The following is a 72089-nucleotide window of genomic DNA, read 5'->3' as shown; positions in this document are numbered from 1 at the left end:
CCACAAGAGTAATAGGCATCGATAAACGAACGCATGCATACTCTTGACTATCAATTGATAGACGAGGGTCAGAATGCAACTAAAGAGAACATCTCAAAGGAACATATAATTTTCTGAGTTGTGGATGCCTAGATTAGTATGTCGAACCAAGTTCAACATATTTCTTCCGGATAACCCATGCAGAAAGGTAGAACTGGCAGAGTCACGATTTATGAATGGAGAACTCCTCAAGAGTACTCTAATTGTGATTTTTTTGATCCAATAAACATCTGCCATAAGTAGTTCATGGTATTTGGAAGAAGAAGATACCAGGGACTTCAAGGACTATCGCAAAGGTTACTAATATCCTAAAGGCACTAGCAATTACTATCAACATGAAGTAGGTAGAGTGAATCTCGGGTTCAGAACCCAGGAGTAGAATACCTACTACTAAGTAGCATCACGGGATGCTTCCGAGAATAAAGGCCAGAATCATCACACCGGGAACACAGATCATGGCTAGACCACTAGATGATCCCCTAAGCACTTAGGGTCATAATAATAATTCCAACATATATGTCGAGGCAATAATTATCTCAACACACCGATTAGTGTGGTTAATCTGGCCCAAAGGAACATCGAGGCGGGAGGAAGGAATTTGCAAATTGCTTCAAACTATTTAGAAACCTGGGATGACTCGGACAGCATAACGGCTGTAAATGCTCAGAAAGATTTGGGACATACTACAAAATGGTGGCATAACCACTCAGAAGCACAATATCAAGGTCTCGAGATCAATAATTAGCATACAGAGGTAGAAACTGAACTGAGGCTTAAACCAACAATCTTATAAGTCTACGGATTAGTAACACGTGATCCTGATAGAAAGAAGAGATAGCCTAGTTCTTAATCCCCGTAGAAGAGAAGATGATGACTCAGATCAGAAGGCATAAGGTGTAAGGAGTAAAAAGAGCCTTGCGTTCCATCCCACAATCAATTCCCTTATATAACTAAAGAATTTCTAGACTCAACTTCGACCAGTTTGGCTTGGTAATCCTACAGGCAGTCAAGCTCTGATACCAACGCTGTCAGGACCCCGACTCAATGCCACATCGATCTAGCATGTACACCTCATATCACTTTGCGGCCTCACGCACGGTATTCCCACGGGTGTCGCCTTACCTTTGCCCGGGACCGTTTGTGCCTTTTGGCACACGTATATGACAGTGTCGCTAGCATCCATATGATAAGGAGCCCGGGCTGACATGGCTAGTCGTAAACCCAAAGTGGCACAGACTTACAGGGACAGGCATCCATGACCCAGCATCGAACGTGTCGGTCATCAGCGAGTGAATCCAGGTTGTAGCACTGGGCTAGCAGGACTCCGGTGAACCGGGCTGTAGCGGGCTAACAGGACTCCGGTATTCATCGCGTGACATTTCCCCGAAGGGACAGACACAGGAACGAAGAAGGACACATGCCAGCCAGCCTAAGTGTTCCGGAGCAGTAGCAAGCTACCATGGCTCGGTGGAAACACTAGGAGACATTTCCCCGTAAGAGAGGCTACTAAAGATAAACAACTAGATGGTCAGATCCCACACATACCAAGCATTTCAATAACATACACACAATATGCTCGATATGTGCAAATACAACATGGCATCACAACATGACTCTACGACTCAAGTAATTTATTCAATAGGCTCCGAGGAGCGAGATATTACAAACAGCCCACGTGCCTACCGCATCACAGCCCACCCCTGCGGTCAGCGCTGTCCACGGCCTCCAGCATACTACAAACACCAGAAACTACTTGCAACTCCTGGACAAAGGACTAGGGTGAATAAGAAGTCGAGCGGGGTCATATTTCAGGGCCCAATGCATGGTAGTAGCTGAATCATGGATCACAAACATAGAACTCAGTTCCTAAGGACGGCTTCAATGAGACAACCCACCATGTACTCCTACATGGCCTCTCACCGACACCTTTTACCAAATCGTGTTCACACACTTAGCTCACACATAGTAGGACATGTTCACGCACCTCTGATTCATCCTCGATGAATCAGACCTGACTCAACTCTAAGCAGTAGCAGGCATGACAAACAAGCATGAATGAGTAGGCACATCAGGGCTCAAACAACTCCTACTCATGCTAGTGGGTTTCATCTATTTACTGTGGCAATGACAGGTCATGCAAAGGATAAAGGGGGTTCAGCTACCGCAGCAAGTAACAGATGAATCGGTGTTGTCCTAATGCAGTAAAAGAGAGCAGGAGCGAGAGAGTAGGATTGTATCGGAATGAACAAGGGGGTTTTGCTTGCCTGGCACTTCTGAAGATAACATTGAGTCTTCATCAGTGTCAACGATCACATCATTGGTATCACGTCTATCGAGAGGGGATAAATACCGGCAACACAGAAAGGAACACAATCAATGCAATGCACAATATGATGCATGATCATGACATGGCAAAATGAATGTGTTTTGGGCTAATGCAACTAGCAACAGATTAAATGAAGTTGGTTTGAATACAAGATTCAAATTCAAACTCCATATGTGATTATTCAAATGCCATTTAATTGATTTGTGCTAAACAGCAGCTATAAGTTGTTCTAACATGCATGAAAATGGTACAGATGGATTCCTTGAATTTTTCTGATAATTTTTCATATATAAATTATTTAATTTGGAGTTACGGTTAATTTTCTATGATTTATTGAAGTTTAGGGCATTTTCTGAAATTAATAAATCATTTCTGATTTATTTAAAAACTCCAGAAAACTATTACTGCATCAGACTAACGTCATGGTGACGTCATCAGGTCAACTAGACTGGCTCGGGTCAAACCTGACGTGTGGGGGCCACACGTCAGTGACACAGGACCTAATCCCGGTCAAACCCAGCGCTGACTGGGGTTTGACCAGGGGTGGGGGCCCACTGTCAGTGGCTGTGGGTTTAATAGTTGGGTCATTAACACTAATTAAGCGTGCCACGTCGGCAGTCGCCGGAGTTTCGCCGGCGACGACCTAAAACGCGGCGGAGACGCACCGGGGTGGCTCGGGTTTCGTCTATACTGCACCGTTCGGTGCGCCCTTTGGCTCTACGGAGAGCTGGCGCGATGGCGCGTCGGATGGTCGTGGTCTCCGGGCCTGGGGTGGCCGGAGTCGACGGCGGCGAGCTCGCTTGCGGCCGCCGGAGCTCGGCTGAGACACGGGCGACCACTAGGGGGCACGAGAGGGCGAGCTGCGGCAGGCAACGGGCTCGTGGAGACGTTCTGAGCACGATGGTGCACTCAGGTGGGAGCTCCAGTGGCTCTGGCCACGACGGCGACGAGGCACGGCGGCGGCGAGCTTCGGCCGTGGTGGAAGATGGAGCTAGGGGACGAAATCAAGTGCGCGGAGTGAGGGGAAGAGAAGAGGAGCTCACGGGGAGTCGGACGAGACGCTAAGTGGGCTCGGGGACGTCCTGTCGGCGGCGAATTGAACGGCGGCGATTGCCGGACGTGGCGATGGAGATGGCGGTGATGGCGTGGCTATAGGGCACCCGGCGTCGCATGCGTCGTGGTGGAGCTTCATGGGGTCGGGGCGGAGCTCCTGAGCTCATCGGAAGGGCGAGGGGTGGCCGGTGGCTATGGATGCGACGGCGGCGCCCTCCGGTGGCTCTCGGTGGTGCTCCAAATCGAGAGAGGGAGAGAGCCAGAGCGAGCAGAGAGAGGGATAGCGGTCGGGGACGACTCCGTGGCGTCGTTAGAGGGCTCGGGGAGGAAGCAGGAGGTGGCCAGGGGAAGCAGGAGGTGGCGCGCGCGGCGGCGTCGCGGTGTCTGTCCTCCTGGCAGGGAGGAAGACGACAGGGGGGGTGGAGATGGGCTGGGCTGGCCAGGTGGGCCTGGTGGGCTACAGAGGTAAGTCCAGGTAAGGTTTCTCTCCTCTGTCTTTTATTTCTGTTTTGTTTTATTTAATTTATTTTGCCACTGTTTTGAATTTAAAATAATTCAAACAATGCCAAAAACTCCTCTGAATATTTTATATTGCTAGATGGACTCTTCCAAAAGCTTATAAAATATTTCCGGGGTATTTGAAATTATATTCTAATTATATGAATATAATTCAAATTCAAATAGCTAATGAATTAAATCCAAAGTCCCAAAAATAATTCCTTAAAAATGTTCAATATTTTGGTTGGGACCAGAACCCTTACCAAAAATTATCAAACATTTGAGAAGAGCATTTTGGAGGAATGAATGAGATTTCTAGGGTTTTTGCCCCTCTTTTATTTAAGTTTTTGAGGCTTCCAAAATCACTCAGTTCAAGTTTCGAAAATATAGACATGATGCACACATGAAGCTAGCCTAGAGCACTACCAGCAGCTAGGGATGTGACAGGAATGCACATGCAAAACAGAGCATTTGGAAACATAGGATTTCTGTGAACTTGGGTGTTCGGTTCACATGAATTGGAAGAACAAGGGAATGGAGAAACATGGTCAAATTAAAGTCTAACCATGTGAAAATGAAAAAATAAGAATCTTATTATGCCAGTAATGCAATTACTCCTATTCTTCATGCATATTAATTAGAAAAGGACATCCAAGTCGATATTAAAATTCCTACATTTTTTCTTCGAAAGAGACACCAAAGGAAAAAAATCCTCCAATTTTGCTTTGCTCCACTCCTTCTAACCAAATGCATGAATAGTAGTACCATAGTAGTTCCATAGCAAAGGATCCCTGAGGGATCGACATGAATGCAGAGTAACAAAGTAATGCAACAAGTGTACAACCTCTTTGGCATAGCCTTGTCGACCTCAACATCATTGAGTTGGACATGGAGGATGGTGATGCTGGTGTCACTGTCGGAGGCGGGGAAGAAGATATGAGGCCTCTAGAAACGGCGCTGAGGGTACTGCTCCATTGTGATGGATGGTTCCGTCGTTGGAGCAGCTCCGGTGAGGTGTATGGCTGCGAGGCTGAACCAGGACAAGAGAGACAACGTTAATCTAAAGTGGGACTCTAATATCGTCTTCAATAGATGATGTAAAATACATCACAAAAAAGTTCCAGATGTAAAACGCATCCGCCGCGCCATGGCCGCTCCGACAGATGTTGTAAATACTGTTCACTCTAAACTTAACTAAAGAAACTGAACTTTACAGTCGAAACTAAATTTTACCGTCAAAACTGATTGAACTAGTAGCAGAGCATTGCAATAGATGTTTAGGGCGTTCGAGCACTAGTAGCAGAGAAGCAGTGATCTAAATCAGCAGACGCTCGAGCAGGGAACGCACTAGCAGAGAGCAAGTCATGCAGCAGCACCACGAGCGAGTGCTAAAGCAGCAACTCCAGTAGCTGCCAGAGGTCATGCAGTAGCAGCAGTAGCGCGAGCGAGAGCAAGAGCAGAGCTGCAGCATGAACGAGAGCACGAGCGGAGTAGCAGCGCGACCGACAGCAATAGCAGAGCAGAGCAGCAACACGAACGAAAGCAAGAGCAGTGCATCAACACGACCGACAGCAAGAATATAGCCACAACGCGAGCGAGAGCCGGAGCAGCTGCAGATAGTGGCAGTGTGGAAGTCGCTGCCGGGGAAACAACAACGTGGGGGAGAGACGTCATGGATGAAGTGGCCGGTGACGGCACCATCGATGGAGACCCACCATGGCTACTTGATATCGAGCACCGGCAGCCCCGTGAGATCGAATTAAAGATAAAATGCAGCGGTGAGTGCAGAACCTCCTTGGTGGCGCCGAGTTGGCTTCGTCTTCATCGGAGGAATTGGTGAGGGTGTTGCGATTCCGGTGGGGTAGGTCAAGACGGTGTTGTGGGGATGGAGGTGCGCGATAGACGAGGCGAACATTGGGGCAGCTCCCTTGGAGGTGGAGAACGGGGTGGCTGATCCGGCGGGACGACGAGATCGATGACGGATCCTCATCCAGTGCGGTGGATGAGGGACTGTGAGCTGTTGTGGTGGACGACGTCATCGGGGAAGAGTCTCTGACTGGGCGGCGGTTAGGAGGCCGACGGAGGAGCGTGGTGTTTCGCGGGTTTTGGCGGTCTCGGTGTACGAATGGGGGCGAAGGGGAAGGTAGGGGGAGCCATGGCTTAAGGACACGCTTGTCCGAAATGTAGGGTAAGTTACCAGCATACCCCCACCGGTTTTGACACTGCGATGTTGAGCCGGAATTTTCGGCTGAGGGGTAGATGGGGGATTTCACGTGTCTGGGTTGTGAGACTGATTTCGGATGAGGAGGGAGTTTTCGCGCGGGTCGAAATTTCGGGTTAACACGGCGTGGCGCCGGTTGAAGAGGCGGAAGTTTCAAAGAAGATAAGACAAAAGATACTCGAGCTTGAAAATTTCAGGATAACAAGGCGCGGATTCCTTGTTCGGTAGAACAAACTTAACGTGTACAAAAAACAACTTATACAAGACACAAGAGAGGCATGTCACCTTCTACTATATTGCTATAAATGGCATTGAAAAAACTACAAGAAAAAGGAAAAAAATCAAGAGAACAAGATTACCCTGTACAGTACCAAATCGATTCACACTTCCCTCAACAACAACAAAAAACACAAATCAATTCCCACCAAAAGAAAGAGTTGTGTCCCTTTTTATATGATTACAAATGCCAGGATCTCGAATTTCAATTTTTAATCCACGTTATGTTGAACTCGAATATATCGTTAGGTGACCTTGCGGTTTATAAAGGATGTAGTCCTACATTTTCATCTTCCATCATATATGAACATTCTACTCCACCCTATGAACATATATATTGTCATCTACCACATGGACTAAATTTGAATCAATTTTCCTTATTTGAATATGATTGTTTTCAAGTTATACAATCATTTAAATATCATATTGATAACAAAAAACATGCACATAGCTGTAATCATATCTCAGTATGAACTACATGTACCATATGATCTACAATTCAAATATTTGTATCCATTTTATGTTGAATTCAAATCAGAGTACATTGGTCTAGGTAGCGAGATGTTTGGGATAATCTAAACCCTGTTTTCATATGTATAATTTTTGGCTAAGTTGGGACAAGTTTTGGTATAAGCTTCTTGCAAAACTGGACATTCTCTCAACAAGCCACATGGTTCCGAGAGGGAACATGTCGCCTTTGTGTGTGAAACGATATACGCTGCCTCCCCACTGATTTTCTTTACGGAGGCAACATAGAACTATATGAGTACCCTGTTAAATTTTGTAATTATGCCGGGTTTGTTTGGCCTTTTTATACATTAATTGAGTTTTTGGACATTTAATGTGCATAATCCAATTTTCAACCGCAAGCACATACTCCGGTGCACCAAAGTTGAATGAAAATCACATGTGTGTCCTTGGGTGAATTTCTAGGTCCCATGCAAGAAATGGGAATGAAATTCAAACATCTGGGCATTGTGACTCGGCCGAGAAAATCAAGAAACTTGGTTTTTAAATTCATGTAAATCCAAAACTCACTTGGAAATCATGAAACTTGGCATGGTGTCATGTCATGGCACTAACAAGTTGTGGTAAAAAATTGGGCCGATTTGGAACAAGTTTTGGTATAAGCTTCTTGCAAACCAGAGCTTCTCAAGAAGGCTCGTGGTTCTGAGAGGGAACGTGTCACCTTTGAGTGCGAAACGATATACGCTTCCCCCTTGAGTTTCTTTATAGAGGCAACATAGAACTACATGAGAGCCTTGTTAAATTTTGGAATTATTTCGGGTTCGTTTGGCCTTTTTTATACATTAATTGAGTTTCTAGTCATTTAATGTGCATAATTGAATTTTGAACTACAAGCACATGCTCCCATGCACCAAAGTTGGTTGAAAAATCACATGTGTGTCCTCGGGTGAATTTCTAGGTCCCATGCAAGAAATGGGAATGAAATTAAAACATCTGGGCATAGTGCCTCGGCCGAGAACATTGAGAAACTTGGTTTTAAATTTCTTGTAAATCCAATACTCGCCTGGAAATCATGAAACTGGGCATGGTGTCACGTTACGGTACTACCATGTTGTGGTAAAAAATTGGCCGAATAGGTACAAGTTTTGGTATAAGCTTCTTGCAAACCAGAGATTCTCTCAAGAAGGATCGTGGTTCTGAGAGGGAACGTGTCACCTTTGTGTGCATAGTTCAAATTTGAAATACAAGAATATGCTCCAGTGCACCAAAGTTGGATGGAAAATCACATGTGTGTCCACGGGTAAATTTCTAGGTCCCATGCAAGAAATGGGAATGAAATTCAAACATCTGGGCATCATGGCTCGGATGGAAACATTAAGAAACTTGGTTTTTTAATTCCTGTAAATCCAACACACGCATGAAAATTATGAAACTTGGCTTGGTGTCATGACATGGCACCAACATGCTGTGGTAATTTTGCTGTCCGATTTGCGAAGGCGCTCACATTAACAATCAACAAAGTCATTTTGGAACAAGTACTATCACGTTACAATCCGAAACACAAGTGGGCGTTCTATTTACCATTTACGTGCTGCCACGCGTCCCCTTTTTATTAGCTATGATGCGCCATGCAGGGTAGCGATTTGAGTACGGGAGGCGTGCGATCAGACCCTGTGCATGCTTATCGGGAGGAGAGCCCTTTGAACTCCAGTTGCCGTCCACCTCTCTTACCAGGTCTCCATTAATGGCGCCCGAGCATCTATTTTGATGGCGTGGCTATGTCTCAATCGACTCAGATTTAAGAGAGAAAAAAGAAAATCTGAAAAGAACTTTTTGCACGGATCTTGATGTAAGATCCGATGGACCTATATAGCATCTACTGCGACTTATAGCAAGACTGATGAATATATAAGGACGACGATAGTGGATAATAATTGTATTACATAATCAGGAAGATAATTAAAAAAAGCCACATGCGACTATGCCCGAAATACACAAGGGTAAAAGAATAAGGAAGACAACGATCTGGCTCGCTGATCTCTACTTTCTTGATGTGTTGCTGCAGGCCGCGGGAACTAGTCTCCATGGCGAGCGGCAATGAGCTCTATCGTGTCCTCAAGAAGCTGCTTGAGAGCATCCATGGATTCCTCCACCAGCCTTTGGTGCTTGATGTGGAGCATGTCATTCTCGTCCATAAGTTTCTTGACGATGACGTCGGTCCTCTTCAACAAGGCACTGGTCTCCTCCTGCTACTCTACACTTCGGACGATCTTCACCCTCAGCAGGTCGCGCTCGGCCCGGAGCCTCTCATTGCCTTCCCTTAGTTGCCGGATGACGCCAGTAGCCTGTTCAAACGAGGCATTCATGTCGTACTGCAACCTCGCCCAGCCGAAGATCTGATCCATCTGGATATGGACGATCGCATGCATGCGCTAGTAAGAGTCGTCACTGATACGTCTCCAACGTATCTATAATTTTGGATTGCTCCATGCTATTATATTATCTATTTTGGATGTTAATGGTCTTATTTTTACACTTTTATATTATTTTTGGGACTAACCTATTAACCGGAGGCCCTGCCCAAATTGCTTTTTTTTGCCTATTTTAGTGTTTGGCCGAAAAGGAATATCAAACGGAGTCCAAACAGAATGAAACCTTCGGGAGCTTTTTTTGGAAAAAACGTGATCCAGGAGACTTGGAGTGGACGTCAAGAAACAATCAAGGAGGCCATGAGGCAGGGGCACGCCCACCCACCCTGGGCGCGCCCTCCACCCTCATGGGCCCCTTGTTGCTCCACCGACCTACTTCTTCCTCCTATATATATATATCCATATACCCCGCAAACATCCAGGAGCACCACGAAACCCTATTTCCACCGCGGAAACCTTCTTTACCCAAGAGATCCCATCTTGGGACCTTTTCCGGAGCTCCGTCGGAGGGGGCATTAATCACGGAGGGCCTATACATCAACTCCATGGCCCCTCTGATGATGTGTGAGTAGTTTACTTCAGACCTTCGGGTCCATAGCTAGTAAATAGATGGCTTATTTTCTCTCTTTGGATCTCAATACAAAGTTCTCCTCGATTCTCTTGGAGATTTATTCGATGTAATCCTCTTTTGCGGTGTGTTTGTCGAGATCCTTTGAATTGTGGGTTTATGATCAAGTTTATCTATGAACAATATTTGAATCTTCTCTAAATTCTTTTCTGTATGATTGGTTTATCTTTGCATGTCTCTTCAAATTATCAGTTTGGTTTGGCCTACTAGATTCATCTTTCTTGCAATGGGAGAAGTGCTTAGCTTTGGGTTCAATCTTGCGGTGCTCGATCCCAGTGACAGAAAGGGAAATGACATATATTGTATTGTTGCCATTGAGGATAAAAATATGGGGTTTACATCATATTGCATGAGTTTATCCCTCTACATCACGTCATCTTGCTTAAGGCGTTACTCTGTTCTTATGAACTTAATACTCTAGATGTATGCTGGATAGCGGTCGATGTGTGGAGTAATAGTAGTAGATGCAGAATCATTTCAGTCTACTTTTCACGGACGTGATGCCTATATACATGATCATGCGTAGATATTCTCATAATTATTTGCTTTTCTATCAGTTGCTCGACAGTAATTTGTTCACCCACCATAATACTTATGCTATCTTGAGAGAAGCCACTAGTGAAACCTAGGGCCCCCGGGTCTATTCTCCATCATATAAGTTTCACATCTACTTTATTTTAAAATCTTTACTTTCAATCTATATCATAAAAATACCAAAAATATTTATCTTATTATTATCATCTCTATCAAATCTCACTCTTGCAAGTGGCCGTGAAGGGATTGACAACCCCTTTATCGTGTTGGTTGCGAGGTTCTTATTTGTGTGTGTAGGTATGAGGTGACTCGCATGTGGTCTCCTACTGGATTGATACCTTGGTTCTCAAAAACCGATGGAAATACTTACGCTGCTTTACTGCATCACCCTTTCCTCTTCAAGGGAAAACCAACGCATTGCTCAAGAGGTAGGAAGAAGGATTTCTGGCGCCGTTGCCGGGGAGATCTACGCCAAGTCAAGACATACCAAGTAACCATCACAACTCTTATCCTTCGCATTACATTATTTGCCATTTGCCTCTCGTTTTCCTCTCCCCCACTTCACCCTTGCCGCTTTATTCGCCCTTCTTCTATTTGTCTTTCCATTTGCTTTGATGTCTTACTTGGCTCGTTTGATCGGTTGGCTGGAATAGTTGTTTATTTATTGCTAAACAGAGAACCTAAGATCTATGGATCCTCATCCTCTTTCTAATCTTTTTAAGAGTTCCAATTATGATAAACCAATTGCCAGTGAGTTTTGTGCACTAGATTATCTTTATGAAGTTTTGCTTGAAATTCGTGAATCTGAAAATTGTGATGAAGTACTTTATGGAGTGATTCATGATGGATCTTTGAATAGAAAGCATGATTGCAATGATGATAGTATAAATTCTATTAATGTCAATTGTGCTTATAATATGGAAAACCCTAATCTTGGGGATGCTAGTTTTGCTATGTCTACTACTTGTTGCAATGATCATGATTGGGGTGATTCTTCTTATGATCTTGAAAATTTATTTAAGCCCGATGATGAATATGAGATTGATAATAGTGTTTGCAATATTATTTAAATTGGGTTTGAAAGAGTGTTAACTTTAGATCCCACATATTTGGAAAATGTTCGATCTTATGAAATTTTTGATAAAAGCGGGTTTGGAGAGGTCATGACTTTAGTTAGTGTTAATCCCACTATTTTGGAAGAGTGTCAACTTTGCATGCATGTGGATCGTGTTGAGAATATTTTATATGATAGATGTATTGTTGAATTTGATTATGATCCCACATGTAATTATTATGAGAGAAGAAAATATGATTGTAGAAATTTTCATGTTACTAAATTACCTCTCGTTATGTTGAGATTGCTATTGTTTCTTTCCGCTTCCATGCATATGCTAGTTTTTGCTTGCCTTGATAATTTGTTTGCCTATAATATTCCTATGCATAGGAAGTATGTTAAACTTAGATGTGTTTGTCACGTGTTTTATGATGCTCTCTTTGTGCTTCAATTCTTGTCTTTCATGTGAGCATCGTAAATCCTTTGCCTAGCTAAAAGGCTTTAAAGAAAAGCGCTTGTTCGGATACAACCCAATATTTTTCTTTGCTGTTATTAAATAAATAATTTATCTATCCTCTGTTTTGGTGGTATTTTTTGTGTTTAATTAGTGTTTGTGCCAAGTAGAACCGTTGGGAATACTTGGGCAAAGTCTTTTTGATCTTGCTGTAAAAAACAGAAACTTTAGCGCTCACGAGAATTGCTGCCATTTTTTATTGGAGAGTGCTATTTAGTTAATTCTTTTTTAAGATTATTAATAGATAAATTCCTCACGTACAGCAATTTATTTTAGAATTTTGGAGGTTCAGAAGTTTGTGTTAGTTACAGATTACTACAGACTTTTCTGTTTTTGACAGATTCTGTTTTTCATGTGTTGTTTGCTTATTTTGATGAATCTATGGCTAGTAAAAGAGTTTATAAACCATAGAGAAGTTGGAATACAGTAGGTTTAAAACCAATCTAAATAAAGAATGAGTTCATCACAGTACCTTGAAGTGGTGTTTTGTTTTTTGTTTTTTTTGCTAACGGAGCTCACAAGATTTTCTTTTTAAATTTTGTGTTGTGAAGTTTTCAAGTTTTGGGTAAAGATTCGATGGATTATGGGACAAGGAGTGGAAAGAGCCTAAGCTTGGGGATGCCCATGGAACCCCAAGGTAAAATACAAGGACACCAAAAGGCCTAAGCTTGGGGATGCCCCGGAAAACATCCCCTCTTTTATCTTTGTTTATCGGTAACTTTACTTGGAGCTATATTTTTATGCGCCACATGATATGTGTTTTTCTTGGAGCGTCTTGTATGATTTGAGTCCTTGATTTTTAGTTTACCACAATCATCCTTTCTGTAAACACCTTTTGAGAGAGACACACATGAATTGGAATTTATTAGAATACTCTATGTGCTTCACTTATATATTTTGAGCTATATAGTTTTTGCTCTAGTGCTTCACTTATATCTTTTAGAGCACGGTGGTGGTTTTATTTTATAGAAATAATTGATCTCTCATGCTTCACTTATATTATTTTGAGAGTACTTTAAAACAACATGGCAATTTTCTTTTAGGCATAATAAAAACATTCATATAAGTGCACTGAATACTAAGAGAAGTTTGATACTTGATGATTTTTTTGAGATATGGAGATGGTGATATTAGAGTCATGCTAGTTGAGTAGTTGTGAATTTGAGAAATACTTGTGTTGAAGTTTGTGATTCCCGTAGCATGCACATATGGTGAACCATTATGTGATGAAGTCAGAGCATGATTTATTTATTAATTGCCTTCCTTATGAGTGGCGGTCGGGGACGAGCGATGGTCTTTTCCTACCAATCTATCCCCCTAGGAGCATGCGCGTAGTACATTGTTTCGATAACTAATAGATTTTTGGAATAAGTATGTGAGTTCTTAGTGACTAATGTTGAGTCCATCAATTATACTCACCCTCACCCTTCCACCATTGCTAGCCTCTCTAGTACCGCACAACTTTCACCGGTACCATAAACCCACCATATACCTTCCTCAAAACAGCCACCATACCTACCTATTATGGCATTTCCATAGCCATTCCGAGATATATGGCCATGCAACTTTCCACCGTTTCATTGCTATAACACGCTTCATCATTGTTATATTGCTTTGCATGATCATGTAGTTGACATCGTATTTGTGGCAAAGCCACCGTTCATAATTCTTTCATACATGTCACTCTTTATTCATTGCATATCCCGGTACACTGCCGGAGGCATTCACATAGAGTCATATTTTGTTCTAAGTATTGAGTTGTAATTCTTGAGTTGTAAGTAAAAAGAAGTGTGATGATCATAATTATTAGAGCATTGTCCCAATGAGGAAAGGATGATGGAGACTATGATTCCCCCACAAGTCGGGATGAGACTCCGGACGAAAAATTAAAAAAAGGAAAAAAAAGAAAAGAGACCAAAAACAAAAAAGGCCCAAATAAAAAATGTGAGAGAAAAAGAGAGAAGGGACAATGTTACTATCATTTTTCCACACTTGTGCTTCAAAGTAGCACCATGATCTTCATGACAGAGAGTCTCCTATGTTGTCACTTTCATAAACTAGTGGGAATTTTACACTATAGAACTTGGCTTGTATATTCCAATGATGGGCTTCCTCAAATTGCCCTAGGTCTTCGTGAGTAATCAAGTTGGATGCACATCCACTTAGTTTCTTTTGTTGAGCTTTCATACACGTATAGCTCTAGTTCATCCGTTGCATGGCAATCCCTACTCACTCACATTGATATCTATTAATAGGCATCTCCATAGCCCATTGAAACGCCTAGTTGATGTGAGACTATCTTCTCCTTTTTTGTCTTCTCCACAACCACCATTCTATTCCACCATAGTGCTATATCCATAGCTCACGCTCATATATTACGGGAAGATTGAAAAAGTTTGAGAACATCAAAAGTATGAAACAATTGCTTGGCTTGTCATCGGAGTTGTGCATCATTTAATATTTTGTGTGATGAAGATAGAGCATAGCCAGACTATATGATTTTGTAGGGATAACTTTCTTTGGCCATGTTATTTTGAGAAAACATGATTGCTTAGTTAGTACGCTTGAAGTACTATTATTTCTATGTCAATATTAAACTTTTGTCTTGAATCTTTCGGATCTGAACACTCATGCCACAATAAAGAAAAATTACATTGAGAAATATGTTAGGAAGCATTCCACATCAAAAATTTTGTTTTTATCATTTACCTACTCGAGGGCGAGCAGGAATTAAGCTTGGGGATGCTTGATACGTCTCCAACGTATCTATAATTTTTTATTGCTCCATGCTATTATATTATCTATTTTGGATGTTAATGGGCTTATTTTTACACTTTTCTATTATTTTTGGGACTAACCTATTAACCGGGGGCCCAACCCAAATTGCTGTTTTTTGCCTATTTTAGTGTTTCGCCGAAAAGGAATATCAAACGGAGTCCAAACGGAATGAAACCTTCGGGAGCATTATTTTTGGAACAAACTTGATCCAGGAGACTCGGAGTGGACGTCAAGAAACAATCAAGGAGGCCACGAGGCAGGGGCGCGCCCACCCCCCCTTAGCGTGCCCTCCACCTCGTGGTCCCCTATTGCTCCACCGACCTACTTCTTCCTCCTATATATATATCCATATACCCCGCAAACATCCAGGCGCACCATGAAACCCTATTTCCACCGCCGCAACCTTCTGTACCCAAGAGATCCCATCTTGGGGCCTTTTCCGGAGCTCCGATGGAGGGGGCATTGATCGCGGAGGGCCTCTACATCAACTTCATGGCCCCTCCGATAATGTGTGAGTAGTTTACTTCAGACCTTTGGGTCCATAGCTAGTAGCTAGATGGCTTCTTCTCTCTCTTTGGATATCAATACAAAGTTCTCCTTGATTCTCTTGGAGAACTATTCAATGTAATCTTCTTTTGCGGTGTGTTTGTCGCGATCCGATGAATTGTGGGTTTATGATCAAGTTTATCTATTAACAATATTTGAATCTTCTCTGAATTCTTTTATGTATGATTGGTTTATCTTTGCAAGTCTTTTCGAATTATTAGTTTGGTTTGGCCTACTAGATTGATCTTTCTTGCAATGGGAGAAGTGCTTAGCTTTGGGTTCAATCTTGCGGTGCTCGATCCCAGTGACAGAAAGGGAAACGATACGTATTGTATTGTTGCCATTGAGGTTAAAAAGATGGGGTTTACATCATATTGCATGAGTTTATCCCTCTACATCATGTCATCTTGCTTCAGGCGTTACTCTGTTCTTATGAACATAATACTCTAGATGCATGCTGGATAGCGGTCGATGTGTGGAGTAATAGTAGTAGATGCAGAATCGTTTCGGTCTACTTGTCACGGATGTGATGCCTATATACATGATCATGCCAAGATATTCTCATAATTATTCGCTTTTCTATCAATTGCTCGACAGTAATTTGTTCACCCACCGTAATACTTATGATATCTTGAGAGAAGCCACTAGTGAAACCTATGGCCCCTGGATCTATTCTCCATCATATAAGTTTCTCATCTACTTTATTTTGCAATCCTTACTTTCAATCTATATCATAAAAATACCAAAAATATTTATCTTATTATTATCATCGCTATCAAATCTCAGTCTTGCAAGTGGCCATGAAGGGATTGACAACCCCTTTATCGCGTTTGTTGGGAGGTTCTTACTTGTGTGTGTAGGTACGAGGTGACTCGCGCGTGGTCTCCTACTGGATTGATACCTTGGTTCTCAAAAACTGAGGGAAATACTTATGCTGCTTTACTGCATCACCCTTTCCTCTTTAAGGGAAAACCAACGCAGTGCTCAAGAGGTAGCAGTCGCCTGCCAGCGAGATATTTTCCCAGGCCGCTGTGGCACAGCGAGTCATCTCTGTTGCATTCGCGGCGCGGCGGGACATCTCTACTGCTTCCGAAGTGCGGCCGGATGATACATCTCCATCGCATCTATAATTTTTTATTGTTCCATGCCCATATTATAAAAATTTCACATACTTTTGGCAACTTTTTATACTATTTTGGGACTAACATATTGATCCAGTGCCCAGTGCAAGTTCTTGTTTGTTTCATGTTTTTTGTTTCGTAGAAAATCCATATCAAACGGAGTGCAAACGGGATAAAAACTGCCGGAGATTTTTTTGGAATATATGTGAATTTTGGGAAGTGGAATCAACGCGAGACGATGCCCGAGGGGGCCACGAGGCAGGGGCGCGCCCCGAGGGGCAGGCGCGTCCCTGACGCTCGTGGACACCACGTAAGGCGGTTGCTGCCCTTGTTTCGCCGCAAGAAAGCTAATATCCGGATAAAAATCATGTTCAAATCTCAATCCAATCGGACTTACGGATCTCCGGGAATATAAGAAACGGTGAAAGGCCAGATCTGGGAGCGCAGAAACAGAGAGAGACAGAGAGACAGATCCAATCTCGGAGGGGCTCTCGCCCCTCCCATGCCATGGAGGCCATGGACCAGAGGGGAGACCCTTCTCAATTCTAGGGAGAAGGAAAAGGAATAAGAAGAAGAAAGGGGCCCTCTCCCCCTCTCTTCCGGTGGCGCCGGAACACCGCCTGGGCCATCATCGTCACCGCAATCTACACTAACACCTCCGTCCTCTTCACCAACATCTTCATCACCTTCCCCCATCTATCTAAAGCGGTCCACTGTCCCGCAACCCTCTGTACCCTCTACTTGAGCATGGTACTTTATGCTTCATATTATTATCCAATGGAGTGTTGCCATCCTATGATGTCTGAGTAGATTTTCGTTGTCCTATCGGCGATTGGTGAATTGCTATGATTGGTTTAATTTGCTTATGGTTACGTTGCTGTCCTTTGGTGTCCATCATATAAGAGCGCACGTGGATCACACCATAGGGTTAGTTGTATGTTGATAGGACTATGTATTGGAGGGCAAGAGTGACAGAAGCTTCAACCTAGCATAGAGATTGATGCATACAGGATTGAAGGGGGGCCATTATATCTTAATGCTATGGTTGTATTTTACCTTAATGAACATTAGTACTTGTGGATGCTTGCTAATAGTTCCGATCATAAGTGCATAGAATTCCAAGTCAGGGATGACATGCTAGCAATGGCCTCTCCCACATAAAACTTGCTATCGGTCTAGTAAAGTAGTCAATTGCTTAGGGACAATTTCGCAAATCCTACCACCACTTTTCCACACTCGCTATACTAACTTTATTGCTTCTTTACCTAAAACAGCCCCTAGTTTTTATTTGCGTGCTCTTTATATTCTTGCAAACCTATCTCGTTACACCTACAAAGTACTTCTTGTTTCATACTTGTTCTAGGTAAAGCGAATGTTAAGCGTGCGTAGAGTTGTATCAGTGGTCGATAGAACTTGAGGGAATATTTGTTCTACCTTTAGCTCCTCGTTGGGCTTGACACTCTTACTTATCAAAAGAGGCTACAATTGATCCCCTATACTTGTGGGTTTATCAAGACCTTTTTCTGGCGTCGTTGCCGGGGGTTATAGCATGGGTTGAATATTCTCGTGTGTGCTTGTTTGCTTTATCACTAATTAATTTTTTATTTGTTGTTCGAATTTGTTCTCTATCTTTAGTTATGGATATGGAACACGAAATACCAAAAAAATTAGGTTTACTTGCTACTCATGGAGATGGGGAACCTCCTAAAACCCTCGATGCTCATTATGTGGAAGATATTATGTACTACTTTGACAATCCTGAGAAAACCCCATTCAATTATATAATGGGAGAAACGTTGGATTAACGTGAATACTTTAGGGATTATCTCTTGACTCAAAAAGGGAATCTATTATGGGATCAAATTTATATGTTGCATTGGTATGCTATAGGCAACTATGCTTGAGATATGATTATACTTGTTGCTCTAGGATGAAGGCTCCACACCTTCCCTTTTCATGCGAATTTAATGATAATGAAACCTTGGCTTCTTATGCTAATGGTATATATGATTACTATGATGTGGAACGAATAGAAGAATTCGTTGCTTTTATGGGTGCTTATGAAATTGAATCTTAGTTTAAAGAGTTTGAAAATCTTGATGATTCAGTTTATACACCTAAAAATTTAGCTATCCTTAAATATTGCTATGAGAATTATAAATACAATTATGATGTTGATGAATTTATTGAGAAACTATGCGCTGTCTGAGAAGAGACTAATATTTTGCAGGAGTCTACGGATGAAGAAATTGATGAAACTGTGAGCTCATTGGATGAAAAAGATGATGAGTATAGCGAAGAACAAAAGGAGGAAGAGCGGATTAGCTACCCGTGCCCGCCTTCTAATGAGAGTAACTCTTCAACTAATACATTGTTTAATTTCCCTTCGTGGTTACTGTCGTGGAATTGTCACGGCAGATGTCCTAGTGTGAGGACTTAGTCGTGAGGCCAACGCATCTTTGTAGTAGCTTGAGAGGGGTTGAGCGGAATCGAGAGACGCAACAGAAGACAAGGATTTAGACAGCTTCGGGCCCGGGAAACATCATCCGGAATAGCCCTACATGTTGTTTGTGGCTAGATCTCATTATGCTTTTGAGAGAGTCGCTATATAAGTCGGCTCTCCCTTTGTGTCTAGCCCTAGAGATTATTTTCTGTCCCCCTTTGGGGAGCCCTACCCCTCCTTATATATGTTGAAGGGGCGGGTTACATGTGGAGTCCTAGTAGGACTAGGACTAGTCTATCCTTTCTCACAAGTTGAATACAAGTCCGGGTCTTGCTTCCTCGTAAAGGAAATATTCGTCATTCCTTTCCTCTTAAGCCGGCCCATCATAACGTGAGTCGGCCTTCTGCGCTTTGGGCCTTGTTGTCCGCCTGACCCGCCGTCGGGGCCATCATTAAGTCACCAGGCTCGTGAGTCATCACGCTAGTGAACTACCAGACCCGTGAGTCGCCAATCCTCCGGTGGGCCACGATGAAGCACCAAGTCCGGCCGGGTCATACTTCCGGCCGGGTCATACCGCAGGGTATATCCCCGACATTAGCCCCTAGTTTAATTTGGATTTATCCATGTTAAACTAATCTGCAATATAAACACAAGAACAAATTTGACAGGTTGTGCTTTGGGTTAAATATTCCTTGTAAGCCGGCGCTTGATCATCCTTAAGTCATTGTCATCTCCTTCTTGATATGTATCCATAATCTCATAGCAAATCTCCTTAGCAGATATGTTCAAATTTTGCGAATGCAAAAAATCCAGATACTTCCTTTGGAAAAAAAATCCGGGTCAACAGGCCAGCTTTAGAGTCAATTTGCTTACATTAGTCTTAGTCTCTTGTCGAGAAATATTGTAAGAGATAGTCCACTTAAATCGGCTTTCAATGCTCTGACTTGATAAAAATATTGGTCTTCAAATATTCAACTGGTGATCCGCCAGTATAAATATGTAGAGGTTAGCGAGTTATAATTGCCAAAATTGTCGGCATGTAAATATTGATAGTACCGGGTCATAACTGTTGCCGACGTCGGGTCATAATTATTGGTGACACCGGATCATGATTGTTGCAAACACCGGGTCAATCTGATCTGCTCAAAACTGAGAATTTCAAGATTTTCCCCCTTATATGTATATCACCTGTAGCCCCCAAGTGTCGGGTTGTCATGCTTGCAGCAACCTGGGACTTTGTAATTGCCTTATGCTCATAAAACTTCAACCAGTGTAGCCCCCAAGGGCCGGGTTATTAAGATATTACTGAGCTGGGACTTTGTATACAATTCATTGATAATAACATCATATGATGTAATCTCCACCATGGGGCTTGAACCCACGTCCATAAGGTTAAGAGCTTTGTACTCTACCAACTGAGTAGTGGATCTTTCATTGTAATGGACTGAGTCTTGTGTACCTTGAATTTTTGACAGGAGCAATTGGTAGCCCGCATGGGCCGGCTCATTTAAAATGTGATGAGTTGGGTCTTCAATAAGTTGAGCAAAAAAGGACTTTGCATTAGCCCCCAAGTGCCATGGTGCATGCTGGCAGTGACATGGGACTTGCCTATTCGATCTAATCTCAATTTGAATAATGTAGCCCCTATGTATTGGCATTTACATGATGTGCATGAATTGTTCTTTTATGACGTGCCAATGCATAGGAAGAGAGTTAAACTTCGTCATTGCTTTATATATGTTGCTTTGTGCTCACTACTAAAGCACAAATCATTGTTAATTTAAATTGGCTTTGATATACCTTGGGATCCGGGTGGATTTATTACTTGAGCACCTTATGCCTAGCTTAATGGATCTAAAGAAAGCGCTGCCAGGGAGACAACCCGGAAGTTTTGGAGACTCATTTATTTCCGTTGAGTGCTTTTATATAGTTTAAAAACAAAAAATAAAGAGGGGAACCCGAAACTTTTCAAAAAGGAAAGTGAAAGTGAGAGAGACAAGCATTGTTGAAGTGGGGGAGCTCCTTGAACTTTGTTCATGCTCACGGAAACTTTGTGAATCTTGATTACAGAAACTTTTCAACAAAAATAATTATCCCCTTGTACAAAAACATTTAATTATAAAAATAATGTGCCAAGGTTTGCCTTTAGGATGTTTAGATTGCTTTGTTGGTTTGTGCGGTACAGAACAGAAACTTTGGCTGTAGTGTGTGATTTTACAATTTTTACTAGAACGTCAAACGGTTCTGAAACTTTTTGCAGTGTCTTTATATACAAATTTTTTATTTTTCCTAATTTTTCAGAGTTTTTGGAGTAACAGAAGTATGGTGAATGTTCAGATTACTACAGACTGTCTTGTTTAAGACAGATTCTGTTTTTGATGCATAGTTTGCTTGTTTTGATGAAACTATCAATTTCTATCAGTAGATTAAGCCATGGAAAAGTTATATTACAGTAGCTAAAATTCAAAAACAAAATATGAGTTGGTTTGCAATAGTACTTAGAGTAGTGATTTGCTTTATTATACTAACGGATTTACCGAACTTTCTGTTATGTTCTGTGTGATTGAAGTTTTGAAGTTTTGGGAGAGATCGCGATTGATGAAGGAATAAGGAGTGGCAAGAGCCTAAGCTTGGGGATGCCCGAGGCACCCCAAGGTAATATTCAAGGACTCCCAAGCAACCAAGCTTGGGGATGCCCTGGAAGGCATCCCCTCTTTCTTCTAACGATCATCGGTAATCTTACTTGGAGCTATATTTTTATTCGTCACACGATATGCGTCAATCTTGGAGCATATTTTGCATTTAGTTTTCACTTTTATTTGATGCACCATGCTGGTATGAGATAGTCCTTGGTTGATTTATAGAATTCTCATTACACTACACTTATATCTTTTGAGTATGGCTTTATAGAATGCTTCATGTGCTTCACTTATATCTTTTGAAGTTTGGATTGCATGTTTCTCTTCCCATAGAAAACCGCCATTTGTAGAATGCTATTTTGCTTCACTTATGTTTGTTAGAGCGTGGGCATACCTTTTGTAGAAAGAATTAAACTCTATTGCTTCACTTATATCTATTTAGAGAGATGACAAGAACAGGTCATTCACATGGTTAGTCATAAAATCCTACATAAAACTTGTAGATCACTAAATATGATATGTTTGATTCCTTACAATAGTTTTGCGATATAAAGATGGTGATATTAGAGTCATGCTAGTGGGTGGTTGTGGATTCTATAAATACTTGTGTTGAAGTTTGTCATCCCTGTAGCATGCACATATGGTGAACCGTTATGTAACGAAGTTGGAGCATGAGGTATTTATTGATTGTCGTCCTTATGAGTGGCGGTCGGGGACGAGCGATGGTCTTTTTCTACCAATCTATCCCCCTATGAGCATGCGCGTAGTACTTTGTTTCGATGACTAATATATTTTTGCAATAAGTATGTCAGTTCTTTATGACTAATGTTGAGTCCATGGAATATACGCACTCTCACCCTTCCATCATTGCTAGCCTCTTCAGTACCGTGCATTGCCCTTTCTCACCTTGAGAGTCGGTGCAAACTTCGCCGGTGCATCCAAACCCCGTGATACAATATGCTCTATCACACATAAGCCTCCTTCTATATTCCTCAAAACAGCCACCATACCTACCTATCATGGCATTTCCATAGCCATTCCGAGATATATTGCCATGCAACTTCCATCATCATCATATACATGACTTGAGCATTCATTGTCATATTGCTTTGCATGATGTTTTCATGCCTTGTCCATTTTGTGATGTCATTGCTATGCTAGATCATTGCACATCTCGGTACATCGCCGGAGGCATTCATATAGAGTCATATTTAGTTCTAGTATCGAGTTGTAATATTGAGTTGTAAGTAAATAAAAGTGTGATGATCATCATTATTAGAACATTGTCCCATGTGAGGTTATCAAAATAAAAGTGGCCAAAGAAGCCCCCACCCCCCAGAAAAAGAGAGAAAATAGAGAAGGAACAATGTTACTATCCTTTTACCACACTTGTGCTTCGGAGTAGCACCATGTTCTTCATATAGAGAGTCTCTTGAGCTATCACTTTCATATACTAGTGGGAGTTTTCATTATAGAACTTGGCTTTTATATTCCAATGATGGGATTCCTCAAATTCCCTAGGTCTTGATGAGCAAGAAAGTTGGATGCACACCCACTTAATTTCAGTTTGAGCTTTCATACACTTATAGCTCTGGTGCATCCGTTGCATGGCAATCCCTACTCCTCGCATTGACATCAATTGATGGGAATCTCCATAGCCTATTGATTAGCTGCGTTGATGTGAGACTTTCTCCCTTTTTGTCTTCTCCACACAACCTCCACCATCATATTCTATTCCACCTATAGTGCTATATCCATGGCTCACGCTCATGTATTGCGTGAAAGTTGAAAAGGTTTGAGAACATCAAAAGTATGAAACAATTGCTTGGCTTGTCATCGGTGTTGTGCATGATTTGAATATTTTGTGTGGTGAAGATGGAGGATAGCCATACCATATGATTTTGTAGGGATAACTTTCTTTGTCCATGTTATTTTGAAAAGACACGATTGCTTTATTAGTATGCTTGAAGTATTATTGTCTTAATGTCAAATGATAGACTATTGCTTTGAATCACTCGTGTCTTAATATTCATGCCATCATTATATTACATGATCAAGATTATGCTAGGTAGCATTCCACATCAAAAATTATCTTCTTTATCATTTACCTACTTGATGACGAGCAGGAAACAAGCTTGGGGATGCGGATACGTCTCCCTCGTATCTATAATTTTTGATTGTACCATGCCAATATTATACAACTTTCATATACTTTTGGCAACTTTTTATACTATTTTTGGGACTAACATATTGATCTAGTGCCCACTGCCAGTTCCTGTTTGTTGCATGTTTTTTGTTTCGAAGAAAATCCATATCAAACGGAGTCCAAACGGGATAAAAACTGATGGAGATTTTTTTTTGGAATATATGGGAATTTGGGGAAGTGGAATCAACGCGAGACGATGCTCGAGGGGGCCACGAGGTAGGGGGCACGCCCCAGGGGGGCAGGCACGCCCCTGACCCTCGTGGACACCCCGTAAGGCAGTTGTTGCCCTTCTTTTGTCGCAAGAAAGCTGATATTTGGATAAAAATCATGTTCAAATTTCAATACAATCGGAGTTACGAATCTCCAGGAATATAGGAAACGGTGAAACACCAGAACTGGGAGTGCAGAAACAGAGAGAGACAGAGAGACAGATACAATCTCGGAGGGGCTCTCACCCCTCCCATGCCATGGAGGCCATGGACCAGAGGGAAACCCTTCTCCCATCTTGGGAGAATCTCAAGAAAGAATAAGAAGAAGAAGAAGGGGGGCCCTCTCTCCCTCTCTTCCGGTGGCGCCAAAACGCCGTCGAGGCCATCATTGTCACCACAATCTACACCAACACCTCCATCATCTTCACCAACATCTTCATCACCTTCCCCAATCTATCTACAGCGGTCCGCTCTCCCGCAACCCGTTGTACTCTCTACTTGAACAGGGTGCTTTATGCTTCATATTATTATCCAATGATGTGTTGCCATCCTATGATGTCTGAGTAGATTTTCGTTGTCCTATTGGTGATTGGTTAATTGCTATGATTGGTTTAATTTGCTTGTGGTTATGTTGCTATCCTTTGGTGCCCATCATATGAGCATGCTCGTGGATGACACCATAGGGTTAGTTGTATGTTGATAGGACTATGTATTGGAGGGCAAGAGTGAAAGAAGCTTCAATCTAGCATAGAAATTGATGCATATGGGATTGAAGGGGGACCAATATATCTTAATGATATGGTTGGGTTTTACCTTAATGAACGTTAGTAGTTGCGGATGCTTGCTAATAGTTCCAATCATAAGTGCATAGAATTCCAAGTCAGGGATGACATGCTAGTAGTGGCCTCTCCCACATTAAACTTGCTATCGGTCTAGTAAAGTAGTCAATTGCTTAGGGACAATTTCGCAACTCCTACCACCACTTTTCCACACTCGCTATACTAAATTTATTGCTTCTTTACCTAAAACAGCCCCTAGTTTTTCTTTATGTGCTCTTTATATTCTTGCAAACCTATCTCGTTACACCTACAAAGTACTTCTAGTTTCATACTTGTTCTAGGTAAAGCGAACGTTACCGGACCAGTCTACTGCATCGGCAGTGCGGCGGGACCTCCGTGCTACTTCGGCTGCGCGGTAGGACCTCTATGCCGCTACTTCCGTGTGGTGGGACATGTCAGCTGCTTTCGCGGCGAGGAGGGACATCTCTTGTGCTTCCGCTTCCATGCTGTCCTCTCCCTAGTGGTAATCTCTCGACCCAAAACTCACGTTGGCCATGGCAGACGCAAGGGAAGGATGCTGAATGACTTGTTAGTTTTTGTGGATCAGGAGTTGAGGAGGAATGTGTGGTCATCTTGGCATAGTAGTATTTATAACCAAGTACTAATACGCTCCTAAGTGGGAAACAGTTTAGGTTGTGATCGGTGTGAACATGTTTGCAATTAAATATAACGTGGTAGTAGTAATTTGGAATGTGATGAGACGCAAGCTCAAAATTTATTGACGGTTCTAGTTTAGAAGTGCAGCACTATTCCCGGATGGCATAACGTGGGCACGTGTTCTCGGCCATGGTACTTCTTTTTCTACTGCTGTGTACGCGAAATAACTAGCACCGTCAGATACATACCTTACGGTGATTGGGGCGTTCAACAGGAATAGCCTCGTGGTGAGCTATATACTAGTCTTTTTTTCAGACCCATTACACCTATCTCTCGGGACTTCTCGTATGCACCATCTCTAGCTCCCTAGGTTGATGCCACCCACATACACTTGTCCTCTGAGTTTAGTACGTTATACAGGAAGAGAAGAGGTGCAAGCATGCACTCGTCCTCTCTCACACACACATCTGTAGCTACGAATTGTAGTGTTCTCAACCATCCGATTGGCTCTATCATAGGTTTCACGTTGCTCCTTGGCCTTGAAATTGAGAAGTTTAAAACCCGGAGGCTAAGCTGGAGGCACGAGGTTTTTGTTAATGTGTGGGCCGCACACAGCACCAACACGAGACGAGCTTCGTCTGTCTGGTGCGCAGTCAGGTGAGTTGTCCAAGTATAGACAGAACCAGGCCCTCCTAAGTATCTACGCCTCGACTTATGTGCAGAGAAATTAGGATCGGTGGGAGTACTACTAGTAGTAGTACTACTTTGATGTGTCGCGTCAACTCGCACAAGTATGCAACACTTCATGAACAAACAAGCATATAAGTTGTTATACTTCTTACCCAAAGGATCTTTATATCCAACAGACACAAAATATCCGTTCGACTGTTGGAAATTACTTTAATTGCTAATCTGATGTCAAAGTAATTGCTCTATCGCCACCAAAACCCACCATCTCATAAGCGAAAGTAGACTGAGCTAACCCCTATATTAGCATATTACTAAGATAAACAAAAGGCGCTGTAGAATCATATAGGACGTGAGCTTGTCAATATAAATGTGAAGAGACACCAGCTTAGCCCCGGCCAGCAGCTTGGGCGGAACTGTGAAGAAGGTCAGCTACTACACAGTGACATCACTGGGATCCTTGCTGCTTGTCACCTCCATTGGCACCTTGACAGTGTCGGTCCTGCCTTTGGGCTCCCCCGGCGGGCCGTTCGCCCACAGCTTGGCCACGTAGTGCGGTAGTGGGGACGCCCCCGCTCTGATCCAGACGACCAACACAGTGATAGGCTTGCCGATGTCGAGCACACCGCCGACCAAGAAAAACGTGCGGCCATCCTCCTCTGCGAACAACAAGATCCGTGGCTCCGACAGTGGCAATTGCAGCTGGAGCACCTTGCCGTACTGGATCCTGTGCACGGGCATGAGATGCACGGTGCTGATGTGGTGGGAGAGCGCCAGCGTCGGGCCTTCGTAGCCGCAGACGGGTGAGGGAGTCCTGGATTAGGGGGTGTTCGGGTAGCCGGACTATACCTTCAGCCGGAATCCAGGACTATGAAGAGACAAGATTGAAGACTTCGTCCCCTGTCCGGATGGGACTTTCCTTGGCGTGGAAGGCAAGCTTGGCGATGCGGATATTCAAGATCTCTGTCACACCCTGCATTTTGTAACATGTCATTTGCATTAATAAAGCAAGAAAAGTTGGGACAGCAAAAACTTTTGCATTATTTTGCTTTCATTTTGGAGTTGGTTTTCTCTCTGTGATTTTTCAAGTGCTCTATAAAGTCAACTACTCCACCTTCTGTACTTCATCTCCTTGCCCCAAACTTCTGCCCAATGATCATGCCATGTGTATAGTACAATATAGTATTTTCTTACAAAAATAATTTGGCCAAATAGTATTTTCAAAAATTAGTTTTCCAAAAACCCCTGGATTGAGGTTTGCACTGCAAGTACCTGATTTAGGGTATGAAAAATATTTCAAAAGGTATATTTGAAACCTATTAGATATAGGATTCCCATAAACCCCAAAATATAATTTTAAAAGTTATTTTCCTATTTTATTTAAAAGCTTTTTTTAAAAGCCAAAAATGGTCTTTAATAGGGAAAAATTATTTTATTATTTTAAAAATATTTGACAAAAATCAAGGAAACTCAGGGGGCATATATTTCTCATATATAGGAGTTTCAACACATGGTCATGTTCAAAATATTGGACAAAACCTCCCAAAACCATTTCTGCCCATTTCAAGGATTTGAAATATTTCTACAGGAAATATTTCCATAAAAATCCAAGAAAAATCCAGCAAGGCACAAATGCATATTGTGATAATCTTGCAAAGCCTCACTTCAATCAAGGTCATTTTGGTCGACCAAAATGTCCCATAACCCTTTCTGTTCAGAACCTAATTTGAGCAAGTTTGTACTACCAACTTTCTCCCCTTAACCCCAACTTTTGTGAGCATGTTCACATGACCAAATGAGGCCACTACACCAAGTAGTGCATCAAGGAGAAGTGTTATGCTCAACTAGATCTACATAAGTCTATTTCTGCTCATTTCTAGGGTTTACAAAAGTTGCATTGGCAACTTTGCCCAAACAAGCTCCAAATTGGTGAGAGGCCCTAATTATATGTGTCATTTCACCTTGTGGAGTCTCATGGAAATTGGAAATCATTTGCTTGCCAAAACCTTTATCAAACATCTTCTGCTACTTTTCAAAAATCACCATTTTGACCACTAAAACTATTCTCCTTGAGCTCACTTTTTACCACAGCTCCTCCTAGTCCCCTTTCACCTCTAGTAACAATGGAAAATCCACAGCTCCTCCTAGTCCCCTTTCACCTCTAGTAACAATGGAAAATCCACAGCTCCATTATTGGATGGGTGAAACCACCTCTTTCTCTCTCTGGATAGCCCATTTCTCCCTCTTCTTCTACCTCTCTCCTCTCCTACTGGCCATCCAGAGCATCCAATGCCTCTCCCTACTTCTTTACTCCACCCTTGAGCTACTGGACACGGTTCGCCCCGCCCACAAGGCATAGAAAATGCCATGCCTGCCATTTGGGCGCTCTGGAGCACGCTACAGTGCGCTTCCATACTATAGCCGCCCTCTGCCCGACGCCTCCGACCACCTCAGGCCTCCCCCGCGCGCCTGCCGATGCGCCTCGGCGTCCGCAACATGCTACGCAGTCGGCCCCCTCCTCTCTCCTCCTCCCCACGCCTCCGCGCTAGCAAACACCGGCAGCCCGAGCGCGCCAATGCGCGGCTCACACGCGTGCACCTCTGACCTCTCCCCACTCCCTCTCTTTATCTCTCCCTATGTAGTCGACGTCCAAGAACACCCCAGACACCACGCCCTCTTCCCCCGAGCCCTGCAGCGACGAGCAGGAGCCCACCGGCGCACGAGTCCACGACACCCCGCCATTCGCCTATTTAAAGGCCTTCCCGAGCCCTCCTCTCCTCACCACTCGCTCTCTGCACCACCAGAACATCCCCCTGCGCCCCCAGTTCCTCTCCATAAATGCCTGAGCTCGAGATCGAGCTCGAGCTCCGCCGCTTCGGCTCACCGGAATTTGCGAGGTACAGGCCTCCCCCGCTCCTCCTCTGCCTCCATCTAGAACCCCTGCAGCCCTCTGATCCTTTCCCCCTTGTTTCCCCTCTCTGTAGCTGCCGGAAACGGCCGGAACCGTTGCCGCCCGAAGCCCCTCCGCCGCGTGACCTCGTCGCCGGCGAACCAGGCCCCCCCGGCGACCGGTTCCACCTCCACCCGAACGGCGACGCCATGCTGAGTCCGTCCCTGCCCTTGTCCAAGCTCGCCATGCCCTACATCGTCGCCGGTGAGCTCGCCACCCACTCTGACCCAGGGTTGACGACGACAGCCGTGGGGCCCGTCCGTCAGCCTCACGTCCTGACGCCTGGGCCCCGCCCGTCAGGTTCAAACCTAGCGCGCGCGTGCACCAGTGCGCTCGGCCGCCTCTCTGGCTGGGCCTGCTGCCTTGCGGCTGTTCTGGCCCAGCAGGCACAGAGCCCTTTTTCCTTTTCTTTTTCTGCACTTTTCCAAATATTCCGTAGGATAAAATATATGTCCAAATAAATTAATTCAAATTCCTAAATTCCTAAAATATTGCAACCTATTTAATGGTGCAACTTTCATTCAAGTCCAACAACCTTTTCTTCACTGTAAATATTTAAATGTGATTTTAAGCATGTAAATATGCCCTTGTAAATCCATTTCTCCTATTCTGCTACTCCAAATCCAAAACAAGGAATTTTCGCCTTCTTAGTTTTCACCCTAGTATTTAACAAAAATGAGTTGACATTTTTCTGAGCACTTTGGTTTTCTGTTTTATTATTGCCGTATTTTTTCTCGTTATTATTTTGCGACGATAGATTGCGTTGCTGATGAAGGAGTTGGACCAGAAGACTTTGAAGACCCAGAAGACTTTATTGAGCCAGGCAAGCAGCCCTTTGACCATGTCTAAAAACCCCCTTTTTTGCATGTCATATGGCACTTTTATTGCTTGCATCGAGTCATGATAAAATGGTGACCACTTGGGGTGGTTTGCCTCCGTTGCTTTTCTCGTTGACACTTGCATGATGCATGACCCTACCTTGCTATGAGGGTTATGCTGGTGGGAGTAGATAGGATGCTAAAGTAGTGCTACACAAAAAGGGATGGGAATATGCATAGTGATGGGGACAAAGTATTTTCAAAGGACTTTTCGAAAACCCCGTCGTGTGCCACTTATGCCCGAGGGAGATGATGAGTTGGGTAGCCACTTGATGATGAAGTGGTGTACCGAGGAAAGTGTGTGTGTTGTTTTCAAAAACGGATTGGTTTAAGTTGCGACCGTTATTCCAACCTTACATGCGCAACCACTCTACCCTTATATGGGAAAGGGCATTATTGATTACCTAGGTCGATACTAGCTTGGAGCCCGCATTACTAGTGATGGGGGAGTGTTGGTGCTCTCTCTCGGGACGGGGTTGTGCCAAGTAGGTCGGCCATGACTGTTTTCACAGGGCACCGGATACACCGTTGTGTCCCCTCTCGGATGTTACGATCTCGAGTGAGTCTCGTAGGATGTACATCGTGAGGATACGGAACAACGAGTGGACTCCTTGTTAGTGTCGTCTAGGGAAAGATAGTGATCGGGTGCTTACCCCGGGTACTTGAGGTACCGCGGGTCGTGGATGACACGGAAGTTCCCCGGATCTTGTGGGTAAAGTGTGCAACCTCTGCAGAGTGTAAAACTATTCGAATAGCCGTGTCCACAGTCAAGGACAGTTGGGTAACCGCTCTTGGGCTACGTCCACATGTTTACAAACCAGTGTGTGTTTGGATAAGTGGGAAGAACTACTTGGGTCAAGTCAAAGGACTTGACATGATTGAGTTGGGTTGATGCCCACTCTATTTATGTTGATATCTGTAACCTATCCTCATGGTTAATTGAATTCTCCTGATGCATGTCTTACAAGTTGTTGAACATGTCATTGCACTCAAAACTAGCTTTCCGCAAAAATTTACCTATATCATGCATTTTTGTACCTTGAACCAAAACATGGGTTGCTTGCGAGTACATTCAAAGTACTCATTGGCTTGCGACTGGTTATTTAATTGGCCAGGCATGGAAGAACAGGAGTTCGAAGAAGAGTTCTTTGGAGACGAACATGCGAACTAGGACGTTTCCCAGTCAGAATGCATGTAGGGTTAAGGCAGATGGCATGGGTTCTACTTATCGACGAAGATTTCTGCTGCTTGTGTTTCATTTGATGTTCAGCCCTTAAGGTTTTATAATTGTAAGACTTGACCATAATGGTCATAATTTGTGTAAGACGGTATGTATGGATGTAAGACTCTTGTTATTCAGCTTCTGCGTGTTCAGTGAGCATTGATCTCTGGGATCACTGTACATGTGCATTCGGTGATCTCGACTTATGAGTCGGGGTCCCCACAGAGCTGGTATCAGAGCCATCCTAACTGTAGGAAGCCTTAATTAGCATGGGCGTTAGTTAGCTTGAGACCATCTAAACTTCTCTTCTTTTCTAAAGCTTACCCAACCCAAGATATATTTCCCTTATTGACCTCTCCCATTCAACCTTTGTAGATGGTTGCCGTACGTGAAGACTTCCTGACCACAGGATTTCCCGTGCTTCTCGAGGATAGCCTCAAGAAGTGCCAGTTTCACCGAGCCCCCATTTTCACCTACCATGAGCATTGGATCAATGACACCGAGACGGAGTATCATGTGGAAGTGATCGTGAAGGCCAATGACTCTCCAACAAGCTGGTTCTTCGAGGGACCCCAAATGGCAACATTGGTTCTTGCCGTCGAGACAACAACCCTCAAGGCACTCACCCGCCTCCAAGACCTTCTTCCAGAGATGGCAGACGAGTTGGCAACCCATTTCTTACCTTATCGGAAGGAAGGTGAGGATGAGAGCAGTGCACCAGCTCCACCATTAGAAGAAGGACTTCCACTCCGATTCCAGACCTACCTCAGCCTTTGTGCCGATAGTTTGGCTCAACACTTGGCCTCTGAATCAATGGAACTCCGAAAGAAACTTCATGAGACCAAGGCACTTCTTCTTCAAGCAGAAGGAAAGACGGATAGGATCAATAAGGAAGGTGCTCCCCCTGGACAACCCGCAATCGCATACAGAGGCGGAAGACCCCCAAAGGATGGAGAACCACCACAGCAACACCGCATGAGCGCAAAGGAATACCACAAGCTCTTCGCACCACCGGCAAAGCAACGCCATGTTGAGCTCCTCCACTCCCCCACCCCTTGAAGTGAAGAGGAAAGTCAGTCCACCGATGACGAGGAGGAAGACCCAGAAGAGCCAGACTATGCGACCGAGCATTCCACCACTTAGGCATCATTCGCAACCCGGATATGCCCGTTTTACAGTAGGATAGGTCGTGTACCCCTATGGGAAGTCGAGTCCTTGTAATGGTTCATATGAAACCATGTAGTATTGTGTTTGCTTTTGATGTGTTTGATGGACGTCGTACTTTCCTTCGGGAACTTGTAAGCGACTACATCACCCATTTGGATTTTAATGAATGTGTTTGGCCTTTTGGCCCTTGCATGAAAACAATTAGTGTCATACCAACCCCCTTACTAGGCGTCCCATCTATATTGCTTTCCCCATCTTTCCCAATCATGAGACCTTGACCGCTCCAACAGGATGCCTATTGTAACTCGTACTAGTACCTCTACCCAGCAGCAAGAAGCCGGAGAAGGAGCCAGTCAGGACCAAACCCAAGGACAAGCTCCACCACCTCCACCACCTCCAAACATGGACATGGCTCAGCTTCTCCAAGCCTTCCGAGAGGAACGCCAAGCCAACACTGCAGCCCTCTAGATGATTGCTCAAGCTGTCAATCGCTAGCCGGTGGGAAACGGCAATGGATGTTCCACGTTGGTGGAGTTCAAGAAGCATGCACCACCCACCTCCATTGAGACTGCTGAACCCCTGGATGCAGACGACAGGGTCCGCACCATTGAGGATCTATTGGAACTAGTCGGATGCACTGAGGACCGTGAGAAGGTGGCATATGCTATTCACTGTCTCGGGGGAACTGCTAGAGCTTGGTGGGATGGATTCAAGGCCACGCATGCTGAGCAAAACATCACTTGGAATAACTTCAAGGCAGAATTCCGCAAGGCCCACATTCCTTCCGGAATCATGGCCATCAAGAAGCGTGAGTTCCGAGCCCTGAAGCATGGTAGTAGCACTGTCAAGGAGTACATGCAGAAGTTCAGTGTTCTCTCAAGGTATGCCCCTGAAGATGTCAGCACTGATGCTGCCAAGAGGGAGCGCTTCATGGAAGGCCTTAACCAGGCTCTGCAGTACTCGCTTGTTGTGCGTGACTGCCCGACCTTTCCTGATCTGGTGAACAAGGCACTCATGCTTGAAGACAAGCGACGTGCTTTGGATGATACCCGTAAGCGCAAGATGGTCAACAAGGGTAGCTCCAGCAACCAGAAGCCTCGCCCGTGGCAGCCCGCCCCGGCCAAGCCAACCTATCAGCAGCCAAGAGCTCCTGCACCCCGCACCAACTATCCACCCCAGCAGTATGCCAACCCCATGCCAGCTTACAACAACCCCAATAACAATGCCGACAAGAGCAGCAACCCCAACCAAGTCACTTGCTATGGATGTCGTCAGCCAGGACACTACTCCAAGAATAGCCCCAACAAGAAGCCCGACGCCCCGCGCCCCAATGCGCAGAACCCAGGACAAGGCCCTGGAATGCCACCAAGGAACCAAGCTCCCCGCAACCCGCCCAACAACGGCAAGGGTCGTGTGAATCATGTCATTGCAGAAGAAGCCCAGGAAGACCTGGACGTCGTGCTGGGTACGTTCCTTGTCAACTCAGCACCTGCAACTGTCTTGTTTGATTCTGGAGCCACGCATTTATTTGTCACCCAAAAGTTTGCATTAAAAAGTGGCATGACCCCTACACCCCTGAATAACCCTATGGTGGTACAAACCCCCGGAGCAGAGATGAGAGCCAAGATAGGATGTAAAGTAGTCGGGATTGTCATTAATGGGGTAGACTTCCAAGCAGACCTTATCATCTTAAGATCGCAAGGCTTGGATGTGATCTTAGGAATGGATTGGCTCATCAAGCACCAAGGCTTGTTAGATTGTGCCAACCGGACCGTCACTATGACCAATGACCAAGGAGTCGAAGTTAAGTTTGCTCCCAACCCCTCCTCTGCTCAAGGTGCCCAAGTCAACTGTCTGTCAGAAGTTGGATTGGAGCAAGTGCCGGTAGTATGCGAATACCCCGATGTCTTTCCTGATGAGCCATCGGGAATGCCTCCTGACCGAGACATTGAGTTCATCATCGAGCTCATGCCCGGAGCAGGACCCATCTATAAGAAGCCTTATAGAATGGGATCGGAAGAGTTAGCAGAGTTGAAGAAGCAACTGGAAGCGCAGTTGAGGAAGGGATTTATCCGCCCTAGTGCCTCCCCTTGGGGATCACCTGTTCTGTTTGTGGCAAAGAAGGACGATACCATCTGCTTATGCATTGACTACCGCTCCCTCAATGAAGTTACAATCAAGAACAAGTATCCACTTCCCAAGATTGAAGATCTGTTTGATCAAGTCAATGGGGCCAAGGTGTTCTCCAAGATTGACCTCAGATCTGGGTACTACCAGCTGAAAATGAGACCCCAAGATATTCCCAAGACGGCATTTGTTACCAGATATGGCCTGTATGAGTGCACGGTCATGTCCTTCGGATTGACCAATGCCCCAGCTTACTTCATGTATCTCATGAATAAGGTCTTCATGGAATATTTGGACAAGTTTGTCGTTGTCTTCATTGATGACATTCTTGTCTTCTCGAAGACGGAAGAAGAGCACGAGCAACACTTGAGGATGGTCCTAGACAAGCTTCGAGAGCACCAGCTGTATGCCAAGTTCAGCAAGTGCGAATTTTGGCTGCGCGAAGTTGGATTCTTGGGTCATGTTTTGACTGAAGAAGGATTGTCGGTCGATCCCACTAAGATTGAAGCCGTGACTGAATGGCAATCCCCAAGCAATGTGAAGGAAGTCAGAAGCTTCCTCGGACTCGCGGGATATTACCACAAGTTCGTTGAAGGATTCTCAAGCATTGCACGACCCATGACTCAGCTCTTGAAGAAGGACAAGAAGTTTGAATGGACGCCGAAGTGTGAAGAAAGCTTCCAGGAGCTGAAGAAGAGATTGACCATCGCCCCAGTTCTGGCCACACCAGATATACACAAGGAGTTTGTGATATATTGTGATGCATCAAGAACCGGACTGAGAGGTGTTCTGATGCAAGAAGGCAGAGTCGTAGCTTACCTTTCAAGGCAACTACGGCCTCATGAAGAGAACTATGCTACTCATGACCTCGAGTTGGCAGCTGTAGTTCATGCCCTGAAAACATGGCGGCATTACCTCCTAGGGAAGCGGTGTGAGATATATACGGATCACAAAAGTCTGAAGTATATTTTCACTCAGAAGGAATTGAACATGAGGCAGAGAAGGTGGCTAGAGTTGATCAAATATTATGACCTCAGTGTTCAATACCACCCTGGGAAGGCTAATGTGGTAGCAGATGCATTAAGCAGGAAGGCTTGTTCCTTGAATTCTATGCTTAAGGAAAGGCTACCCGCCTTGTATGTAGAACTTGAAAGCTTCGGGTTGGAACTGGTTGCACCAGGATTCTTAGCCAACCTTGAAGTCAAGCCTACCCTGATGGATGATATTAAGGAAGCTCAGAAGGGACACGAGAGTATTGAAGGCATCAAGAGGAAGATCAAGGCAGGCAAGGCCCCAGGATTCTTAGAGGATGAGCAAGGAATTGTGTGGTTTGGGAATGGCATTTGCGTACCCAACAAGATTGAGCTCAAGAATTTGATCTTGCAAGAAGCTCATGACACCCCGTATTCCATCCACCCCGGAGGAACCAAGATGTATCAAGACCTAAAGGAAAGATTCTAGTGGCATGGCATGAAGAGAGAGATAGCCACTTTCGTCGCTAAGTGTGACATATGCCAAAGGGTCAAAGCTGAACATCGGCGACCCGCTGGATTGTTACAGCCTCTTAAGGTGCCTGAATGGAAATGGGATAAAGTCGGAATGGACTTCATCACTGGATTACCCAGGTCAAATAAGGTACATGACTCCATCTGGGTCATAGTCGACCATTTGACCAAAGTAGCCCATTTCATTCCTGTCAAAACGACTTACAAGGGAAACCAGCTAGCCAGCCTCTACACCAACAGAATCGTAAGCCTTCATGGTGTTCCCAAGGAGATTGTGTTAGACCGAGGAACCCAGTTTACCTCAAGGTTCTGGAAGAAGTTCCAAGAGACCATGGGGACCAAGTTGTCCTTCAGCACTGCTTTCCACCCACAGATCGGAGGTCAGACAGAACGAGTGAATTAGATACTCGAAGACATGCTCCGAGCCTGTGTCTTAGCATATGGAGCTAGGTGGGAAGATTGCCTCCCTTTCGCCGAGTTCTCCTACAACAACAGTTATCAGTCAAGCCTCCAGATGGCACCATTTTAGGTGTTGTATGGGCGCAAGTGCCGCACACCCCTCAATTGGTCAGAAACCGGAGAAGGACTAGTCTTTGGGCCCGATATCCTCCGTGAAGCAGAAGAGCAAGTCCAGCTTGTCAGAGAGCGTTTGAAAACTGCCAAGTCAAGGCAGAAGAGCTATGTTGACTCACGTCGGAGAGACATGAGCTTCCGAGTTGGAGACCATGTCTATCTCCGGGTCACACCTCTTAAGGGAACCCAGTGTTTCCATGTCAAAGGAAAGCTCGCCCCAAGATACATCGGCCCCTTCAAGATCACTGACCGATGAGGAGAAGTGGCTTACCAGTTGGAACTGCCACCTGAACTATCCGATGTGCACAAAGTATTCCACGTGTCACAACTCCAGAAGTGTCTCCAAGTCCCAGACAAGCCTAATCTTTACAAGGACGTTGATCACCAAGCCATTGACCTTCAGCCTGATTTGACTTACCGTGAGAGGCCCATCTGCATTTTGGATGAGGCTGAGCAACGCACTCAAAGCTGCACTATCAAGTACTTCAAGGTCCAGTGGAGCAACCACACTAAAGCAGAAGCAACCTGGGAACATGAAGACTACCTTAGATCCGAGTTTCCGTATCTCTTTAAAGCCTAGTTTGGGAATCTCGGGGACGAGATTCTTGTAAGGGGGGTAGGTCTGTCACACCCTGCATTTTGTAACGTGTCATTTGCATTAATAAAGCAAGAAAAGTTGGGCCAACAAAAACTTTTGCATTATTTTGCTTTCATTTTGGAGTTGGTTTTCTCTCCGTGATTTTTCAAGTGCTCTTTAAAGTCAACTACTCCACCTTCTGTACTTCATCTCCTTGCCCCAAACTTCTGCCCAATGATCATGCCATGTGTATAGTACAATATAGTATTTTCTTACAAAAATAATTTGGCAAAATAGTATTTTCAAAAATTAGGTTTCCAAAAACCCCTGGATTGAGGTTTGCACTCCAAGTACCTGATTTGGGGTATGAAAAATATTTCAAAAGGTATATTTGAAACCTATTAGATATAGGATTCCCATAAACCCCAAAAATATAATTTTAAAAGTTATTTACCTATTTTATTTAAAAGCTTTTTCTAAAGGCAAGAAATGGTCTTTAATAGGGAAAATTATTTTATTATTCTAAAAATATTTGACAAAAATCAGGGAAACTCAGGGGGCATATATTTCCCATATATAAGAGTTTCAACACATGGTCATGTTCAAAATATTGGACAAAACCTCCAAAAACCATTTCTGCCCATTTTAAGGATTTTAAAATTTTCTACAGGAAATATTTCCATAAAAATCCAAGAAAAATCCAGCAAGTCACAAATGCATATTGTGATGATCTTGCAAAGCCTCACTTCAATCAAGGTCATTTTGGTCCACCAAAATGCCCCATAACCCTTTCTGTTCAGAACCTAATTTGAGCAAGTTTGTACTACCAACTTTCTCCCCTTAACCCCAACTTTTGTGAGCATGTTCACATGACCAAATGAGGCCACTACACCAAGTAGTGCATCAAGGAGAAGTGTTATGCTCAACTAGATCTACATAAGTCTATTTCTGCTCATTTCTAGGGTTTACAAAAGTTGCATTGGCAACTTTGCCCAAATAAGCTCCAAATTGGTGAGAGGCCCTAATTATATGTGTCATTTCACCCTGTGGAGTCTCATGGAAATTGGAAATCATTTGCTTGCCAAAACCTTTATCAAACACCTTCTGCTACTTTTCAAAAATCACCATTTTGACCACTAAAACTATTCTCCTTGAGCTCAACTTTTTACCACAGCTACTCCTAGTCCACTTTCACCTCCAGTAACAATTGAAAATCCACAGCTCCATTATTGGATGGGTGAAACCACGTCTTTCTCTCTCTAGACAGCCCATTTCTCCCTCTTCTTCTACCCCTCTCCTCTCCTACTGGCCATCCAGAGCATCCAATGCCTCTCCCTACTTCTTTACTCCACCCTTGAGCTACTGGACACGGTTGGCCGCGTCCACAAGGCATAGAAAATGCCATGCCGACCATTTGGGCGCTCTGGAGCATGCTACAGTGCGCTCCCGTACTGTAGCCGCCCTCTGCCCGACGCCTCCGACCACCTCGGGCCTCCCCCGCGCGCCTGCCGATGCGCCTCGGCGTCCGCAACACGCTACGCGGCCGGCCCCCTCCTCTCTCCTCCTCCCCGTGCCTCCGCGCTAGCAAACACCGGCTGCCCGAGCACGCCAATGGCGCGGCTCACACGCGCGCACCTCTGACCTCTCCCCACTCCCTCTCTCTATCTCTCCCGATGTAGTCGACGTCCAGGAACACCCCAGACACCACGCCCTCTTCCCCCGAGACCTGCAGCGACGAGCAGGAGCCCGCCGGCGCACGAGTCCACGGTACCCCGCCGTTCGCCTATTTAAAGGCCTCCCCGAGCCCTCCTCCTCTCCTCACCACTCGCTCTCTGCACCACCAGAACATCCCCCTGCGCCCCCAGTTCCTCTCCATAGCCGCCCGAGGTCGAGATCGAGCTCGAGCTCCGCCGCTTCGGCTTGCCGGAATTTGCGAAGTACAGGCCTCCCCCGCTCCTCCTCTGCCTCGATCTAGAACCCCTGCAGCCCTCTGATCCTTCCCCCTTGTTTCCCCTCTCTGTAGCTGCCAAAAATGGCCGGAACCGTCGACGCCCGAAGCCCCTCCGCCGCGTGACCTCGTCGCCGGCGAACCAGGCCACCCCGGCGACCGGTTCCACCTCCACCCGAATGGTGACACCATGCTGAGTCCATCCCTGCCCGTGTCCAAGCTTGTCGTGCCCTGCATCATCGTCGGTGAGCTCGCCGCCCTCTCTGACCCAGGGTTGACGACGACGGCCATGGGGCCCGTCCGTCAGCCTCACGTCCTAACGCCTGGGCCCCGCTCGTCAGGTTCAAACCTGGCGCGCGCGTGCACTAGTGCGCTGGGCCGCCTCTCTGGCAGGGCCTGCTGCCCTGCGGCTGTTCTGGACCAGCAGGCACAGAGCCCTTTTTCCTTTTCTTTTTCTGTCACTTTTCCAAATATTCCACAGCATAAAATATATGTCCAAATAAATTAATTCAAATTCCTAAATTCCTAAAATATTGCAACCTATTTAATGGTGCAACTTTCATTCAAGTCCAACAACCTTTTCTTCACTATAAATATTTAAATGTGATTTTAAGAATTTAAATATGCCCTTGTAAATCCATTTCTCCTATTCTGCTACTCCAAATCTAAAACAAGGAATTTTCCCCTTCTTAGTCTTCACCCTAGAATTTAACAAAAATGAGTTGACATTTTTCTGAGCACTGTGGTTTTTCTGTTTTATTATTGCCTTATTTTTTCTCGTTATTATTTTGCGACGATAGATTGCGTTGCTGACGAAGGAGTTGGTCCAGAAGACTTTGAAGACCCAGAAGACTTTGTTGAGCCAGGCAAGCAGTGTTGGGGAACGTAGCAGAAATTCAAAAAATTTCCTACGCAACACCAAGATCTATCTATGGAGAGACCAGCAACGAGTAGAAAGGAGAGTGCATCTACATACCCTTGTAGATCGCTAAGCGGAAGCGTTCAAGTGAACGGGGTTGATGGAGTCGTACTCGTCGTGATTCAAATCACCGATGATCAAGTGTCGAACGGACGGCACCTCTGCGTTCAACACACGTACAGCCCGGTGACGTCTCCCACGCCTTGATCCAGCAAGGAGAGAGGGAGAGGTTGAGGAAGACTCCATCCAACAGCAGCACAACGGCGTGGTGGTGGTGGAGGAGCGTGGCAATCCCGCAGGGCTTCGCCAAGCACCATGGGAGAGGAGGAGGAGGGAGAGGGGCAGGGCTGCACTAACGAGAGATCAAATCGTGTGTTATGGGCAGCCCCTAGGCCTCATATATATAGGGGAAGGGGAGGGCTGCGCCCCCTTTAGGGTTTCCCACCCCAAGGGGCGGCGGCCAGCCTCCAGATGGCATCTGGTGCGGCGGCCAAGAGGGGGGGAGGAGTCCATCCTCCCCAAGGCACCTCGGAGGTGCCTTCCCCCTTGAGGACTCTTCCCTCTAGGGTTCCCTAGGCGCATGGGCCTCTTGGGGCTGGTGCCCTTGGCCCATGTAGGCCAAGGCGCACCCCCTACAGCCCATGTGGCCCCCCGGGGCAGGTGGCCCCACCCGGTGGGCCCCCGGGACCCTTCCGGTGGTCCCGGTACAATACCGATGACCCCGAAACTTGTCCCGATGGCCGAAACAGGACTTCCTATATATAAATCTTTACCTCCGGACCATTCCGGAACTCCTCGTGACGTCCGGGATCTCATCCGGGACTCCGAACAACATTCGGTAACCACATACAAGCTTCCTTTATAACCCTAGCGTCATCGAACCTTAAGTGTGTAGACCCTACGGGTTCGGGAGACATGTAGACATGACTGAGACGTTCTCCGGTCAATAACCAACAGCGGGATCTGGATACCCATGTTGGCTCCCACATGTTCCACGATGATCTCATCGGATGAACCACGATGTCAAGGACTCAATCGATCCCGTATTCAATTCCCTTTGTCTAGCGGTATTTTACTTGCCCGAGATTCGATCGTCGGTATCCAATACCTTGTTCAATCTCGTTACCGGCAAGTCACTTTACTCGTTCCGTAACACATCATCCCGTGATCAACTCCTTGGTCACATTGCGCATATGATGATGTCCTACCAAGTGGGCCCAGAGATACCTCTCCGTTTACACGGAGTGACAAATCCCAGTCTTGATCCGCATAAAACAATAGATACTTTCGGAGATACCTGTAGTGCACCTTTGTAGTCACCCAGTTACATTGTGACGTTTGATACACCCAAAGCACTCCTACGGTATCCAGGAGTTACACGATCTCATGGTCAAAGGAAGAGATACTTGACATTGGCAAAGCTCTAGCAAATGAACTACACGATCTTTTGTGCTAGTCTTAGGATTGGGTCTTGTCCATCACATCATTCTCCTAATGATGTGATCCCGTTATCAACGACATCCAATGTCCATAGCCAGGAAACCATGACTATCTATTGATCACAACGAGCTAGTCAACTAGAGGCTCACTAGGGACATATTGTGGTCTATGTATTCACACGTGTATTACGATTTCCGGATAATACAGTTATAGCATGAATAAAAGACAATTATCATGAACAAGGAAATATAATAATAATACTTTTATTATTTCCTCTAGGGCATATTTCCAACAGTCTCCCACTTGCACTAGAGTCAATAATCTAGTTCACATCGCCATGTGATTAACACTCACAGGTCACATCGCCATGTGACTAATACCCAAGAGTTTACTAGAGTCAGTAGTCTAGTTCACATCACTATGTTATTGACACTCAATGAGTTTTATGTTTGATCATGTTGCTTGTGAGAGAGGTTTTAGTCAACAGGTCTGAACCTTTCAGATCCGTGTGTGCTTTACAAATCTCTATGTCATCTCCTAGATGCAGCTACCACGCTCTATTTGGAGCTATTCCAAACAACTGTTCTACTTGGAGCTATTCTAAATTATTGCTCCATTATATGTATCCGGTCTCTCTATTCAGAGCTATCCGGATAGGTGTCAAGCTTGCATCGTCGTAACCTTTACGACGAACTCTTTTACCACCTCCATAATCGAGAAAATTCCTTAGTCCACTAGTTACTAAGGATAACTTTGACCGCTGTCCTGTGAGCCATTCTTGGATCACTCTTGTACCCCTTGACTGACTCATGGCAAGGCACACTTCAGGTGCGGTACACAGCATAGCATACTGTAGAGCCTATGTCTTAAGCATAGGAGACGACCTTCGTCCTTTCTCTCTTTTATGCCGTGGTCGAGCTTTAAGTCTTAACTTCGTACCTTACAACTCAGGCAAGAACTCCTTCTTTGACTGGTCCATCTTGAACACCTTCAAGATCATGTCAAGGTATGTGCTCATTTGAAAGTACCATTAAGCGTTTTGATCTATCCTTATAGATCTTGATGCTCAATGTTCAAGTAGCTTAATCCAGGCTTTCCATTGAAAAACACTTTCAAAATAACCCTATATGCTTTCCAGAAATTCTACGTCATTTCTGATCAACAATATGTCAACAACATATACTCATCAGAAATTCTATAGTGCTCCCACTCACTTCTTTGGAAATACAAGTTTCTTATAAACTTTGTATAAATCCAAAATCTTGATCATCATCAAAGCAAACATTCCAACTCCGAGATGCTCACTCCAGTCCTTAGAAGGATTGCTGGAGCTTTGCATACCTTTTAGCATCCTTAGGATCGACAAAAACTTTCTGATTGTATTACATACAACCTTTCCTTACGAAAACTGGTAAGGAAACTCGTTTTGACATCCGTCTGCCAGATTTCATAAACGCAGCTAATGCTAACATGATTCCGACGGACTTAAGCATCGCTACGGATGAGAAAATCTCATCGTAGTCAACTCCTTGAACTTGTGAAAAACTTTTCGCCACAAGTCGAGCTTCATGGACGGTGACATTACCATCCACGTCCGTCTTCTTCTTAAAGATCCATTTATCTTAATGGCTTGCCGATCATCGGGCAAGTCCACCAAAGTCCATGGATCCGTTCTCGGATTCTATGGCCTCGAGCCATTTATCGGAATCCGGGCCCACCATCGCTTCTCCATAGCTCGTAGGTTCATTGTTGTCTAGCAACATGACCTTCAAGATAGGATTACTTACCACTCTGAAGTAGTACGCATCCTTGTCATCCTACGAGGTTTGGGAGTGACTTGATCCGAAGTTTCATGATCAATATCATAAGCTTCCTCTTCAATTGGTGTAGGTGCCACAGGAACAACTTCCTGTGCCCTGCCACACACTAGTTGAAGAGACGGTTCAATAACCTCATCAAGTCTCCACCATCCTCCCACTCAACTCTTTCGAGAGAAACCTTTCCTCGAGAAAGGACCCGATTTTAGAAACAATCCATATTGCTTCCGGATCTGAATTAGGAGGTATACCCAACTGTTTTGGGTTTCCTATGAAGATGCATTTTATCCGCTTTGGGTTCGAGCTTATCAACCTGAAACTTTTCATATAAGCGTCGCAGCCCCAAACCTTTAAGAAACGACAACTTAGGTTTATCTAAACCATAATTCATACGGTGTCATCTCAACGGAATTACGTGGTGCCCTATATAAAGTGAATGTGGTTGTCTCTAATGCCTAACCCATGAACGACAGTGGTAATTCGATAAGAGACATCATGGTACGCACCATATCCAATAGGGTGCAACTATGATGTTCGGACACACCATCACATTATGGTGTTCCAGGCAGTATTAATTGCGAAACAATTTCCACAATGTCTTAATTGTGTGCCAAAACTCGTAACTCAGATATTCATCTCTATGATCGTATCACAAACATTTTATCCTCTTGTCACAATGATCTTCTACTTCACTCTGAAATTACTTGAACCATTCAATAATTCAGACTTGTGTTTCATCAAGTAAATATTCTCAACATCTACTCGAATCATCTGTGAAGTAAGAACATAATGATATTCACTGCATGCCTTAGCACTCATTGGACTGCACACATCAAAATGTGTTGCTTCCAACAAGTTGCTATCTTGTTCCATTTTACTGAAACCGAGGCTTTTCAGTCATCTTGCCTATGTGGTATGATTTGCATATCTCAAGTGATCCAAAATCAAGTGAGTCCAAACGATCCATCTGCATGGAGTTTCTTCATGCGTATATACCAATAGACATGGTTCGCATGTCTCAAACTTTTCAAAAACGAGTGAGTCCAAAGATCCATCAACATGGAGCTTCTTCATGCGTTTTATACCATTATGACTTACATGGCAGTGCCACAAGTAAGTGGTACTATCATTACTATCTTATATCTTTTGGCATGAAAATGTGTATCACTACGATCGAGATTCAATAAACCATTCCTATAGGTGCAAGAGCACTTATTCAGGTTTAATACTAATCTTGATGGTAGAGGGAGCGTGCGATGTTAGATCACATCAAACTTGGAAACACTTCCAACACGTATCGTCAGCTCACCTTTAGCTAGTCTCCGTTTTATTCCGTAGCTTTTATTTCGAGTTACTAACACTTAGCAACCGAACCGGTATCTAATACCCTGGTGCTACTAGGAGTACTAGTAAAGTACACATTAACATAATGTATATCTAATATACTTCTATTGACCTTGCCAGTCTTCTCATCTACCAAGTATCTAGGGTGGTTCTGCTCCAGTGGCTGTTCCCCTTATTACAGAAGCACTTAGTCTCGGGTTTGGGTTCAACCTTGGGTTTCTTCACTAGAGCAGCAGCTGAATTGCCGTTTCATGAAGTATCCCTTTGTTCCCTTGCCCTTCTTGAAACTAGTGGTTTCACCAACCATCAACAATTGATGCTCCTTCTTGATTTCTACTTTCGCGATGTCAAACAACGCGAATACCTCAAGGATCATCATATCTATCCCTGATATGTTATAGTTCATCATGAAGCTCTAGCAGCTTGGTGGTAATGACTTCGGAGAAACTATCACTATTTCATCTGGAAGATCAACTCCCACTTGATTCAAGTGATTGTTGTACTCAGACAATCTGAGCACAAGCTCAACGATTGAGCTTTTCTCCCTTAGTTTGTAGGCTAAGAAAATTGTCGGAGGTCTCATACCTCTTGACGTGGGCACGAGCCTGAAATCCTAATTTCAGCCCTCGAAACATCTCATATGTTCTGCGACATTTCGAAAACGTCTTTGGTGCCTCTACTTAAACCATTTAACTGAACTATCATGTAGTTATCAAAACGTGTATGTCCGATGTTTGCAACATCCACAAACGACGTTTGGGGTTCAGCACACTAAGCGGTGCATTAAGGACATAAGCTTTCTACTGATCGCATAATCGCTACTATCAACTTTCAACTATATTTTCTCTAGGAACATATCTAAACAGTAGAACTATAGCGCGAGCTACGACATAATTTGCAAAGGGTCTTTTGACTATGCTCAGGATAATTAAGTTCATCTTATGAACTCCCACTCAGATAGACATCCCTCTAGTCATCTAAGTGATTACATGATCCGAGTCAACTAGGCCGTGTCCGATCATCACGTGAGACGGACTAGTTAACGTCGGTGAACATCTTCATGTTGATCGTATCTACTATACGACTCATGCTCGACCTTTCGGTCTCCGTGTTCCGAGGCCATGTCTGCACATGCTAGGCTCGTCAAGTTAACCCTAAGTGTTTTCGCTGTGTAAAACTGTCTTACACCCGTTGTATGTGAACGTAAGAATCCATCACACCCGATCATCACGTGGTGCTTAGAAGCGACGAACTGTAGCAACGGTGCACAGTTAGGGGAGAACACTTCTTGAAATTTTGTAAGGGATCATCTTATTTACTACCTCGTCCTAAGTAAACAAGATGCATAAACATGATAAACATCACATGCAATCAAATAGTGACATGATATGGCCAATATCATTTTGCTCCTTTTGATCTTCATCTTCGGGGCTCCATGATCATCATCGTCACCGGCATGACACCATGATCTCCATCATCATGATCTCCATCATCGTGTCTTCATGAAGTTGTCACGCCAACGACTACTTCTACTACTATGGCTACCGGTTAGCAATAAAGTAAAGTAATTACATGGCGTTGTTCAATGACACGCAGGTCATACAATAAATAAAGACAACTCCTATGGCTCCTGCCGGTTGTCATACTCATCGACATGCAAGTCGTGAATCCTATTACAAGAACATGATCAATCTCATACATCACATATATCATTCATCACATCCTTTTTGGCCATATCACATCACATAGCATACCCTGCAAAAACAAGTTAGACGTCCTCTAATTGTTGTTTGCATGTTTTACGTGGCTGCTATGGGTTTCTAGCAAGAACGTTTCTTACCTACGCATGAACCACAACGTGATATGCCAATTGCTATTTACCCTTCATAAGGACCCTTTTCATCGAATCCGATCCGACTAAAGTGGGAGAGACAGACACCCGCCAGCCACCTTATGCAACTAGTGCATGTTTGTCGGTGGAACCGGTCTCACGTAAGCGTACGTGTAAGGTTGGTCCGGGCCGCTTCATCCCACGATGCCGCCGAATCAAGATAAGACTAGTAGCGGCAAGCATATTGAACAAAATCAACGCCCACAACTACTTTGTGTTCTACTCGTGCATAGAATCTACGCAATAGACCTAGCTCATGATGCCACTGTTGGGGAACGTAGCAGAAATTCAAAAAATTTCCTACGAATCACCAAGATCTATCTATGGAGAGACCAGCAACGAGTAGAAAGGAGAGTGCATCTACATACCCTTGTAGATCGCTAAGCGGAAGCGTTCAAGTGAACGGGGTTGATGGAGTCGTACTCGTCGTGATTCAAATCACCGATGATCAAGTGTCGAACGGACGGCACCTCCGCGTTCAACACACGTACAGCCCGGTGATGTCTCCCACGCCTTGATCCAGCAAGGAGAGAGGGAGAGGTTGAGGAAGACTCCATCCAACAGCAGCACAACGGCGTGGTGGTGGTGGAGGAGCGTGGCAATCCCGCAGGGCTTCGCCAAGCACCATGGGAGAGGAGGAGGAGGGAGAGGGGCAGGGCTGCACTAACGAGAGATCAAATCGTGTGTTATGGGCAGCCCCTAGGCCTCATATATATAGGGGAAGGGGAGGGCTGCGCCCCCTTTAGGGTTTCCCACCCCAAGGGGCGGCGGCCAGCCTCCAGATGGCATCTGGTGCGGCGGCCAAGAGGGGGGGAGGAGTCCATCCTCCCCAAGGCACCTCGGAGGTGCCTTCCCCCTTGAGGACTCTTCCCTCTAGGGTTCCCTAGGCGCATGGGCCTCTTGGGGCTGGTGCCCTTGGCCCATGTAGGCCAAGGCGCACCCCCTACAGCCCATGTGGCCCCCCGGGGCAGGTGGCCCCACCCGGTGGGCCCCCGGGACCCTTCCGGTGGTCCCGGTACAATACCGATGACCCCGAAACTTGTCCCGATGGCCGAAACAGGACTTCCTATATATAAATCTTTACCTCCGGACCATTCCGGAACTCCTCGTGACGTCCGAGATCTCATCCGGGACTCCGAACAACATTCGGTAACCACATACAAGCTTCCTTTATAACCCTAGCATCATCGAACCTTAAGTGTGTAGACCCTACGGGTTCGGGAGACATGCAGACATGACCGAGACGTTCTCCGGTCAATAACCAACAGCGGGATCTGGATACCCATGTTGGCTCCCACATGTTCCACGATGATCTCATCGGATGAACCACGATGTCAAGGACTCAATCGATCCCGTATTCAATTCCCTTTGTCTAGCGGTATTTTACTTGCCCGAGATTCGATCGTCGGTATCCAATACCTTGTTCAATCTCGTTACCGGCAAGTCACTTTACTCGTTCCGTAACACATCATCCCGTGATCAACTCCTTGGTCACATTGCGCATATGATGATGTCCTACCAAGTGGGCCCAGAGATACCTCTCCGTTTACACGGAGTGACAAATCCCAGTCTTGATCCGCATAAAACAATAGATACTTTCGGAGATACCTGTAGTGCACCTTTATAGTCACCCAGTTACGTTGTGACGTTTGATACACCCAAAGCACTCCTACGGTATCCAGGAGTTACACGATCTCATGGTCAAAGGAAGAGATACTTGACATTGGCAAAGCTCTAGCAAACGAACTACACGATCTTTTGTGCTAGTCTTAGGATTGGGTCTTGTCCATCACATCATTCTCCTAATGATGTGATCCCGTTATCAACGACATCCAATGTCCATAGCCAGGAAACCATGACTATCTGTTGATCACAACGAGCTAGTCAACTAGAGGCTCACTAGGGACATATTGTGGTCTATGTATTCACACGTGTATTACGATTTCCGGATAATACAGTTATAGCATGAATAAAAGACAATTATCATGAACAAGGAAATATAATAATAATACTTTTATTATTGCCTCTAGGGCATATTTCCAACAAGCAGCCCTTTGACCATGTCTAAGAAACCCCTTTTTTGCATGTCATATGGCACTTTTGTTGCTTGCATCGAGTCATGATAAAATGGTGACCACTTGGGGTGGTTTGCCTCCGTTGCTTTTCTCGTTGACACTTGCATGATGCATGACCCTACCTTGCTCCTATCGGCGGTGAGCTCCTGCGGCCGACCCAGCGACCTGAAGACGAGGTTGAAGTCGTTTGCCGGCAGGTCGTTGAGGAGGATGGCTCCTCCTTCCTTTCTCCCTCCCCTCCCTTCCCCTCCTTCTCCTCCTCGCCTTGGCAGATCTGCTCCCCGCCCTTCCCCGGTGGCCGGCGTCCGGTCGCCTTCACCTTCATGCGGAGCTCCCCTCCCCCTATCCTCTCCTGTTTCCCCGTAGGTGGATCTCTCCCCTTCTCTCTCTTCGCTGCCGGTTCTTGGATATCGTTTTTGGGCGCTGATGTCCGATGAGGAGGATTCGCGGTCTCTACCTTCCTCCCCAGTGGTGCGGTGACCTGCTCTGGGGAGGTGGGGGTCACCTGCGCCGCCCCTCGCCCTCGTAAGTTTGCCCCCGGGGGTCGGGGCCGGCAGTTGGGGGTGCCTCCGTCGGCCGACGGCTGGCTCCGGGTCTCGCGACATCGGCGTAGAACTGGTAAGCTTGCGTTCGCGTCCCCTGCGCATGGTGTCTTGGGTCGTGCTCCTGATGGGGAGCTTGGAGGCTCTCCATCTCCCTTTCTGTCTCCGGCGGCGGGGGCTCCGTCGCCGGCGGCGGCGGCGGTGGGGCCGCTGGTCGCTACGTGTACCCTAGATCCAGATCCCTGTGTAGTGGCTGCCGGTTCGCGGGCCTTCTCCCCGTGTGGGCCTGCTGGGCCTGTTGGGGCGGTGCTGGCTAGTGGGCCTCCCCCTCCCCCTCCCTCTCTTCGGTTATCGATTTCCCCCCGCTTGTTTCTCTTGGCCCAGTTGGGTCCCCCGCCCGGTTACCGGCTCCCCGTCCCTCTCCGGCCCATTTGGCGAGTCGGGCCCAGGGGGGCACGGCTCGCTTGGGCTACATGTGGATCCCTCGCGGCTCGGTATCCCTCCTGCTAGGGTTTCCTGCTTCTGCCGCCGGCTTGCGCCGCTATCGTCTTCCCATCCGTCGCATCATCAGATCCCCCCCACCTCCACCCCTCCTTCTTCCTTTTTCTACGGTGATCTCCATGGACAAGTCTAGGGGTTCCTCTTGCGAGGCGCTTTCTGGTAGCAAGCAGCGCCGCGAGGACTCCCCTGCCTCCACGTTGGATTTGGAGCTTGAGGCCTCGCTACGCTCCAGGCTGGAGTCGGAGCATGCGGCATGCGAGCAGGCGGCTCGTGCCCGCGAGGTCTGGGCTTCGGGTCCGGAACGGAAGCAGCACCCGGTGAAGGAGGGGGTGACTAGATCTGGCCTGCAGGGCTCTGGGTCTGGTCCCTCTCCTTCCCCGGTGTTGGATCCGTGGGAGGCGGCGGTGGCTTCTGGCGGTGGGGTGTCTTCGTCCTCAGCTTCCCTCCGGGCTCCGGGTGTTGGGCGTGGCCCGTCGGCCCCGTCCCGGCCCCTACCTCCCCCTCCTCCACGCTCTTTTGGGGCCGGACCTGGCTTTCCTCCGTCGCCTCGATCCTTCGCGGGGCCGGCGCGTCGGCCGCCTGGTCCGGCTCCTGGGGATGGGATCCTTCCTCCTCCCCCGTCGCAGCAACAATCCCGCCCCTCCTCCTCCTCCCACAGCAACCCCTCAGCGCTTACTTGCTTCGCTTGCCACAGACCGGGCCACTTTCAGTCTCGATGCACCAATCCACCATTCTGCTTGATTTGTCGCTCTGATGGTCACCTCACGGTTAACTGCATGGATAGGCAGAAACCTCTCGCGGTCATCCAGTTTGGTCTGGGTCTTCCTGGCTGCTCCTTCTTCGCCTTCGATGGTGACCTGCCTATTCGGGAAGTGGCTCCTACGCTGTCCAACGCGACAATTGTCTCTGTCAAAGACCAAAAGATCTCCCCCCAAACTCTGATGGAAGGGCTTCACATCTGGGATGTGGCTGGTTGGGACTGGCAAGTTGTGCAGCTGTCAGACTTTGACTTCTCTGTGGTGTTCCCCTCCAAAGATTGCCTGCGGATGATCGCTTCCTGCACCAGCTTCACCTTACCTCTTAATCAACTGGTGGTTTCTGTCAAAGTGGCTGCATCCAACGGCACTGCAGTTGGTCCTCTGTCTCAAGTGTGGGTGTTGATTGATGATTTACCTGCTAGTCTGCGCTCGTCTGCTTTCCTCATGTCCTTTGGGGTTTTGATTGGGAAACCCATTGAGGTGGATGAGGAGTCTTTAAACAAGGTTGGTCCTGCTCGGATGAAGGTCTGGTGTGTTGTTCCTGATCGGGTGCATGGCTTCATTGATGTCTATCCCTCTCCCAATGGCATCAGGTTGCGGGTGCGGGTGGAGGGGGCGGCGGCGGCTTTCCATGCTCCACCTCCCCCCCTACTCCTGCTAATCCTTCGGATAAACATGACAAGGATGGGGATGGTTCTTTTGGTGGCCCCAATCAAAGTTTTGGGTCTAATCTCCGCTTCACTCAATCTGAATGGGACGGCTTGGCAGACTCAGAACGTGAGCTATTTCACTCTCAAGCGCCTGTTGGTGATGCTCCTCATGAAGATGTAGTGATTCCCCCTTCTGCCCAGATGGCCCCCTTTGCTGCTGCTGATCTGCCTAAGGCTCCTCCCTACTCGGCTACTCATGTGTCTGCTGCATGCTCCAACCTTCCGGCCCGCCCTATCTCCCCCACTCGTTCGGGTATTGAAGATCTCCCTGGCTCTCCTGCTCGAGACATGGTGGAATCCCAACACCCCTCGAAGAAGAAATCCTCAGTTCGCAAGTACTCGGCCAAGAGCCGGACCTCTTCGGGCTCGAAGCAATCCATGACGGGGATCTGCCGGCGTCTTGATCATGATCTGGGCTCCATATCCCGCTCGGGCCCCCACGCTGGCTCTCCTGCTGCGCGGTCGCCTGCTATCCGCTCCCCGGTGTCCATGGCCCGCAAAGGTAGGCAGGTGTCCCATTCTGGTGGCTCTATTCTGGAAAGGGCGGAGAAGCAGGCAGCGGCGAAGGACCTCCCTCCCCCAGGTACCTCCCCATCCCCATCTGTCGTTGTTTCTCCGGTTCGGGTGGTTTTACCTTCGAGGTCTGATGATCATCTTTTAAATATTATGTCGGACGTGGGTTTGGTGGTTGACACTTCTGTTGGCTCTCCCAGTTCGCTTCTTGCTATTATTCGGGCTAATGAATTGGCCCAAGGGGCCATTGCGAAAGCCAAAGAGGTCGTTGCCTCGCGGGTCGCAGATGTTGGATGTGGTGTGGGGGAGGCTTCGGGTGCTGGTAGTGGCCAGCCCTCATCCTGCCTTGCTAAGAGGGGCACTAATAAACGATCTAAACCCTGTGTGGCCCCCAGCAGGTCGAGCCTCCGTATCAAGAACCTTTCGTATAAATGAGGGCCTTATTCTGGAATATTAGAGGGTTCGGTGCTAGGGGGCGCCGTGACCAACTGAAAGATTTGGTCCGTTCTAATTCTATTGACTTTGTGGGGCTGGTTGAAACATTTAAGGATTCCTTTTCCCCCAGTGAGCTTTCTGCTATCGTGGGTATGGATAGATTTCATTGGCAATCTGTACCGGCTTCAGGCCACTCTGGAGGGATTCTGATCGGTTCTAATAAGGACATTTTTGACTTTGTTGCTTTTGATCATGGGTTTTATTGGGCTAGTGTGGTTCTCTCGCACAGATCTATGAATACCCTCTGTGAATTTATAGTTGTTTATGGGCCCGCGGATCACTCCTTTTCGCATCTTTTCCTTGATGAACTTTCGATCAAGATTGAGTCCTGTACTCTTCCGATGATTATTGGGGGAGACTTTAATCTTCTGCGATGCCCTCTTGACAATAGTAATGATAATTTTCCTGGTCTTTAGCCAATGCTTTTAACGACTTTATTAGTGCCAATGCTATTCGGGAGCTTCCTTGGGGGGGAGCCCGCTTTACTTGGTCTAATCATCAGGTGAACCCTATCAGATCCATGCTTGATCGTGTCTTCCTGTGTCCCAGTTGGGATGCCTTGTTTCCTAGGTCCTCTCTTTTTGCTAAGTGCATCGTAGGGTCAGACCACACCCCCTTGATTCTTGATGATGGTTCCATTCGCAATAGACCTCCGGCTAGATTTCAGTTTGATGCTTCTTGGCTGTCTGTTGAGGGCTTTGTTGACATGGTTGCGGCGAAGATCTCCCAATCCCTCTCTCACAACTCCCGCTCTTTTGGCCCTCTGGATGATTGGCAGTCATGTGCTTATGCCTTATGAAAATTTCTTAGAGGCTGGTCGCGTAATCGTGCGGCGGAGGATCGCCACACCAAAGCCTTCCTTGAAAATCAGATCCTGGAGCTGGACCGTACTGCTGACTCTATTGGGCTCTCTAAGGATGGTTGGGCTGTTCGCTATAATCTGGAGGCTGCTCTTCTCCAGCTGCACCATCAGGCTGAGATCTATTGGCGCCAGAGGGGCACCCTTAATTGGACTCTCAAAGGGGACGCTCCTACTGCTTACTTCTTTGCGATCGCAAATGGCAGGCGTAGGCGTTGCGAGATTAATAGCCTGTTGATTAATGGTATGCGCTCTTCTGATCAATCCGTGATTATGGCTCACATTGTGGACTTCTTTTCGTCTCTGTTAAGAGCTAAACCTCCATCGGGCCTGTCCATCTCCCCCCACCTCTGGAGTTCTGGTCTTAAAATTTCTCCTGAGGAGAATGCATCCTTGATGATTCCGCTCTCCAATCAGGAAACCTGGGATGTGGTTAATTCTGCCAATCTTAATGCTGCTTCCGGGCCTGATGGCTTCTCCATCCCTTTCTTTCGGAAATTTTGGCCCCAGTTGAAACAGTTGGTGTGTAACGTTATTCAGGGTTTTTGTCTTGGTACTGTCGACATCTCTCGCCTGAACTATGCTGTTATATCCCTGATCCCTAAGGTAAAGGGTGCTGATGTCATTTCCCAATTCCGGCCTATAGCGTTGATTAACAACTTTGCCATGTTCCCTTCCAAAGGCTTTGCGAACCGGTTGTCTCCGGTAGCTCACAGAGTTATTAGTCCCTTCCAGTCTGCTTTTATCAAAGGGCGTTTTATTTTAGATGGTATTCTCTCCCTTCATGAGATTGTTCATGACCTTCATGTGCGGAAATCCAAAGCCATTATCCTCAAGCTAGACTTCGAAAAAGCGTATGACTCGGTTAGCTGGCCTTTTCTCAGGCAGATTCTTCTTGCCAAAGGGTTCGACGGTGCTTATGTTCACCGTATCATGCAGTTGGTCTCAGGTGGCCACACTGCAGTTGCCGTAAATGGTGCTATTAGCAACTTCTTTGTGAATGGGAGGGGCCTCCGCCAAGGGGATCCGGCCTCCCCTGTTCTTTTCAACTTTGTGGCTGACGCCTTCTCCTGTATGCTCTCCAAAGCGGCTCGATGTGGTCATATTATCCATGTGGTTTCTCACCTACTTCCGGAATGGGTCTCTCATCTACAATATGCGGATGATACAATCATCCTGGTAGAGTTGGACAATGCCTGTATTGCCAATCTAAAATTTATTCTGTTGTGTTTCGAAGCTGTTTCTGGTCTTAAGATCAATTTCGCCAAGAGTGAGGTTATGGTGACGGGGGTTGACCGGGCGGAGGCCTTGCGGGTGGCCAGGCTCCTCAACTGCTCCTTAGGTTCCTTTCCTTTCAAATATTTAGGTCTGCCTATCTCTCCTGGTCTGCTTCACACGAAAGACTTCGCTCCGGTGGTTGCTAAAGTGGGGAATAGGGTGCTTCCTTGGAGGGGTAGGTATAATACCAATGCTGGCAAAGTGGCTCTAATCAACTCTTGCTTATCCTCTCTCCCGATGTTCCTTATGGGTTTTTATCGTCTCACGGATGGAGTGCATGCTGGCTTCGACAAACATAGGGGTGGCTTTTATTGGAATTCTGCTAATAACAAAAGAAAGTATAGGTTGGTCAAGTGGCATTTTATGTGCAAGCCTAAAATTCTGGGGGGTTAGGCATTATTAATACTCGGGTGATGAATATTTGTCTGCTCGTTAAGTGGTGGTGGAAAATTATGACGGTTGGGGCCGATGTGCTGTGGTCTTCGATTCTTAAGGCTAAATATTATCCTAACTCCAACCCTATGTTTGCCCCCGCGCGGCGCGGTTCGCAGTTTTGGAAAGCCCTTGTTAAAGTTCGGCCAATTTTTCTGGAGCACGTTAAGTTTTGTGTGGGTAATGGGTCCGTTGTTCGTTTTTGGTTAGATTGGTGGTCTGGGGATGCTCCCCTGGCTGTTAGCTTTCCGGTTCTGTTCTCTTATTGCCCCAATCCGCAAATCTCCATCGCGGAGGTGGCTGCTAATAATTGGGACTTGGCTTTTCGTCGGGCCCTGTCTCCTGAAGAGTTGGAAGAATGGCAAAGTCGTTCTGCCCTTCCCTGTGCTCTCGGAGGAGGCCGACTTGGTGGTTTGGCCGCTTACGGCCTCTGGTATATTCTCGGTCAAATCGCTGTACACTAGACTGATTGGTGGTACTACTTCGGCTAGATTCTCTTGCGTTTGGAAATCTAAGGTCCCTCCTAAGATTAAGATTTTCCTCTGGCAAGCCTTCCGTGGTCGCCTCCCTTCTGCTGATCAGATCAAAAAACGCAACGGGCCGGGCTCGGAATTCTGTAACTTGTGTGGGGCTTTGGAAAACTCTAATCACATCTTTTTCAACTGTATTCTCGCCAAATTAGTTTGGGCTTGCATCAGATCCTGGCTTCGGGTCTCCTGGAATCCCTCCTCTTTCTCAGATATTAGAACCCTAGCCAAATCTCTGGTAGGGGTCACCAGGAGGGTATTCTGGGTTGGCTTGGGAGCCTTATGTTGGGCACTATGGACCATTAGAAACAAATTTACTATTGAGCTTACCTTCCCATCTAAGCCTGCTGATGTTCTTTTCAAATCATGTATATTCTTGCAGCAGTGGAGATCATTGACTAAGGAGCCAGATCGGGACGCCCTGGACCTGCTCATCGCCAAAATTCGGGCTTCAGCCTCTCAGATCTCCGGGACGAATCATGGTGTATAATTTTGGTGCTGTAGTTTGCGGGATTAGGTCTTCTTCTCTTCCCGGCCTGCGTGCCGTGTTTGGCAGCTGCCTGTATCGCTACTACTTTGGGTCTATTTACCTTTCTCTGTGGCTCTGTGTTCGTGTGAGCATTGGGTATTCGTGACGCTGCCGTGTGGCTTTATCTATAAAGTCGGGCCTTGGCCTTTTCTCTAAAAAAATGACCCTACCTTGCTATGAGGGTTATGCCGGTGGGAGTAGATAGGATGCTAAAGTAGTGATACTCAAAAAGGGATGAGAATATGCATAGTGATGGGGACAAAGTATTTTCAAAGGACTTTTCGAAAACCCCGTCGGGTGCCACTTATGCCCGAGGGAGATGATGAGTTGGGTAGCCACTTGATGACGAAGTGGTGTACCGAGGCAAGTGTGTGTGTTGTTTTCTAAAACGGATTGGTTTAAGTTGCGACCGTTATTCCAACCTTACATGCGCAACCACTCTACCCTTATATGGTAAAGGGCATTATTGATTACCTAGGCCGATACTAGCTTGGAGCCTGCATTACTAGTGACGGGGGATAGTTGGTGCTCTCTCTCGGGACGGGGTAGTGCCAGGTAGGGCGTCCATGACTGTTTTCACAGGGCACCGGATACACCGTTGTGTCCCCTCTCGGATGTTACGATCTCGAGTGAGTCTCGTAGGATGTACATCGTGAGGATACGGAACAACGAGTGGACTCCTTGTTAGTGTCGTCTAGGGAAAGATAGTGATCGGGTGCTTACCCCGGGTACTTGAGGTACCGCGGGTCGTGGATGATACGGAAGTTCCCCGGATCTTGTGGGTAAAGTGTGCAACCTCTGCAGAGTGTAAAACTATTCGAATAGCCGTGTCCACGGTCAAGGATAGTTGGGTAACCGCTCTTGGGCTACGTCCACATGTTTACAAACCAGTGTGTGTGTTTGGATAAGTGGGAAGAACTACTTGGGTCAAGTCAAAGGACTTGACATGATTGAGTTGGGTTGATGCCCACTCTATTTATGTTGATATCTGTAACCTATCCTCATGGTTAATTGAATTCTCCTGATGCATGTCTTAAAAGTTGTTGAACATGTCATTGCACTCAAAACTAGCTTTCCGCAAAAATTTACCTATATCATGCATTTTTGTACCTTGAACCAAAACATGGGTTGCTTGTGAGTACATTCAAAGTACTCATTGGCTTGCCACTAGTTATTTAATTGGCCAGGCATGGAAGAACAGGAGTTCTAAGAAGAGTTCTTTGGAGACGAACATGCAAACTAGGACGTTTCCCAGTCAGAATGCCTGTAGGGTTAAGGCAGATGGCATGGGTTCTACTTATCGACGAAGATTTCCGCTGCTTGTGTTTCATTTGATGTTCAGCCCTTAAGGCTTTATCAATGTAAGACTTGACCATAATGGTCATAATTTGTGTAAGACGGTATGTATGGATGTAAGACTCTTGTAATTCAGCTTCTGTGTGTTCAGTGAGCATTGTTCTCTGGAATCACTGTACACGTGCATTCGGTGATCTCGACTTATGAGTCGGGGTCCCCACAATCTCCTACCATTGTAACCGACTTTGTGTAACCCTAACCCTCTCCGGTGTCTATATAAATCGGAGGGTTTTAGTCCGTAGGAGAACATCATCATACAACAATCATACCATAGGCTACCTTCTAGGATTTAGCCTCCTTGATCTCGTGGTAGATCTACTCTTGTAATACCCATATCATCAATATTAATCAAGTAGGACGTAGGGTTTTACCTCCATCAAGAGGGCCCGAACCTGGGTAAACATCGTGTTCCTTGCCTCCTGTTACCATCCGGCCTAGACGCACAGTTCGGGACCCCCTACCCGAGATCCGCCGGTTTTGACACCGACATTGGTGCTTTCATTGAGAGTTCCTCTGTGTCGTCGCTCTTAGGCCCGATGGCTCCTTCGATCATCAACAACGATGCAGTCCAGGGTGAGACTTTTCTCCCCGGACAGATCTTCGTCTTCGGCGGCTTCGCACTGCGAGCCAATTCTCTTGCCCACCTTGAGCAGATAGAAAGCTATGCCCCTGGCCATCAGGTCAGGTTTGGAAGCCTAAACTACACGGCTGACATCCGCGGGGACTTGATCTTCGACGGATTCGAGCCACAGCCAAGCGCGCCGCACTGTCTCGATGGGCATGATATAGCTCTGCCGCCAAACAGCGCCTTGGAGGCCGCACACGCATCGGTTCCGACCATTGATTCAGAGCCTACTGCGTCGATCGAGGATCAGTGGTTGGACACTGCCTCAGGGGCTGTGACCTCAGAGGCGATCGAGCCGAACTCCAGCCCCGCACTCCGCTTGGCCCGTGACTCCGAGGAGCCGGATTCCTCTCCGAACTCTGAGCCCCCCGCGCCCCTGCCGATCGAATCTGATTGGGCACCGATAATGGAGTTCACCACCGCGGACATCTTTCGGCACTCGCCCTTCGGTGACTTCCTGAATTCTCTAAAGTCTCTCTCTTTATCAGGAGAGCCCTGGCCAGACTACGGTCAGCAAGGTTGGGATACGGACGATGAAGAAATTCAAAACCCACCCACCGCCCACTTCGTAGCCACTGTCGACGACTTAACCGACATGCTTGACTTCGACTCCGAAGACATCGACGGCATGGACGACGATGCAGGAGACGAACAAGAACCAGCACCTGTAGGGCGCTGGAAGGCCACCTCGTCATATGACATATATATGGTGGACACTCCAAAGGATGGATATGGCGATGGAACAGCGGGGGACAATAACTCTAAGAAACAGCCCAAGCGCCGGCGTCAGCGGCGCCGTTCTAAATCCCGCCAAAGCAAAAACGGTGATTTCGGCATGGGAGATAATACTACTCCGGATAGCGCCGAAGAACAACCCTCCATCAAGATTCAGCACAGGAGGATAGAGAAGCCAGCCCTCACGAGAGGGAGGCAGACCAAGAGGTTGAGGACGATAATTATACACCTCCCTCCGAAGACGAGGAAAGCCTCGACGACGACGAGTTCGTCGTGCCAGAGGATCTCGCCGAACAAGAGCGTTTTAAACGCAGGCTTGTGGCCACGGCAAGCAGCCTCAACAAAAAGCAGCAACAGCTTAGAGCTGATCAGGATTTGCTAGCTGGCAGATGGACTAAAGTCCTTGCTGCCGAAGAGTATGAACTCGAACACCCCTCCAAGAGTTACCCAAAGCGCAGGCTGCTACCCCGACTAGAGGAGGAAGCACCTACATCACCAGCGCATGACATGGCCGACCGGCCACCTCGTGGCCGCGACAGAGAGGCCTCTTTGCCACCACTCAAGCCATGCCCTGACGCCACGTCAAGCATACTAAGGCACGGGAAAATGCGCCCGACCTGCGCGACATACTGGAGGACAAGGCAAGGCAAACAAGATCGATCTACGGATCACGCAGGCGCCCCACGGCACGCGATGGTGATTGTCACTCCGGATGCAACAAATCCGGCCGGGCCGAACTCAACAGACAAAGCTCCTTCGAGCTGCGTCGTGATATAGCCCAATACAGAGGCGCCGCACACCCCCTGTGCTTCACAGATGAAGTAATGGATCATAAAATCCCTGAGGGCTTCAAACCCATAAACATTGAATCTTACGATGGCACAAGAGATCCTGCGGTATGGATCGAGGATTATCTCCTTCATCTCCACATGGCCCACGGTGATGATCTACACGCCATCAAATACCTCCCACTCAAACTTAAGGGACCGGCCCGGCATTGGCTTAATAGCCTGCCAGCAGACTCAATCGGTTCTTGGGAGAACCTGGAAGCCGCATTCCTTGAGAACTTCCAGGGCACTTATGTGCGACCACCGGACGCCGATGACCTAAGCCACATAATTCAGTAGCCAGAGGAATCGGCCAGGCAATTCTGGACACGGTTCCTAACAAAGAAAAACCAGATAGTCGACTGTCCGGACGCAGAGGCCTTAGCGTCCTTCAAGCATAATATCCGTGACGAGTGGCTTGCATGGCACCTGGGACAGGAAGAGCCGAAATCTATGGCAGCCCTCACGACACTCATGACCCGCTTTTGCGCGGGAGAAGACAGCTGGCTAGCTCGCAGCAACAAGTTAACCAAGAACCCTGGTAATCCCAATACCAAGGACAAAAGTGACAGGTCGCGTCGGAACAAACAAAAGCGCCGCGTTAACAGTGATAGCAACGAGGATACAACAGTTAATGCCGGATTCCGAGGCTACAAATCCGGTCAACGGAAAAAGCCATTCAAAAGAAATACTCAGGGACCATCCAGTTTGGACCGAATACTCGACCACTTGTGCCAGATACATGGCACCCCCGAAAAGCCAGCCAATCACACCAATAGGGATTGTTGGGTGTTCAAGCAGGCAGGCAAGTTAAGGGCCGAAAACAAAGACAAGTGGCTGCATAGCGACAACGAGGTGGAGCCCAGCCCGCCGAACAACAGTGGACAAAAGGGATTTCCCCCGCAAGTGCGGACGGTGAACATGATATACGCAACCCACATCCCCAAGAGGGAGTGGAAGCGTGCGTTACGGGACGTATATGCGATGGAGCCAGTCGCCCCAAAGTTCAACCCATGGTCCTCCTGCCCGATCACCTTTGATCGAAGGGACCACCCCACTAGCATCCGTCATGGCGGCTTCGCCGCATTGGTTCTAGACCCAATCATCGACGGATTTCATCTCACAAGAGTACTCATGGACGGTGGCAGCAGCCTGAACCTGCTTTACCAGGATACAGTGCGAAAAATGGCATAGATCCCTCGAGGATCAAGCCCACCAAAACGACCTTTAAAGGCGTCATACCAGGTGTAGAAGCCAACTGTACAGGCCTAGTCACACTGGAAGTGGTCTTCGGATCTCTGGATAACTTCCGAAGCGAGGAGTTAATCTTTGACATAGTCCCGTTCCGTAGTGGCTATCACGCACTGCTCGGGCGAACCGTATTCGCAAAATTCAACACGGTACAACACTATGCATACCTCAAGCTAAAGATGCCCGGCCCTAGAGGAGTAATCACGGTCAATGGGAATACTGAATGCTCCCTCCGAATGAAGGAGCACACGGCAGCGCTCGTAGAAGAAGTACAAAGCAGCCTCTCTAGGGAGTTCTCTAGTTCGGCCTTCAAAAAGCCGGACACTGTCAAGCGCGCCCGGAGTACCCTACAACAAGACCGCCTGGCATGTTCTAAGCTAGCGTAGCGATGCGGCCCCAACCCTATCCCTCGCGATATAGCGAAACCAGTGCTTCGCATACATAACTACGCTCTTGAAATACCATGGGCACAGGGGAAGGGGCACTATCATGGCACGCCCAAAATACGGCTTAAACCGCACCAGGGGCTATCGAATTCCTTTTTTTTCTTACTCTCAGGACTCCATACTCCGGATGACCCATTCGGCAATTCAACTGCCACGCAAACGATGCAAGATCCAGGAAAGCAGACAAGCCACGCCGCATTATGGAACTCCCAGGTGGTCTCTATTACGAGCAGTATACCTGTTTTTTAATACAATTCCGCGGCCTACCCCTGGCCAGGACATGTTAAATAGTCCAATTTCTTTTGCTTATTGCACTAGTTGTATTGTTCCGCTTTCATAGAAGCCTTTCTATAATCAATGCATAGCTTTTTGTCTATTTTTTGCATTAACCTCTTTTTTATATATATGTTTATTGATAACATTTTGCATCCGTACACTATGGTACGGCAAAAATATGCCAGGGGCTTCAGTACCCATCAATATGGCGTGAGAAGTCCGTACACTTTCACAAGTGCGGCACCCCGAACTTATAGCACTATATGCATCGGCTCCGAATCATGATTTGGGTCAATAGTTGGGTTTGCACGGCTCCTACGTTTTTGTGCCTTACGTTCCGCTATATCGGCTAAGGTAGCACCAGGAGAACCACTACGATTGTGCCCTAGTTGAGCTGGGCCGAGCACCTCAGTGGAGAAAGCTAAAATTGACTGTCATGATGAGGCGAGGGACCGGTCGCTGTTCGAGAGGTTTTTCGAGTCCTTAAAGACTTATGCCGCTTCGAGCGAGGAACCGGCTTTGTCCGGCCAAGGCGTGGATAGCGCCCCGAACTCGGTCTTCCGAATACTAGGGGCTTCGCCGAAATTTAAAATTATAGAGTTCTATGGCTAAGTGAGAGTGTTCAAGCATTATAGTCCGATTGCCTTGTTCGTTGTGCTAAGCGCCTCCCTCGACGGACCCAATCATGGGAAAAAGAGCGCTCAGGTTTATCCTGAACACCCCAGCACTAGTGGCATGGGGGCAGAAGCCGACGACTGGCCATCCCTCAATTTTTTGATAAACGGCCGCACAGAAAGGAATATTTTAAATTCAACAAGCATTGCTTAGCGCATATGAACAAGTTTTCAGCGCACAGGATAACATGAGCGAGTTCATTCAAAAATTACATCCTTGGTACATTCATCCGCCACAAGGCGGGCACCAGCCAGAACATCCTTGTAATAGTTCTCGGGCTTGCGATGCTCCTTCCCCGGCGGTGGCCCGTCCCTCACAAGCTTCTCACCGTCCAGCTTACCCCAGTGCACCTTTGCACGGGCAAGGGCCCTACGGGCACCTTCGATGCAGATGGAGCGCTTGATGACCTCGAGCCTTGGACAAGCCTCCACCAGCTGCCGCACCAGTCCGAAGTAGCTCCCAGGCAGGGCCTCTCCAGGCCACAGCCGAACTATGAAGCCCTTCAGGGCTTGTTCGTCTGCCTTGTGGAGCTCGACTAGCTGCTTCAGCTGGTCGCTCAAGGGCACAGGGTGTCCAGCCTCAGCGTACTAAGACCAAAACACCTTCTCCGTCGAGCTGCCTTCCTCAGCCCGGTAGAATGTGGCGGCATCGGATACGCTGCAGGGAAGATCTGCGAATGCCCCTGGAGAGCTCCGGATTCGAGTAAGTAACAGGTAGTTTACTTTCATATGTCTGCTTTGCATAGAGAATGCCTTACCCGCCGCTATCTTTTTCACCGCATCCAATTCCTGGAGGGCCTTCTGGGCTTCGGCCTTGGCAGATTTGGCAGTTTTAAGGGCCGCAGCAAGCTCGGACGCTCGCGTCTTCGAGTCGAGCTCCAAACTCTCATGTTTTTTCATGAGAGCATGAAGCTCTTGCTGCACCTCGCCGACCTGCGCCTCAAATTTCTCCCGCTCGGTGCGCTCCGTGGCCCCTTTCTTCTCGGCCTCGGACAGCGCCTGCTTGAGGGTCGCCACCTCAGTTGTGGCCCCTACAATAAGCAGTGTACTCCTGTCATTTTTTGCAATTGCGTCTTCTTATAGGCATTTTTTCTATAAGGTATCTCTTACCTTCTTTCTCCTCGAGCTTCCGTTTGGCAAGGTCGAGCTCTTGCTCGGTCTACTCGAGGCCCTGCTTCAGGGCACCCACCTCCGCAGTCAGTGCGGCGTTGGCCAGCAGCGAAGCCTGCATACGTATATTGACTCCTTTTTTAGTTAGACTCCTGCGATATTTAATAGATCCTCTATTCGGCTTTTCTTTTCGAACACCAAACAAAGCATCAGGGGCTACTGTCTGTGCGGTAATATTTTTACATATTTTATACTTACCTTGAAGCCTGTTAGAAGGCTAGCACAAGCTTCAGTCAGTCCGCTTTTGGCAGACCAAACCTTCTGGACCACCGTACTCATGATGGTACGGTGCTCCTCGTCGATGGAGGCGCCCTTAAGCACCTCCAACAGATTGTCCGGCGCCTCCGGTTGGACGGAGGACGTCGGCTCGATAGGCTTGCTCCTCTTGGCAGGAGTTCGCCTGCCGCGCTCCAGAACCGTTGATGATTCTGGCGCGGTGTCCGGCTTAAAACCGGACTTGGAGCCCTGGGGGGTCTTGTCCCCTTTACTCCCGGAGTCCGAGAGGTCGCCTCGAGGTTCCTCCTGGACCAGCTCCTCTTGCCCCGGAGCTTGTCGCGACGCCACTTCGGTGTCATCCGCAGCACAGGGGGAGGCAGCGGGCGGAACTAAATTCACGTCCGATGAATCCAGGGAGCCACTCGATGACTCGTCGAACCCGTCCTTGGGCGGGCTGCATGACTATATTCGACATTAGGGAAAGTTGTGCAACAAAAGGAATATCATGAGTTACTCTGGTATCCGAACACTTACGATTTCGCCGGACGCTTGGCCCTGTCCGGCCACTCCTCTTCGTCCTCGTCGGTATCAGGGGCGTTGTCCGATGGAGGGGTTTTCCTCTTCTTGGACCGTTCGGCCTCCCCTACTGGGGCAGCCTTCCTCTTCTTTCCTCCCCCCGCTAGAGGGGAGAGGTCTCTTCTTCCTCCTCCTCGTCCTCACGAGACAAGTGCGTCTCGGACTCGTCGGACGACGAGTCCGACACCACCATATGCCAGGAACTCTTTTGAGTCCCCGTGGCCTTCTTCTTCTTGGCCTTCTTCTCTGGCACCACATAAGGTGCCGGAACCAGCAGCTTCACTAGGAGAGCAGGGGCTGGGTCTTCGGGCAAGGCAGCCGGACAGTTAATCAGTCCAGACTGCACCTGCCAATCCTGTCAAAGGTGAGGGAGTTTAGATCCCGCATAGAGTCAAACTATGAAGAAAACTTAACATCCTGTAAAAGATGAAAATATTTTAGCTCGCCAGTAGGATGCTGCGAGCTGAATCCGCGGTCTTCGGAGGCGGATGTGGGAGCCTTGGCGCCTTTGGTTAGCCCCCTCCAGACATCTTCGTACATCATGTCGAAGAGCCGGCTCAGAGTTCGGTGCTGCGCCAAGTTGAACTCCCACAAATTGAAGTCCCGTTCATGACACGGAAGGATCCGGCGGACGAGCATGACCTAGACTACGTTGACAAGCTTGAGATGCTTGTTCACCAGGATGCATTTTTGCAGGCCGGTCACCTCTTCTTCGTCGTCCCACGACAAGCCCGTCTCCTTCCAGGACGTGAGCCGCGTAGGGGGTCTGGATCGGAATTCAGGGGCTGCGATCCACTTCGGATCGCGTGGCTCGGTGATGTAAAACCATCCTGACTGCCGCCCCTTCAAGGTCTCCACAAAGGATCCCTCGAGCCATAGGACATTGGCTATTTTGCCCGCCATGGCACCTCCGCACTCCGCCTGGTTGCCGCGCACCACCTTTGGCTTGATGTTGAAGGTCTTGAGCCAGAGGCCGAAATGGGGGTGGATGCAGAGGAAAGCCTCGCACACGACGATAAACGCCGAGATATTGAGGATGAAGTTCGGGGCCAGATCGTGGAAATCTAGGCCGTAGTAGAACATGAGCCCGCGGACAAATGGGTGGAGAGGAATACCCAGTTCGCGGAGGAAGTGGGGAAGAAATACTACCCTCTCATGGGGCCTTGGGGTGGGGAGAAGCTGCCCTCCTCAGGAAGCCAGTGCGCGATGTCTTTGGACAGGTATCCGGCCTTCCTTAGCCTTTTCACATGGCCCTCCGTGACGAAGGAGACCATCCACTTGCCTCCCGCTCCGGACATTGTTGGAGAAGGTTGAGGTAGGAAGTGCGGGCTTGGGCGCTGGAGCTCGGGTGCGCAGAAGATGGATAGGCAAAGGAGGAAGAAGGCGTAGGTAAAAAGGTGGATCCTTATCCCCTTATATGGGCGGATGCGACTATGCATCCCCACCGGCCTAGTAAAACTCGCTTGCCTCCCAAGCGCCATGATAAATGGCGCGGTTGGGTTACCCACATCCGTATTGATGACAATCCCGTAAAGGGGGGACACGATCTCTGCTTTGACAAGACGTGCCAAGGAAACCGCCTCGCAAAACACGCTGAGGTGGAAAAGTGAAAACGATTCGAATAAAGGCTTGGCTGTAGTGTGATGTCACGCGGCGGAATACGTCAGTAGATTAGATTTGTGTTAATATAATTCTCTCTGTGGCAATACGTGGAAACTTATTTTGCAGAGCCGGACACTACTATTGGTGTTTACAAGCTTTTATGAAGAATTTGGAGGAGGAACCCGCCTTGCAATGCCGAAGACAATCTACGCGCCAGACTCGTCATCATTGAAGCCTGGTTCAGGGGCTATTGAGGGAGTCCTGGATTAGGGGGTGTTCGGGTAGCTGGACTATACCTTCAGCCGGACTCCAGGACTATGAAGATACAAGATTGAAGACTTCGTCCCGTGTCCGGATGGGACTTTTCTTGGCGTGGAAGGCAAGCTTGGCGATGCGGATATTCAAGATCTCCTACCATTGTAACCGACTTTGTGTAACCCTAACCCTCTCTGGTGTCTATATAAACCGGAGGGTTTTGGTCCGTAGGACAACATCATCATACAACAATCATACCATAGTCTAGCTTCTAGGGTTTAGCCTCCTTGATCTTGTGGTAGATCTACTCTTGTAATACCCATATCATCAATATTAATCAAGGAGGACGTAGGGTTTTACCTCCATGAAGCGGGCCCGAACCTGGGTAAACATCGTGTTCCTTGCCTCCTGTTACCATCCGGCCTAGACGCACAGTTCGGGACCCCCTACCCGAGATCCGCCGGTTTTGACACCGACAACGGGCACGGGGCATTTCCAGGGCGCGAGCAGACACACGCTCTGGTGATCGGTGAGCTTGTGGTAAGTGATGTAGAGCCCACAGCCTTCGTGCGGGCACTCCACCCTCACCGAGGAGAGTACGACATCCACCGCCGTGTTTCTCACGTCGAAGACACTGCCGCACTCACAAATCTGGCACTGCCACTGGTTCTCGAGGCCTCGACATGGCAGTCCGCGCAGGCCAGGTGCCCTCCCTTGCACTGCACAAATCAATAGAACAGCACAGCAATCAAGAAACCTGCACCTTGCTCGATCAGCTGAACAGACAAGGTGTATTCAAACCTCATGCACTGGAGGCTTCAAGGGGCGGAGGCACAAGGGGAAGTGGAGCAAGGAGAGGTCCATCGAGACCATAGAGATATCCATCATCGGGTCATGTTCCGTCTGCATGATCTCGCCCTCCTCGTGCACAACCATCTCTCGCTTTAGGGCCGGGGCATTACAAAGATTTACCGTCACATATTCATACTACTTCAAGGTGCATTAAATCAATACATGCAAGTATCAAAAGGAGAGTCACTGCATGCATGCATGCGTTGTAATTAATGCGTCGGTAAACGCAAATTATTGAAATATATCGAGTGTTGTGCTTTGATGTGTCGCATCAACTCGTACAACAAAGAGAAGTTTGATTACTACAATGCCCTCTCCCTCACGGACTGAGCACGGGTGCCTTAACTGCACCTACCTTCGGCTGTATGATAGGTGGGCCACCAACCTGTTGCGCCCACATGTCATACACGCAAAGGCATGAGCAGTAAGTCAATGAAGCTGCGTCCCTCCCTCGCCCACGAGTGTGGTAGCTAGTAGGACTAGGAGAAGCTTTCGCTACACGCTCTCCCTCCCGCACGCAATGGACATGCAATAGTTCATTCGGTGTCAGATGGCTAGAAGCGTACTGTAGTACTCCTCCACTGTAGTAGTACTCCATCATTGTTCGACTTCCCGAAGAGCCGAAGAGCCAAGCGCATCTCGGACACTCGTGTGGCAGTTTCATGTGTAGAGTAGCCTAGGATAGCATGTACAATTCCTCTAAGCTTAAAATTGTTGGGGTCGGCTCCATGCTATGAGGCCATCTCGAGCACTTTTTTATTAAAATAATCTTCTGGCCCTACCTGTCATCCTGGTGATTGTAGTTTGCACGCTCATCTGGTCGAGACAGGAATATATTTTGGTGGGGTAAATGTTAGAGGTTGCATCAAATATATTGTACACTGCGGGTCTTTTAGCCAAGTTTAGAGGCAAGCATGTGGGGCCAGTGCTATGTTGTGTCGCATCAACTTGTACAACGAGGAGAAGCTTCATTTTACTACTACACGCCTTTTCCCTCGCCCATGTTGATGTCTACTACACAACCTTCTTCTTGTAGACGTTGTTGGGCCTCCAAGTGTAGAGGTTTGTAGGATAGTAGCAAATTTCCCTCAAGTAGATGACCTAAGATTTATCAATCCATGGGAGGCGTAGGATGAAGATGGTCTCTCTCAAACAACCCTGCAACCAAATAACAAAGAGTCTCTTGTGTCCCCAACACACCCAATACAATGGTAAATTGTATAGGTGCACTAGTTCGGCGAAGAGATGGTGATACAAGTGCAATATGGATAATAGATAATAGTTTTTGTAATCTGAAAATATAAAAACAGCAAGGTAACTAATGATAAAACTGAGCACAAACAGTATTGCAATGTGTTGAAACAATTCCTAGGGTTCATACTTTCACTAGTGCAAGTTCTCTAAAAAATAATAACATAATTGGATCATATAACTAACCCTCAACATGCAACAAAGAGTCACTCCAAAGTCACTAATAGCGGAGAACAAACGAAGAGATTATGGTAGGGTACGAAACCACCTCAAAGTTATCCTTTCTAACCGATCTATTCAAGAGTCCATAGTAAAATAACATGAAGCTATCCTTTCCGTTCAATCTATCATAGAGTTCGTACTAGAATAACACCTTAAGACACAAATCAACCAAAACCCTAATGTCACCTAGATACTCCAATGTCACCTCAAGTATCCGTACCTATGATTATACGATATGCATCACACAATCTCAATTTCATCTATTCAACCAACACAAAGAACTTCAAAGAGTGCCCCAAAGTTTCTACCAGAGAGTCAAGAGGAAAACGTGTGCCAACCTCTATGCATAAGTTCACGAGGTCACGGAACTCGCAAGTTGATCACCAAAACATACATCAAGTGGATCACATGATATCCCATTATCACCACAGATAAGCACATGCAAGACATACATCATGTGCTCTCAAATCCTTAAAGACTCAATCCGATAAGATAACTTCAAAGGGAAAACTCAATCCTTTACAAGAGAGTAGAGGGGGGAAAACATCATAAGATCCAACTATAATAGCAAAGCTCGCGATACATCAAGATCGTATCACCTCAAGAACACGAGAGAGAGAGAGAGATCTAACACATAGCTACTGGTACATACCCTCAGCCCCGAGGGTGAACTACTCCCTGCTCGTCATGGAGAGCGCCGGGATGATGTAGATGGCCACTGGAGAGGGATTCCCCCTCCAGCAGGGTGCCAGAACGGGTCTAGATTGGTTTTCGGTGGCTACGGAGGCTTCTTGATGTGGAGCATCCTATGGACATCACCATGTCAAGAGTCCGTTCGGCGAGTGACACGTGCGACATCTACTTCACATACTCAAAGGTGAATCATCTCCTTTACATGTGCTCACTTGACCCCTTCGAGGATGGTATACTACTTGACACTTCTCCCGTGTGCATGCATAGGTATTGTAGGAGCTTCACGAATGTTGAGGAGGAGTGTAAGAGGCAAGGAACAACTACACCATCCGTGAGGGAAGCATGTAAGCGACGACGGAAGAAGACGGAGAACAGCTCCCAGTCCCCGGACATCCGACCTCGCCAGCCCGGACATCCGGCCGTTCCCGAGCCCCCGGACATCCGGCTCCTAGCCCGGAAATCCGGCCCCTCCGAACCCGAGAGCAACAAGTGCCACCACTCCAGCCCGGACATCTGGCCTCCCCAGCCCGGACATCCGGCATCGTCTGAAAGCCCGGACATCTGGGCCGACCAGGCCGGACATCCGGCCTCCACTATCTGCGCATAGTGAAGGGCCGAGGCCCGTGTATCCCTTATCCCCCTAGACTATATATACTCCACCTCGTCTAACTTTCTAGAGTCAGCATTGGTTTAGCTCATTTTAGAGATAGAGCATTGCTCATCCACATCGGATCTACTCCATGAGAGAGACCGCAGCCTCTACGGAGAAGATCCCTTTGGATTCAAGACCTCCTTGCGGAGAAGATCATCAAGACCCCCTCTTGGGCAGCCCCATCAAGACCTCCTCACGGAGAAGAGCGTTACCTCTTGTATCGTTCTTTGTTGACTTTTGATCTGGTATATCTCTTTGTGTTCATGGATCTAGCGCATGTGTGATCACTATTGTTGGTTTATTGTTTCTCTCGTGTTTCCCCTTGTGATTCCCCATGTTTGCCCCCTCGTGTTCTTCGTGTTCTTCGTGCGATCTGCTCCTTTCATGAAAGATTGGCCATATAGGGTTCCACCCTACATCATCTTGGTATCTAGAGCCACGTTGATCATGATTTCGGAGCCTCCCCATTGTGTTTCTAGCCTAATTTTGTTGTGTTCTTCCCCAATTTTGAAAATCCCCACCAAAAATAGCCCCCAATTTTTTTTGTGATTTATTGGTTTGACGAAGTTTTGTTGGATTTGATCCATGGATTTACTTGGTTTCACGTGGATCTAGCATATCCCCACTTTCCATCCACGAAATCTCTCCAATTTTGCCTTTGGAATCATCAATTTCTGCCCCCAATTCGAAAATTTCCGCCCCAAACGAGACCTGGAATCATCGGGCCGGACATCCGGGCCCCAAGCCGGACATCCGGCTCCTGGAGCACAAATTCCGCACGGTTCTGGACATCAGCCCCCGGATATCCGGCCCCCAAGCCCGGATGTCCGGCCCCTGGGATTCCAGCCTTCCCCGTTTCACCGTTTTGTCCATAACTAATTCATCCGGAGTCCGTTTTTGACGTTCTTTAGCTCGTTGAAAAGCTCTTGACGTCCCCCTCCCCACAAAAATACTACCATCACCATTTGACTCCATCAAAGTTTTGAAACTTTGGCATCTTTGCCTAGGGCTTCCACCACAACCTCCGCATAACCACCACCGACTTACGCAACCTAACCAATTTTGTTCCCCATCGCATTAGTGATTGCTTGAGGAGTGATTTGTATCTCCTAAGGTGTCTAGGCTACTTAGGGATGGTTGCTTCTTCATCAACTACCACCACCACCATAACTTCCGCATAGGCTTACCCACAACACACTTCCGCCACCGCAACTTAATCCAATTTTGTTTGTGTTGTGAGTTGTATCTCCTAAGGTGTTTCGGCTACTTAGGGACCGTGCTTCCAACTCCGACACCGTGTATTGCCAACCTTACCCTCCACTTCCGCATTGCCTACTCGCAAAACCCATCATTGCATTTTCGCAAGCCCATTGAGCTTCCGCAACACCAACGCCGCATTCCGCTACCACCATTTGACACTTGAGATTTTGAGTTCGCGGTTTTTCCATTTCCTAAGGTGTTTCGGCTACTTAGGGACGAGTCCCCATCATCTTGGTATCTCCATCAAGATCACCGCCACTCATCATCGACACGGACGGTAACCTCCATATCATCTTGGTATCGTGGTATCCCTCCATTGTACATTCCCTTGCCATTGCATTGTTAACCCCTAGCCCATTTTGCACTACTTGCCTATCGAGACTAGCCATTTGAGTATTGCCGGCAATGTTACTTGTGCACATTAGTGATCTACACCATACATTGCATACATACCATATCATATTGGTATCATATTATCCCTTGCGTCACAAGATTGTTCCCGTATATACCCAATTGCCATCTTGGTTTGTGCATTTCGCAAAGTGGCCATATAAAAAAAGCTTTTAAGCAAAGAAAAGGAGTTAACAAAGAGCTTGTAAGCAAGTACCATAGCATCATAGCACATTTTCATATAAGATCACCTTGGATCATACCACCAGAACATCATATACATAGCATACTTGGGATAGAGGTCGTTGCATTTTTGTCTCTTATAGGTTGTTCACAAGTGTCGTATCCGCCTATTGAGCAATCATGCTAGCGTCTCTCTAGAGTTGTGCAAAAAGAGCATTTTCCGTGGATTCCACATTTTGAGCTCATCCCTTGGTTGCACGACCCCATTTATCTATCCGTGTGTGTGTTCCCGTGTGCCACATATTGCTATTGGTCTACTTGTTACACTTGCGAATTTGTGAATCTCTTTCAACATTATTGACCCTTGCTAACATTTTACATCAAATTTTTGTGCCACTATCCTCACCGAGCTCCACCATAAACCTTATTTGTGTAGGTGTGAGAAACCGACAAGAATTGGTACCAATTGTGATATTTCCTTGTCCACATTGGAGTGATTATTTACCACTTTCAACTTCGGTCAAGGTACATTTTGTATTCGTTCTTCTCTTTATACCACTCACATTTTTATCTTGGAGTGATGGATAGGCAAGCCATTTCATCTTCGGTCTACAACAACAATGACGAGTTCGATGCCATGAACAACTACAATGACGCCATGATGCAAGCTCAAATGGAGGAGATCAAAGCCCTCATCAAGTCCTACAAGCGGTCTTCCTCATCTTCGAGAAGACGCTCAAGAGCACATGTCTCCGAGCTACCATCTCCGGCAAAATCAAATCGGCATCGAAACCATCACCAACAAGGACGTGCAGGTCAAGAGCTCAACACCAACAACCGCTCAATGACTTCACCATCTCCCTTGGCATCTTCGCCAAGCGACTTCAAGGCATCT

Source organism: Triticum dicoccoides, chromosome 1A, assembly GCF_002162155.2.
Source record: "Triticum dicoccoides isolate Atlit2015 ecotype Zavitan chromosome 1A, WEW_v2.0, whole genome shotgun sequence".
Classification (NCBI taxonomy): Eukaryota; Viridiplantae; Streptophyta; class Magnoliopsida; order Poales; family Poaceae; genus Triticum; species Triticum dicoccoides.
Note: the sequence above shows the minus strand (reverse complement) of the source record.